Raw genomic sequence first — 68388 nt, 5'->3', positions numbered from 1 at the left:
GCATATCCCACGTGAAATCCATGAATATTTCTGAAAAGATACTTATGGAACAAAGAAACAGAAATTGACCATACGATATATGGCCCGTTAGTTATGTTTTGTTCGTCTTTGCACCATACATATGCAATAATTCGAATCAAATTAACGAATTTCGTGGATGTTATACCACAGACTTGTTCCTTGTAGGTATTTCTTTTCGACTTATAAGCCAGCTGATCCGCTGGAACAGTGGATTTGCTTTGTGTTGCGATTGCAACAGTGATGACATCATTATCATGCAATTCAGCATAGAACGAATAGTGAGGATAAATATCAAATAGAACATTTATCAAATTTTTCTTCAACGGAAATTCGTTTGATTTCCTCGTAAATGTCAAAAATATAAATTCCAACCGATTTGCGGAATCTAATAGTATTTCTTTTGCAAGATCAGACGAAAGATGTTTGTTCAATTTGTCATAAAATAAATATTGAGAATATATATTAAGAAAATGAACGATCGTTATTTTCTTTAACGGAAATCCGCTCGATTTCCCTGTAAATGTCATATATTCTAGTGCCGTTAAAGCTAAGTATCTTGTGTGACCGCCTGCTAACATGTCAACCACATATTCTTTTCGAAGTACATTTGCTGCTAGCAGCCGGTCAACTTGCCATTCTGTGGCCACCTGCAATAACGTTTTTATTGCCAGAAATGACTCACAGTTAACACCAAATTTAAAATTTCCATAATCTACAGAGGGACCGTGTATGTCCTTTCGATACAAAATACTCTGACACGGAATATCAGATTCGTGTGTTAATTTTTGGTACATCTTCTCGATGTCACCGTTATATACGCACATGTAAATGTACTGTTTAAAATTTTCTGAAATCAGTTCGTTGCTTATAATTACTTTAGCATTGAGTGAGTAAGAACGTTTTGATTGGTATAAGTCATTAATAAACATACATATTTTACTGGTACTTTCCGGGCGAAAGACCGCGTAATGTAAGAAGTAGTACAGATATCTCTTTGAATCAATATGCTTTATATTTGATCTACTTTGTTGGATATTTTTTATGACTATGTTCTTTTCTGACAATTCATTGCCAGTACTAGCAAGGGATTCGTATTTTTTTATTTGTTTTGCCCTTTCCACGTTCGTACTGTGGAGTCTTGTTCTGAATCGGGACGATTCTAAAAACGAAAATTTTACATCAGGCTTTTCGTCCGGTCGACGGATCGTGTTTTCATCGTATAATTTTTCCACACATTCTTCATTATCATTAGGTAACATTCCGAATCGAGGCGATTCTGAAAACGATAATGGCATTTTAGCATCTGATTTTCCGTCCTGTCGACGGTTGTTTGTTTCATCGTAAAGTTGTTTACGGGATTTTGTTAGAATAGGAGCCCGTTTGACTTCCTCTTTTTCACAGAATTTGATTGATTTTATATTTGTATTGTCTTCTTCTATCTTTGAATATCCCACGTTTGGGGCCGACACGATACTGCCGTATGTTATTGGTCCGAAAATAAACCAACCGTAAACTGAATTTTGTGCTATCATTTTTCCGAGCACATTCTTTCTTGTACCATTTAGTATTAAGGATGGGAGTATGTCACTTCCAATTAACATATCCACCGGTGCTGAAATGGCAAACTCTGGATCAGCAAGATTTAAATCTACCACTTCGCTTAAATTCAAGTTGGGGAGTGATCTTGTTGGCATTAAACCAGTCAGATTTTGAACTACTATCACCTCAGTGTGGAGTTCGAAATTGTGTTTTTCGGCACATAATGCTAGTTTGCAAGATTTGTTAGCATCAGCCACCATTGTGCCACATAATCCACTAATGTGGAACTCGGCCTGTTTAGTTTCTATTTTCAAGCGCTCTGTTAATTCATTCGTCAAATAAGATCGTTTAGAAGCTGAATCAAAAATAGCTCTTATAGTAGAAATTTTACCACGATGTTTAATTTGTACCAACGCAGTTGGCAACATAACATCATCGTTACTCAAAGTCATGTACGTTTGAGTATTGGTTTCGGATACCGAACTGGAGGAGCAAGGCAATTCATTCTGCTGTTCACCAGTCGTGAAGTGTGTTTCAGTTTGTCGACTCATTCGTGGTTGAGGAAAACTGTTTATTTCACGCGTTACGGGATTAGCAGTCGATTGTTCTTGTGATGCGTTTGTCAAATGAAGCTTCGTATGATGTTTCTTGCTGCAATGCATACATCTATGCATGCTGATACACTCTGGAGTAATATGTCCACTTGTTAGACAATTATTACATAGTCGGTTTTCTCTTGCCACTTCAATCCTTTGGAGTGTGGCCATGCTATTGAACTTTGAACAATTTTTCAACAAATGATTTTTTCCACATAGAGCACATCTATTTGAATTTTGGTATATGGAAGTTTGTTGAGTTCCGTAATCAAATCTAGAAGGTTGAGGAACTGTCTGACTTTTGAGGCGATCAATTCTTTCCAACACCTGATGCCTATTAATAAGAAACTCTTCCATTTGAGACCACTCTGGTAACTCGGAATGAGATTCAAGAGATTGTTCCCACAATGTCAATGTCTCTATAGGAAGCTTAGTAGAACATAAATAAATTAATATCAGATCCCACTGACTCACACTGATTTCGTGAGCCTGGAGAATTGCGAGACAATCGCTAATAGTTAATTGGATCCGTTTTATATCTTCACTGTTCTCAGATTTTGCAGGTGGAACTTCAAACAAAAGTCTGAGTTGATTGTCTACTAACACACGTTTATTTTCGTAACGTTTCTTTAATGCATCCCATGCTAGGGTAAAATTTAAATCTGTTAAAGGAAATCGATCAACGATTCTCCCAGCTTCACCTTTTGTTTTACTTTTTAGATAATATAATTTTTGCGCTGTTGTCAATCTGGCATGAGTACCATATATGGCCGTAAACATATCCCTAAAAGTTGGCCATTCTTCGTAACTTCCGTAGAAGTCTTTCGTATCACAAGGTGGCACTTTAATGCACACCTCCGACAAATCAAAAGTTGTGGTTGGGGGAAACATGCTTGAACTATGAAACATTGAGGGATTTGTAGTGTCTTCCCCCACTACATTATTGGAAAGATTTCTTCTTTTTTTTAAAATTTCCATTAAATTGGCTTTGGTTGTTTGATATTGGTCCCGAGCGGACGCAAAATCTTCCTTTGCTTTCTTTTTATATTCACAGTTTACTGCCATGTCATCGGCAAGATAAACGCTCTCGAAAGCGCTACGGACGTTATGCCAATCCTCATCGATTGACTCTAACTTAGTTTCTATCAACGATTCAGATAGATCTTTTTCCGGGGTATTTAATATCTTGGCACATGATCCCACCAAATTATCCCGTTCGTATTCGAAACGTGTGCAAATTGTTGATCCCATTTCAATATTTGTTTATTATTATGTTATTATACAATTATTTTTTATTTTATTATTTGTTATTTTATATGTAATTTATATTAATTTTTATATATTTTATATTATTATTATTATCACTATTTGCCTTCTTTAACTATCAAGTTTCTTTCAAGATAAAGAGACTGAAGTTATTTAATTTATTTTATTTTGGCTTTAATAGCTTTTTATAAATATACTCCTCGAAAGTTTATTTTTTAAACTTTGGGAGTAAAATCCACTATTTATTTATATTTATTATTAATTATTTATATTTCTATTTTATTGATATATTTTAATTTATTTTTTACCTTTTAATTTTATTTGTGATATTATTTAATAATGAAATGGAATACAATGAAATGCAATCACCGTATCGAATTACGTTATGTTACGTGTGTTCTGTTACGTTAGGTTACGTTTTCACTAACTGACCTCTTATTTTAATATGATCACTGATATTCAGTAATCGTTACTTATAATGTGTATAACACTATGTAAACAAACTGACCGTCTGTCCGTGTTATTTATTCACAAAATAAAATAGAAAAATACGAAATTTAATGTGAAGTGGTGATTTTGTTATTAATAGGAAAATTTTTAAATATGTTTTTCGTAATTTGTTTTATTTTTATTTGTAAATTATAAACGAGCAATAAATATTGCAAAACCAAATGTATGTTTTTTTGTTCTTCTTCTTGACTCAATGATAGTGTTGAGATTTGCCGTACTTTTTGCATAAATTAGAAGCAACTGGCGAAATGTTTCAACACTGATGGCAAACAAAATGATTTTTATTTTTTGGAAATTTTTTAATTTAAGTGTTTATAATTAATGGCAAGTCTAGGCCGCTAATTTGTTTAAAAGGCTCGAAGGACCATGTACAGATTTCCCCTAAAAGGACGAGGAATCTGCAATTTTGACTTAAATTACGGACGTAAATTAAGGTCAAGTAAATCGTTGTTGGCGGGAAATGCAACAACTAAACAAAACAGCAAATACACAGAAAGGACACCACAAGTATTTCAAATATACTTACGTGGTGTAATTCAAATGCAATTTAAATTGCCACACAAGAATAAAAAAAATAAAAACAAACGTTTCAAAATATGGACGCAGGCGGTCACTAATTAAAACTTTTATTTTTGGTTTTGTGTTGACGATCAAGACGATCTTGCTTATCCCCAATTAGGTTGACAAGTAGTGATGGTAAATTATCGATAAGGCAGCCATGTAATAGTCGAGTTTGATAACATTCAATATCGATATACTAGTTTGGTATCGGGGTGGCTCAAACCTCGACATGCTCCCCCCCTTGCACGGGTGCAAAATTATTGATTTGTTAGGGCGGGGTATTTGGAACTTTCATCCAGGCTTTTCCGTTGTTGACCCTTCTGTCGCTGCGATCTGATTTTTGACTTATTTCCACTCTTAACCATAACTTTTCTGCAGTGGTCATGGATTTCTGATAAATATTCTTTTCCGAAGTTTGCCGGGTTCTTCGATATGAACTCAGCCAACATAGTGTTGTACTTGCAATAAACAGCATATCCCACGTGAAATCCATGAATATTTCTGAAAAGATACTTATGGAACAAAGAAACAGAAATTGACCATACGATATATGGCCCGTTAGTTATGTTTTGTTCGTCTTTGCACCATACATATGCAATAATTCGAATCAAATTAACGAATTTCGTGGATGTTATACCACAGACTTGTTCCTTGTAGGTATTTCTTTTCGACTTATAAGCCAGCTGATCCGCTGGAACAGTGGATTTGCTTTGTGTTGCGATTGCAACAGTGATGACATCATTATCATGCAATTCAGCATAGAACGAATAGTGAGGATAAATATCAAATAGAACATTTATCAAATTTTTCTTCAACGGAAATTCGTTTGATTTCCTCGTAAATGTCAAAAATATAAATTCCAGCCGATTTGCGGAATCTAATAGTATTTCTTTTGCAAGATCAGACGAAAGATGTTTGTTCAATTTGTCATAAAATAAATATTGAGAATATATATTAAGAAAATGAACGATCGTTATTTTCTTTAACGGAAATCCGCTCGATTTCCCTGTAAATGTCATATATTCTAGTGCCGTTAAAGCTAAGTATCTTGTGTGACCGCCTGCTAACATGTCAACCACATATTCTTTTCGAAGTATATTTGCTGCTAGCAGCCGGTCAACTTGCCATTCTGTGGCCACCTGCAATAACGTTTTTATTGCCACAAATGACTCACAGTTAACACCAAATTTAAAATTTCCATAATCTACAGAGGGACCGTGTATGTCCTTTCGATACAAAATACTCTGACACGGAATATCAGATTCGTGTGTTAATTTTTGGTACATCTTCTCGATGTCACCGTTATATACGCACATGTAAATGTACTGTTTAAAATTTTCTGAAATCAGTTCGTTGCTTATAATTACTTTAGCATTGAGTGAGTAAGAACGTTTTGATTGGTATAAGTCATTAATAAACATACATATTTTACTGGTACTTTCCGGGCGAAAGACCGCGTAATGTAAGAAGTAGTACAGATATCTCTTTGAATCAATATGCTTTATATTTGATCTACTTTGTTGGATATTTTTTATGACTATGTTCTTTTCTGACAATTCATTGCCAGTACTAGCAAGGGATTCGTATTTTTTTATTTGTTTTGCCCTTTCCACGTTCGTACTGTGGAGTCTTGTTCTGAATCGGGACGATTCTAAAAACGAAAATTTTACATCAGGCTTTTCGTCCGGTCGACGGATCGTGTTTTCATCGTATAATTTTTCCACACATTCTTCATTATCATTAGGTAACATTCCGAATCGAGGCGATTCTGAAAACGATAATGGCATTTTAGCATCTGATTTTCCGTCCTGTCGACGGTTGTTTGTTTCATCGTAAAGTTGTTTACGGGATTTTGTTAGAATAGGAGCCCGTTTGACTTCCTCTTTTTCACAGAATTTGATTGATTTTATATTTGTATTGTCTTCTTCTATCTTTGAATATCCCACGTTTGGGGCCGACACGATACTGCCGTATGTTATTGGTCCGAAAATAAACCAACCGTAAACTGAATTTTGTGCTATCATTTTTCCGAGCACATTCTTTCTTATACCATTTAGTATTAAGGATGGGAGTATGTCACTTCCAATTAACATATCCACCGGTGCTGAAATGGCAAACTCTGGATCAGCAAGATTTAAATCTACCACTTCGCTTAAATTCAAGTTGGGGAGTGATCTTGTTGGCATTAAACCAGTCAGATTTTGAACTACTATCACCTCAGTGTGGAGTTCGAAATTGTGTTTTTCGGCACATAATGCTAGTTTGCAAGATTTGTTAGCATCAGCCACCATTGTGCCACATAATCCACTAATGTGGAACTCGGCCTGTTTAGTTTCTATTTTCAAGCGCTCTGTTAATTCATTCGTCAAATAAGATCGTTTAGAAGCTGAATCAAAAATAGCTCTTATAGTAGAAATTTTACCACGATGTTTAATTTGTACCAACGCAGTTGGCAACATAACATCATCGTTACTCAAAGTCATGTACGTTTGAGTATTGGTTTCGGATACCGAACTGGAGGAGCAAGGCAATTCATTCTGCTGTTCACCAGTCGTGAAGTGTGTTTCAGTTTGTCGACTCATTCGTGGTTGAGGAAAACTGTTTATTTCACGCGTTACGGGATTAGCAGTCGATTGTTCTTGTGATGCGTTTGTCAAATGAAGCTTCGTATGATGTTTCTTGCTGCAATGCATACATCTATGCATGCTGATACACTCTGGAGTAATATGTCCACTTGTTAGACAATTATTACATAGTCGGTTTTCTCTTGCCACTTCAATCCTTTGGAGTGTGGCCATGCTATTGAACTTTGAACAATTTTTCAACAAATGATTTTTTCCACATAGAGCACATCTATTTGAATTTTGGTATATGGAAGTTTGTTGAGTTCCGTAATCAAATCTAGAAGGTTGAGGAACTGTCTGACTTTTGAGGCGATCAATTCTTTCCAACACCTGATGCCTATTAATAAGAAACTCTTCCATTTGAGACCACTCTGGTAACTCGGAATGAGATTCAAGAGATTGTTCCCACAATGTCAATGTCTCTATAGGAAGCTTAGTAGAACATAAATAAATTAATATCGGATCCCACTGACTCACACTGATTTCGTGAGCCTGGAGAATTGCGAGACAATCGCTAATAGTTAATTGGATCCGTTTTATATCTTCACTGTTCTCAGATTTTGCAGGTGGAACTTCAAACAAAAGTCTGAGTTGATTGTCTACTAACACACGTTTATTTTCGTAACGTTTCTTTAATGCATCCCATGCTAGGGTAAAATTTAAATCTGTTAAAGGAAATCGATCAACGATTCTCCCAGCTTCACCTTTTGTTTTACTTTTTAGATAATATAATTTTTGCGCTGTTGTCAATCTGGCATGAGTACCATATATGGCCGTAAACATATCCCTAAAAGTTGGCCATTCTTCGTAACTTCCGTAGAAGTCTTTCGTATCACAAGGTGGCACTTTAATGCACACCTCCGACAAATCAAAAGTTGTGGTTGGGGGAAACATGCTTGAACTATGAAACATTGAGGGATTTGTAGTGTCTTCCCCCACTACATTATTGGAAAGATTTCTTCTTTTTTTTAAAATTTCCATTAAATTGGCTTTGGTTGTTTGATATTGGTCCCGAGCGGACGCAAAATCTTCCTTTGCTTTCTTTTTATATTCACAGTTTACTGCCATGTCATCGGCAAGATAAACGCTCTCGAAAGCGCTACGGACGTTATGCCAATCCTCATCGATTGACTCTAACTTAGTTTCTATCAACGATTCAGATAGATCTTTTTCCGGGGTATTTAATATCTTGGCACATGATCCCACCAAATTATCCCGTTCGTATTCGAAACGTGTGCAAATTGTTGATCCCATTTCAATATTTGTTTATTATTATGTTATTATACAATTATTTTTTATTTTATTATTTGTTATTTTATATGTAATTTATATTAATTTTTATATATTTTATATTATTATTATTATCACTATTTGCCTTCTTTAACTATCAAGTTTCTTTCAAGATAAAGAGACTGAAGTTATTTAATTTATTTTATTTTGGCTTTAATAGCTTTTTATAAATATACTCCTCGAAAGTTTATTTTTTAAACTTTGGGAGTAAAATCCACTATTTATTTATATTTATTATTAATTATTTATATTTCTATTTTATTGATATATTTTAATTTATTTTTTACCTTTTAATTTTATTTGTGATATTATTTAATAATGAAATGGAATACAATGAAATGCAATCACCGTATCGAATTACGTTATGTTACGTGTGTTCTGTTACGTTAGGTTACGTTTTCACTAACTGACCTCTTATTTTAATATGATCACTGATATTCAGTAATCGTTACTTATAATGTGTATAACACTATGTAAACAAACTGACCGTCTGTCCGTGTTATTTATTCACAAAATAAAATAGAAAAATACGAAATTTAATGTGAAGTGGTGATTTTGTTATTAATAGGAAAATTTTTAAATATGTTTTTCGTAATTTGTTTTATTTTTATTTGTAAATTATAAACGAGCAATAAATATTGCAAAACCAAATGTATGTTTTTTTGTTCTTCTTCTTGACTCAATGATAGTGTTGAGATTTGCCGTACTTTTTGCATAAATTAGAAGCAACTGGCGAAATGTTTCAACACTGATGGCAAACAAAATGATTTTTATTTTTTGGAAATTTTTTAATTTAAGTGTTTATAATTAATGGCAAGTCTAGGCCGCTAATTTGTTTAAAAGGCTCGAAGGACCATGTACAGATTTCCCCTAAAAGGACGAGGAATCTGCAATTTTGACTTAAATTACGGACGTAAATTAAGGTCAAGTAAATCGTTGTTGGCGGGAAATGCAACAACTAAACAAAACAGCAAATACACAGAAAGGACACCACAAGTATTTCAAATATACTTACGTGGTGTAATTCAAATGCAATTTAAATTGCCACACAAGAATAAAAAAAATAAAAACAAACGTTTCAAAATATGGACGCAGGCGGTCACTAATTAAAACTTTTATTTTTGGTTTTGTGTTGACGATCAAGACGATCTTGCTTATCCCCAATTAGGTTGACAAGTAGTGATGGTAAATTATCGATAAGGCAGCCATGTAATAGTCGAGTTTGATAACATTCAATATCGATATACTAGTTTGGTATCGGGGTGGCTCAAACCTCGACATGCTCCCCCCCTTGCACGGGTGCAAAATTATTGATTTGTTAGGGCGGGGTATTTGGAACTTTCATCCAGGCTTTTCCGTTGTTGACCCTTCTGTCGCTGCGATCTGATTTTTGACTTATTTCCACTCTTAACCATAACTTTTCTGCAGTGGTCATGGATTTCTGATAAATATTCTTTTCCGAAGTTTGCCGGGTTCTTCGATATGAACTCAGCCAACATAGTGTTGTACTTGCAATAAACAGCATATCCCACGTGAAATCCATGAATATTTCTGAAAAGATACTTATGGAACAAAGAAACAGAAATTGACCATACGATATATGGCCCGTTAGTTATGTTTTGTTCGTCTTTGCACCATACATATGCAATAATTCGAATCAAATTAACGAATTTCGTGGATGTTATACCACAGACTTGTTCCTTGTAGGTATTTCTTTTCGACTTATAAGCCAGCTGATCCGCTGGAACAGTGGATTTGCTTTGTGTTGCGATTGCAACAGTGATGACATCATTATCATGCAATTCAGCATAGAACGAATAGTGAGGATAAATATCAAATAGAACATTTATCAAATTTTTCTTCAACGGAAATTCGTTTGATTTCCTCGTAAATGTCAAAAATATAAATTCCAGCCGATTTGCGGAATCTAATAGTATTTCTTTTGCAAGATCAGACGAAAGATGTTTGTTCAATTTGTCATAAAATAAATATTGAGAATATATATTAAGAAAATGAACGATCGTTATTTTCTTTAACGGAAATCCGCTCGATTTCCCTGTAAATGTCATATATTCTAGTGCCGTTAAAGCTAAGTATCTTGTGTGACCGCCTGCTAACATGTCAACCACATATTCTTTTCGAAGTATATTTGCTGCTAGCAGCCGGTCAACTTGCCATTCTGTGGCCACCTGCAATAACGTTTTTATTGCCACAAATGACTCACAGTTAACACCAAATTTAAAATTTCCATAATCTACAGAGGGACCGTGTATGTCCTTTCGATACAAAATACTCTGACACGGAATATCAGATTCGTGTGTTAATTTTTGGTACATCTTCTCGATGTCACCGTTATATACGCACATGTAAATGTACTGTTTAAAATTTTCTGAAATCAGTTCGTTGCTTATAATTACTTTAGCATTGAGTGAGTAAGAACGTTTTGATTGGTATAAGTCATTAATAAACATACATATTTTACTGGTACTTTCCGGGCGAAAGACCGCGTAATGTAAGAAGTAGTACAGATATCTCTTTGAATCAATATGCTTTATATTTGATCTACTTTGTTGGATATTTTTTATGACTATGTTCTTTTCTGACAATTCATTGCCAGTACTAGCAAGGGATTCGTATTTTTTTATTTGTTTTGCCCTTTCCACGTTCGTACTGTGGAGTCTTGTTCTGAATCGGGACGATTCTAAAAACGAAAATTTTACATCAGGCTTTTCGTCCGGTCGACGGATCGTGTTTTCATCGTATAATTTTTCCACACATTCTTCATTATCATTAGGTAACATTCCGAATCGAGGCGATTCTGAAAACGATAATGGCATTTTAGCATCTGATTTTCCGTCCTGTCGACGGTTGTTTGTTTCATCGTAAAGTTGTTTACGGGATTTTGTTAGAATAGGAGCCCGTTTGACTTCCTCTTTTTCACAGAATTTGATTGATTTTATATTTGTATTGTCTTCTTCTATCTTTGAATATCCCACGTTTGGGGCCGACACGATACTGCCGTATGTTATTGGTCCGAAAATAAACCAACCGTAAACTGAATTTTGTGCTATCATTTTTCCGAGCACATTCTTTCTTATACCATTTAGTATTAAGGATGGGAGTATGTCACTTCCAATTAACATATCCACCGGTGCTGAAATGGCAAACTCTGGATCAGCAAGATTTAAATCTACCACTTCGCTTAAATTCAAGTTGGGGAGTGATCTTGTTGGCATTAAACCAGTCAGATTTTGAACTACTATCACCTCAGTGTGGAGTTCGAAATTGTGTTTTTCGGCACATAATGCTAGTTTGCAAGATTTGTTAGCATCAGCCACCATTGTGCCACATAATCCACTAATGTGGAACTCGGCCTGTTTAGTTTCTATTTTCAAGCGCTCTGTTAATTCATTCGTCAAATAAGATCGTTTAGAAGCTGAATCAAAAATAGCTCTTATAGTAGAAATTTTACCACGATGTTTAATTTGTACCAACGCAGTTGGCAACATAACATCATCGTTACTCAAAGTCATGTACGTTTGAGTATTGGTTTCGGATACCGAACTGGAGGAGCAAGGCAATTCATTCTGCTGTTCACCAGTCGTGAAGTGTGTTTCAGTTTGTCGACTCATTCGTGGTTGAGGAAAACTGTTTATTTCACGCGTTACGGGATTAGCAGTCGATTGTTCTTGTGATGCGTTTGTCAAATGAAGCTTCGTATGATGTTTCTTGCTGCAATGCATACATCTATGCATGCTGATACACTCTGGAGTAATATGTCCACTTGTTAGACAATTATTACATAGTCGGTTTTCTCTTGCCACTTCAATCCTTTGGAGTGTGGCCATGCTATTGAACTTTGAACAATTTTTCAACAAATGATTTTTTCCACATAGAGCACATCTATTTGAATTTTGGTATATGGAAGTTTGTTGAGTTCCGTAATCAAATCTAGAAGGTTGAGGAACTGTCTGACTTTTGAGGCGATCAATTCTTTCCAACACCTGATGCCTATTAATAAGAAACTCTTCCATTTGAGACCACTCTGGTAACTCGGAATGAGATTCAAGAGATTGTTCCCACAATGTCAATGTCTCTATAGGAAGCTTAGTAGAACATAAATAAATTAATATCGGATCCCACTGACTCACACTGATTTCGTGAGCCTGGAGAATTGCGAGACAATCGCTAATAGTTAATTGGATCCGTTTTATATCTTCACTGTTCTCAGATTTTGCAGGTGGAACTTCAAACAAAAGTCTGAGTTGATTGTCTACTAACACACGTTTATTTTCGTAACGTTTCTTTAATGCATCCCATGCTAGGGTAAAATTTAAATCTGTTAAAGGAAATCGATCAACGATTCTCCCAGCTTCACCTTTTGTTTTACTTTTTAGATAATATAATTTTTGCGCTGTTGTCAATCTGGCATGAGTACCATATATGGCCGTAAACATATCCCTAAAAGTTGGCCATTCTTCGTAACTTCCGTAGAAGTCTTTCGTATCACAAGGTGGCACTTTAATGCACACCTCCGACAAATCAAAAGTTGTGGTTGGGGGAAACATGCTTGAACTATGAAACATTGAGGGATTTGTAGTGTCTTCCCCCACTACATTATTGGAAAGATTTCTTCTTTTTTTTAAAATTTCCATTAAATTGGCTTTGGTTGTTTGATATTGGTCCCGAGCGGACGCAAAATCTTCCTTTGCTTTCTTTTTATATTCACAGTTTACTGCCATGTCATCGGCAAGATAAACGCTCTCGAAAGCGCTACGGACGTTATGCCAATCCTCATCGATTGACTCTAACTTAGTTTCTATCAACGATTCAGATAGATCTTTTTCCGGGGTATTTAATATCTTGGCACATGATCCCACCAAATTATCCCGTTCGTATTCGAAACGTGTGCAAATTGTTGATCCCATTTCAATATTTGTTTATTATTATGTTATTATACAATTATTTTTTATTTTATTATTTGTTATTTTATATGTAATTTATATTAATTTTTATATATTTTATATTATTATTATTATCACTATTTGCCTTCTTTAACTATCAAGTTTCTTTCAAGATAAAGAGACTGAAGTTATTTAATTTATTTTATTTTGGCTTTAATAGCTTTTTATAAATATACTCCTCGAAAGTTTATTTTTTAAACTTTGGGAGTAAAATCCACTATTTATTTATATTTATTATTAATTATTTATATTTCTATTTTATTGATATATTTTAATTTATTTTTTACCTTTTAATTTTATTTGTGATATTATTTAATAATGAAATGGAATACAATGAAATGCAATCACCGTATCGAATTACGTTATGTTACGTGTGTTCTGTTACGTTAGGTTACGTTTTCACTAACTGACCTCTTATTTTAATATGATCACTGATATTCAGTAATCGTTACTTATAATGTGTATAACACTATGTAAACAAACTGAACGTCTGTCCGTGTTATTTATTCACAAAATAAAATAGAAAAATACGAAATTTAATGTGAAGTGGTGATTTTGTTATTAATAGGAACATTTTTAAATATGTTTTTCGTAATTTGTTTTATTTTTATTTGTAAATTATAAACGAGCAATAAATATTGCAAAACCAAATGTATGTTTTTTTGTTCTTCTTCTTGACTCAATGATAGTGTTGAGATTTGCCGTACTTTTTGCATAAATTAGAAGCAACTGGCGAAATGTTTCAACACTGATGGCAAACAAAATGATTTTTATTTTTTGGAAATTTTTTAATTTAAGTGTTTATAATTAATGGCAAGTCTAGGCCGCTAATTTGTTTAAAAGGCTCGAAGGACCATGTACAGATTTCCCCTAAAAGGACGAGGAATCTGCAATTTTGACTTAAATTACGGACGTAAATTAAGGTCAAGTAAATCGTTGTTGGCGGGAAATGCAACAACTAAACAAAACAGCAAATACACAGAAAGGACACCACAAGTATTTCAAATATACTTACGTGGTGTAATTCAAATGCAATTTAAATTGCCACACAAGAATAAAAAAAATAAAAACAAACGTTTCAAAATATGGACGCAGGCGGTCACTAATTAAAACTTTTATTTTTGGTTTTGTGTTGACGATCAAGACGATCTTGCTTATCCCCAATTAGGTTGACAAGTAGTGATGGTAAATTATCGATAAGGCAGCCATGTAATAGTCGAGTTTGATAACATTCAATATCGATATACTAGTTTGGTATCGGGGTGGCTCAAACCTCGACATGCTCCCCCCCTTGCACGGGTGCAAAATTATTGATTTGTTAGGGCGGGGTATTTGGAACTTTCATCCAGGCTTTTCCGTTGTTGACCCTTCTGTCGCTGCGATCTGATTTTTGACTTATTTCCACTCTTCACCATAACTTTTCTGCAGTGGTCATGGATTTCTGATAAATATTCTTTTCCGAAGTTTGCCGGGTTCTTCGATATGAACTCAGCCAACATAGTGTTGTACTTGCAATAAACAGCATATCCCACGTGAAATCCATGAATATTTCTGAAAAGATACTTATGGAACAAAGAAACAGAAATTGACCATACGATATATGGCCCGTTAGTTATGTTTTGTTCGTCTTTGCACCATACATATGCAATAATTCGAATCAAATTAACGAATTTCGTGGATGTTATACCACAGACTTGTTCCTTGTAGGTATTTCTTTTCGACTTATAAGCCAGCTGATCCGCTGGAACAGTGGATTTGCTTTGTGTTGCGATTGCAACAGTGATGACATCATTATCATGCAATTCAGCATAGAACGAATAGTGAGGATAAATATCAAATAGAACATTTATCAAATTTTTCTTCAACGGAAATTCGTTTGATTTCCTCGTAAATGTCAAAAATATAAATTCCAGCCGATTTGCGGAATCTAATAGTATTTCTTTTGCAAGATCAGACGAAAGATGTTTGTTCAATTTGTCATAAAATAAATATTGAGAATATATATTAAGAAAATGAACGATCGTTATTTTCTTTAACGGAAATCCGCTCGATTTCCCTGTAAATGTCATATATTCTAGTGCCGTTAAAGCTAAGTATCTTGTGTGACCGCCTGCTAACATGTCAACCACATATTCTTTTCGAAGTATATTTGCTGCTAGCAGCCGGTCAACTTGCCATTCTGTGGCCACCTGCAATAACGTTTTTATTGCCAGAAATGACTCACAGTTAACACCAAATTTAAAATTTCCATAATCTACAGAGGGACCGTGTATGTCCTTTCGATACAAAATACTCTGACACGGAATATCAGATTCGTGTGTTAATTTTTGGTACATCTTCTCGATGTCACCGTTATATACGCACATGTAAATGTACTGTTTAAAATTTTCTGAAATCAGTTCGTTGCTTATAATTACTTTAGCATTGAGTGAGTAAGAACGTTTTGATTGGTATAAGTCATTAATAAACATACATATTTTACTGGTACTTTCCGGGCGAAAGACCGCGTAATGTAAGAAGTAGTACAGATATCTCTTTGAATCAATATGCTTTATATTTGATCTACTTTGTTGGATATTTTTTATGACTATGTTCTTTTCTGACAATTCATTGCCAGTACTAGCAAGGGATTCGTATTTTTTTATTTGTTTTGCCCTTTCCACGTTCGTACTGTGGAGTCTTGTTCTGAATCGGGACGATTCTAAAAACGAAAATTTTACATCAGGCTTTTCGTCCGGTCGACGGATCGTGTTTTCATCGTATAATTTTTCCACACATTCTTCATTATCATTAGGTAACATTCCGAATCGAGGCGATTCTGAAAACGATAATGGCATTTTAGCATCTGATTTTCCGTCCTGTCGACGGTTGTTTGTTTCATCGTAAAGTTGTTTACGGGATTTTGTTAGAATAGGAGCCCGTTTGACTTCCTCTTTTTCACAGAATTTGATTGATTTTATATTTGTATTGTCTTCTTCTATCTTTGAATATCCCACGTTTGGGGCCGACACGATACTGCCGTATGTTATTGGTCCGAAAATAAACCAACCGTAAACTGAATTTTGTGCTATCATTTTTCCGAGCACATTCTTTCTTATACCATTTAGTATTAAGGATGGGAGTATGTCACTTCCAATTAACATATCCACCGGTGCTGAAATGGCAAACTCTGGATCAGCAAGATTTAAATCTACCACTTCGCTTAAATTCAAGTTGGGGAGTGATCTTGTTGGCATTAAACCAGTCAGATTTTGAACTACTATCACCTCAGTGTGGAGTTCGAAATTGTGTTTTTCGGCACATAATGCTAGTTTGCAAGATTTGTTAGCATCAGCCACCATTGTGCCACATAATCCACTAATGTGGAACTCGGCCTGTTTAGTTTCTATTTTCAAGCGCTCTGTTAATTCATTCGTCAAATAAGATCGTTTAGAAGCTGAATCAAAAATAGCTCTTATAGTAGAAATTTTACCACGATGTTTAATTTGTACCAACGCAGTTGGCAACATAACATCATCGTTACTCAAAGTCATGTACGTTTGAGTATTGGTTTCGGATACCGAACTGGAGGAGCAAGGCAATTCATTCTGCTGTTCACCAGTCGTGAAGTGTGTTTCAGTTTGTCGACTCATTCGTGGTTGAGGAAAACTGTTTATTTCACGCGTTACGGGATTAGCAGTCGATTGTTCTTGTGATGCGTTTGTCAAATGAAGCTTCGTATGATGTTTCTTGCTGCAATGCATACATCTATGCATGCTGATACACTCTGGAGTAATATGTCCACTTGTTAGACAATTATTACATAGTCGGTTTTCTCTTGCCACTTCAATCCTTTGGAGTGTGGCCATGCTATTGAACTTTGAACAATTTTTCAACAAATGATTTTTTCCACATAGAGCACATCTATTTGAATTTTGGTATATGGAAGTTTGTTGAGTTCCGTAATCAAATCTAGAAGGTTGAGGAACTGTCTGACTTTTGAGGCGATCAATTCTTTCCAACACCTGATGCCTATTAATAAGAAACTCTTCCATTTGAGACCACTCTGGTAACTCGGAATGAGATTCAAGAGATTGTTCCCACAATGTCAATGTCTCTATAGGAAGCTTAGTAGAACATAAATAAATTAATATCGGATCCCACTGACTCACACTGATTTCGTGAGCCTGGAGAATTGCGAGACAATCGCTAATAGTTAATTGGATCCGTTTTATATCTTCACTGTTCTCAGATTTTGCAGGTGGAACTTCAAACAAAAGTCTGAGTTGATTGTCTACTAACACACGTTTATTTTCGTAACGTTTCTTTAATGCATCCCATGCTAGGGTAAAATTTAAATCTGTTAAAGGAAATCGATCAACGATTCTCCCAGCTTCACCTTTTGTTTTACTTTTTAGATAATATAATTTTTGCGCTGATGTCAATCTGGCATGAGTACCATATATGGCCGTAAACATATCCCTAAAAGTTGGCCATTCTTCGTAACTTCCGTAGAAGTCTTTCGTATCACAAGGTGGCACTTTAATGCACACCTCCGACAAATCAAAAGTTGTGGTTGGGGGAAACATGCTTGAACTATGAAACATTGAGGGATTTGTAGTGTCTTCCCCCACTACATTATTGGAAAGATTTCTTCTTTTTTTTTAAATTTCCATTAAATTGCCTTGGTTGTTTGATATTGGTCCCGAGCGGACGCAAAATCTTCCTTTGCTTTCTTTTTATATTCACAGTTTACTGCCATGTCATCGGCAAGATAAACGCTCTCGAAAGCGCTACGGACGTTATGCCAATCCTCATCGATTGACTCTAACTTAGTTTCTATCAACGATTCAGATAGATCTTTTTCCGGGGTATTTAATATCTTGGCACATGATCCCACCAAATTATCCCGTTCGTATTCGAAACGTGTGCAAATTGTTGATCCCATTTCAATATTTGTTTATTATTATGTTATTATACAATTATTTTTTATTTTATTATTTGTTATTTTATATGTAATTTATATTAATTTTTATATATTTTATATTATTATTATTATCACTATTTGCCTTCTTTAACTATCAAGTTTCTTTCAAGATAAAGAGACTGAAGTTATTTAATTTATTTTATTTTGGCTTTAATAGCTTTTTATAAATATACTCCTCGAAAGTTTATTTTTTAAACTTTGGGAGTAAAATCCACTATTTATTTATATTTATTATTAATTATTTATATTTCTATTTTATTGATATATTTTAATTTATTTTTTACCTTTTAATTTTATTTGTGATATTATTTAATAATGAAATGGAATACAATGAAATGCAATCACCGTATCGAATTACGTTATGTTACGTGTGTTCTGTTACGTTAGGTTACGTTTTCACTAACTGACCTCTTATTTTAATATGATCACTGATATTCAGTAATCGTTACTTATAATGTGTATAACACTATGTAAACAAACTGAACGTCTGTCCGTGTTATTTATTCACAAAATAAAATAGAAAAATACGAAATTTAATGTGAAGTGGTGATTTTGTTATTAATAGGAACATTTTTAAATATGTTTTTCGTAATTTGTTTTATTTTTATTTGTAAATTATAAACGAGCAATAAATATTGCAAAACCAAATGTATGTTTTTTTGTTCTTCTTCTTGACTCAATGATAGTGTTGAGATTTGCCGTACTTTTTGCATAAATTAGAAGCAACTGGCGAAATGTTTCAACACTGATGGCAAACAAAATGATTTTTATTTTTTGGAAATTTTTTAATTTAAGTGTTTATAATTAATGGCAAGTCTAGGCCGCTAATTTGTTTAAAAGGCTCGAAGGACCATGTACAGATTTCCCCTAAAAGGACGAGGAATCTGCAATTTTGACTTAAATTACGGACGTAAATTAAGGTCAAGTAAATCGTTGTTGGCGGGAAATGCAACAACTAAACAAAACAGCAAATACACAGAAAGGACACCACAAGTATTTCAAATATACTTACGTGGTGTAATTCAAATGCAATTTAAATTGCCACACAAGAATAAAAAAAATAAAAACAAACGTTTCAAAATATGGACGCAGGCGGTCACTAATTAAAACTTTTATTTTTGGTTTTGTGTTGACGATCAAGACGATCTTGCTTATCCCCAATTAGGTTGACAAGTAGTGATGGTAAATTATCGATAAGGCAGCCATGTAATAGTCGAGTTTGATAACATTCAATATCGATATACTAGTTTGGTATCGGGGTGGCTCAAACCTCGACATGCTCCCCCCCTTGCACGGGTGCAAAATTATTGATTTGTTAGGGCGGGGTATTTGGAACTTTCATCCAGGCTTTTCCGTTGTTGACCCTTCTGTCGCTGCGATCTGATTTTTGACTTATTTCCACTCTTCACCATAACTTTTCTGCAGTGGTCATGGATTTCTGATAAATATTCTTTTCCGAAGTTTGCCGGGTTCTTCGATATGAACTCAGCCAACATAGTGTTGTACTTGCAATAAACAGCATATCCCACGTGAAATCCATGAATATTTCTGAAAAGATACTTATGGAACAAAGAAACAGAAATTGACCATACGATATATGGCCCGTTAGTTATGTTTTGTTCGTCTTTGCACCATACATATGCAATAATTCGAATCAAATTAACGAATTTCGTGGATGTTATACCACAGACTTGTTCCTTGTAGGTATTTCTTTTCGACTTATAAGCCAGCTGATCCGCTGGAACAGTGGATTTGCTTTGTGTTGCGATTGCAACAGTGATGACATCATTATCATGCAATTCAGCATAGAACGAATAGTGAGGATAAATATCAAATAGAACATTTATCAAATTTTTCTTCAACGGAAATTCGTTTGATTTCCTCGTAAATGTCAAAAATATAAATTCCAGCCGATTTGCGGAATCTAATAGTATTTCTTTTGCAAGATCAGACGAAAGATGTTTGTTCAATTTGTCATAAAATAAATATTGAGAATATATATTAAGAAAATGAACGATCGTTATTTTCTTTAACGGAAATCCGCTCGATTTCCCTGTAAATGTCATATATTCTAGTGCCGTTAAAGCTAAGTATCTTGTGTGACCGCCTGCTAACATGTCAACCACATATTCTTTTCGAAGTATATTTGCTGCTAGCAGCCGGTCAACTTGCCATTCTGTGGCCACCTGCAATAACGTTTTTATTGCCAGAAATGACTCACAGTTAACACCAAATTTAAAATTTCCATAATCTACAGAGGGACCGTGTATGTCCTTTCGATACAAAATACTCTGACACGGAATATCAGATTCGTGTGTTAATTTTTGGTACATCTTCTCGATGTCACCGTTATATACGCACATGTAAATGTACTGTTTAAAATTTTCTGAAATCAGTTCGTTGCTTATAATTACTTTAGCATTGAGTGAGTAAGAACGTTTTGATTGGTATAAGTCATTAATAAACATACATATTTTACTGGTACTTTCCGGGCGAAAGACCGCGTAATGTAAGAAGTAGTACAGATATCTCTTTGAATCAATATGCTTTATATTTGATCTACTTTGTTGGATATTTTTTATGACTATGTTCTTTTCTGACAATTCATTGCCAGTACTAGCAAGGGATTCGTATTTTTTTATTTGTTTTGCCCTTTCCACGTTCGTACTGTGGAGTCTTGTTCTGAATCGGGACGATTCTAAAAACGAAAATTTTACATCAGGCTTTTCGTCCGGTCGACGGATCGTGTTTTCATCGTATAATTTTTCCACACATTCTTCATTATCATTAGGTAACATTCCGAATCGAGGCGATTCTGAAAACGATAATGGCATTTTAGCATCTGATTTTCCGTCCTGTCGACGGTTGTTTGTTTCATCGTAAAGTTGTTTACGGGATTTTGTTAGAATAGGAGCCCGTTTGACTTCCTCTTTTTCACAGAATTTGATTGATTTTATATTTGTATTGTCTTCTTCTATCTTTGAATATCCCACGTTTGGGGCCGACACGATACTGCCGTATGTTATTGGTCCGAAAATAAACCAACCGTAAACTGAATTTTGTGCTATCATTTTTCCGAGCACATTCTTTCTTATACCATTTAGTATTAAGGATGGGAGTATGTCACTTCCAATTAACATATCCACCGGTGCTGAAATGGCAAACTCTGGATCAGCAAGATTTAAATCTACCACTTCGCTTAAATTCAAGTTGGGGAGTGATCTTGTTGGCATTAAACCAGTCAGATTTTGAACTACTATCACCTCAGTGTGGAGTTCGAAATTGTGTTTTTCGGCACATAATGCTAGTTTGCAAGATTTGTTAGCATCAGCCACCATTGTGCCACATAATCCACTAATGTGGAACTCGGCCTGTTTAGTTTCTATTTTCAAGCGCTCTGTTAATTCATTCGTCAAATAAGATCGTTTAGAAGCTGAATCAAAAATAGCTCTTATAGTAGAAATTTTACCACGATGTTTAATTTGTACCAACGCAGTTGGCAACATAACATCATCGTTACTCAAAGTCATGTACGTTTGAGTATTGGTTTCGGATACCGAACTGGAGGAGCAAGGCAATTCATTCTGCTGTTCACCAGTCGTGAAGTGTGTTTCAGTTTGTCGACTCATTCGTGGTTGAGGAAAACTGTTTATTTCACGCGTTACGGGATTAGCAGTCGATTGTTCTTGTGATGCGTTTGTCAAATGAAGCTTCGTATGATGTTTCTTGCTGCAATGCATACATCTATGCATGCTGATACACTCTGGAGTAATATGTCCACTTGTTAGACAATTATTACATAGTCGGTTTTCTCTTGCCACTTCAATCCTTTGGAGTGTGGCCATGCTATTGAACTTTGAACAATTTTTCAACAAATGATTTTTTCCACATAGAGCACATCTATTTGAATTTTGGTATATGGAAGTTTGTTGAGTTCCGTAATCAAATCTAGAAGGTTGAGGAACTGTCTGACTTTTGAGGCGATCAATTCTTTCCAACACCTGATGCCTATTAATAAGAAACTCTTCCATTTGAGACCACTCTGGTAACTCGGAATGAGATTCAAGAGATTGTTCCCACAATGTCAATGTCTCTATAGGAAGCTTAGTAGAACATAAATAAATTAATATCGGATCCCACTGACTCACACTGATTTCGTGAGCCTGGAGAATTGCGAGACAATCGCTAATAGTTAATTGGATCCGTTTTATATCTTCACTGTTCTCAGATTTTGCAGGTGGAACTTCAAACAAAAGTCTGAGTTGATTGTCTACTAACACACGTTTATTTTCGTAACGTTTCTTTAATGCATCCCATGCTAGGGTAAAATTTAAATCTGTTAAAGGAAATCGATCAACGATTCTCCCAGCTTCACCTTTTGTTTTACTTTTTAGATAATATAATTTTTGCGCTGATGTCAATCTGGCATGAGTACCATATATGGCCGTAAACATATCCCTAAAAGTTGGCCATTCTTCGTAACTTCCGTAGAAGTCTTTCGTATCACAAGGTGGCACTTTAATGCACACCTCCGACAAATCAAAAGTTGTGGTTGGGGGAAACATGCTTGAACTATGAAACATTGAGGGATTTGTAGTGTCTTCCCCCACTACATTATTGGAAAGATTTCTTCTTTTTTTTTAAATTTCCATTAAATTGCCTTGGTTGTTTGATATTGGTCCCGAGCGGACGCAAAATCTTCCTTTGCTTTCTTTTTATATTCACAGTTTACTGCCATGTCATCGGCAAGATAAACGCTCTCGAAAGCGCTACGGACGTTATGCCAATCCTCATCGATTGACTCTAACTTAGTTTCTATCAACGATTCAGATAGATCTTTTTCCGGGGTATTTAATATCTTGGCACATGATCCCACCAAATTATCCCGTTCGTATTCGAAACGTGTGCAAATTGTTGATCCCATTTCAATATTTGTTTATTATTATGTTATTATACAATTATTTTTTATTTTATTATTTGTTATTTTATATGTAATTTATATTAATTTTTATATATTTTATATTATTATTATTATCACTATTTGCCTTCTTTAACTATCAAGTTTCTTTCAAGATAAAGAGACTGAAGTTATTTAATTTATTTTATTTTGGCTTTAATAGCTTTTTATAAATATACTCCTCGAAAGTTTATTTTTTAAACTTTGGGAGTAAAATCCACTATTTATTTATATTTATTATTAATCTAATATATAAAAGGCAATGTGTGTATGTTAGTATGTTTGTTTGTTTGTATGTTCCGAATAGACTCAAAAACGGCTGAATAGATTTTCTTGAAAATTTCAGATAATGTACTGGGAACGCCGGTGGTGAAAATAGGCTATATATTTTTTTGAATGGTCGTCGCGGATGTGAAATATCGCGGTCATCCCAAATTATTCAAAAATGTATTATTTCAGATAATATACCTAATTTTAGTAAGCGTCACTACAAAACCGCTAAAACACTGGCTTCAATATGTGGGATAACGCGGTCAACGCCATATTTTGGAATACAGTAAAATCCCGATGACTTGAGATGTCACTATATAGAAATTCTGAAAAATCGATTGGGAAATCTTATGAAATTTTGTATGTGGAGTTTTTAGGTCTGAGAATAGGTCGTAATCTATTTTTTTTATCCCGCTAAGTGTAGTGACCGGTGGTCCTCCCCACAATTTTTTTAAGAAATACGCGAAATTCTATATACGTTTTTATATATTGTTTACAAATAGTTTGCAATGCTATGTTAATTACAGTCTTGACCCTGAATGGTCGTCGCGGAAGTGAAAATCGCGGTCATCCCAAAATTTTCAAAAATTTATTATTCCAATTAATTAGAACTGTCGTAAGCTGTTTTTATACGGCTAAGAAAATCTGAAATCTTTGATATTTTTGAACGTATTGTTTACAGATTGTTTTCCCTGAATGATCGCGGTCATCACAAAGTTTTCAAAAATGTATTATTTCAATTAATATACATAATTTTAGTAAGCGTGACACAAAAATGATATAAACACTAGCTTGAACATGTGGGATAGCGCGGTCGTGAGCTATTTTAATACGGCTAAGTGCAGTGACCGGAGGTTCTCCTTCAAATTTTTTTTTTTTTTTAATCTGAAGTCCATGATATTTTTGAACGTATTGTTTACAGATTGTTTGCAATACTACTGTAATTGCTGTCTTGACCCTGGATGGTCTTCGCGGAAGTGAAATATCGCGGTCATCACAAAATTTGCAAACATTTATTATTTCAGATAATATACATAATTTTGTAAGCGTGCCTAAAAAAAGCTATAAACGCTGAACACTAGACAGCGCGATCAACTCCATATTTTGTAATACAGTAAAATCCGGATAACTTGAGATGTCACAAGATCGAAATTCCAGAAAGATCCATTGGAAATCAGACAAAGTTATTGATATACAATACAATATCATCATTGGAATCAGAATACCGCGATCGTGTTCGATTTTTGAAAATATTATAATTACGGATAAAAACTCAAAATGTGGGAAGTGAAACTTCATGAGCATTGATTTCAGTCCTTGGAATAGCTAGGTAAAGATACATTTTTTAAATACAGCAAAATCTCGATAATAACAACTACAATTTATAGAAGTAAGTTTTTTTATGAATTTTATAAATGTTGCCATACATATCCCGAATGAACATACATTTCGCTGAGGGGTATTTTACCACTATTGCATATAGAGCGCGAAGAAAAAAAGCGTTACGTTCGATAGGCCTGAATGAAGTTAAATCCACCAAAAATAGCGAAAATCATGCGCCACCGTTCTATGGGAGCTATATCAAAACGAGGACGTATACTGAACAGTGGCTATATCTCTGAACTATCGAAAATCGGGAGGTACTGTGAACCTATTACTGTAACATACCGAGCGCAAATAAAAAGGCGTGTCTTTCGGTCGATACGAATATTTATGCTCTCCTCTTTAAAATATATTAAAACCAGATTTCAGCCATTTCGGTGTGATAATGATGTTAAATCCTCAAAAATAGCGAAAATCAGCCGGTACCGTTCTATGGGAGCTATATCAAAACGTGGACCTATACCAATAATTCTTTGCAGTAATAATTACGACCCCAACCGAGACCAACAATCCAATATATAGCAATGTTAATTGACGTGCACCAACCATTATATGTGGGTCACAAAGTGCTTTAAACTGTCGATTTATGGTGAAGGGTATAATCAAAGAGATTTTATATCTTAAATTTGGGGGATACCATTATATGGAATTTATGTCAAAACATTGATTTATATTATGAAGTTTCTAGAGGGATGCCTAATTATGGGTGTATAAATACTGGATAGATAACTAAAGTTTACACGGAGAACCCAAACAACGGGCCAGCAACGCGGACCGGGTCAGCTAGTTATTTATATTTCTATTTTATTGATATATTTTAATTTATTTTTTACCTTTTAATTTTATTTGTGATATTATTTAATAATGAAATGGAATACAATGAAATGCAATCACCGTATCGAATTACGTTATGTTACGTGTGTTCTGTTACGTTAGGTTACGTTTTCACTAACTGACCTCTTATTTTAATATGATCACTGATATTCAGTAATCGTTACTTATAATGTGTATAACACTATGTAAACAAACTGACCGTCTGTCCGTGTTATTTATTCACAAAATAAAATAGAAAAATACGAAATTTAATGTGAAGTGGTGATTTTGTTATTAATAGGAACATTTTTAAATATGTTTTTCGTAATTTGTTTTATTTTTATTTGTAAATTATAAACGAGCAATAAATATTGCAAAACCAAATGTATGTTTTTTTGTTCTTCTTCTTGACTCAATGATAGTGTTGAGATTTGCCGTACTTTTTGCATAAATTAGAAGCAACTGGCGAAATGTTTCAACACTGATGGCAAACAAAATGATTTTTATTTTTTGGAAATTTTTTAATTTAAGTGTTTATAATTAATGGCAAGTCTAGGCCGCTAATTTGTTTAAAAGGCTCGAAGGACCATGTACAGATTTCCCCTAAAAGGACGAGGAATCTGCAATTTTGACTTAAATTACGGACGTAAATTAAGGTCAAGTAAATCGTTGTTGGCGGGAAATGCAACAACTAAACAAAACAGCAAATACACAGAAAGGACACCACAAGTATTTCAAATATACTTACGTGGTGTAATTCAAATGCAATTTAAATTGCCACACAAGAATAAAAAAAATAAAAACAAACGTTTCAAAATATGGACGCAGGCGGTCACTAATTAAAACTTTTATTTTTGGTTTTGTGTTGACGATCAAGACGATCTTGCTTATCCCCAATTAGGTTGACAAGTAGTGATGGTAAATTATCGATAAGGCAGCCATGTAATAGTCGAGTTTGATAACATTCAATATCGATATACTAGTTTGGTATCGGGGTGGCTCAAACCTCGACAAAGGCCTTTAGGCCCGTTCTTAAGGTAGAAACACAATGAAATACGCCGCTTTATCACGCTCAGTTTAATGTAAAAGACTAAAGGCAAAGTACTACCTAATTCAAATTAATTGGGCAGCATTTGAATTAGGTGATACTTGGCCTTTATTCATTTACATAAAATTGAGCGTGAAGCAAGCAACAAAGTTCAACGTATTTTAACCTTTGCATCTTGTTTTTAAAGTCCATTTTAGTTATATGTACCTTACTTTAAGAAAATTAAAAAATAGGCTCTGTTCCAGAACCTGCACGAAGCTAATATTAGGTAAAAAATGGCAGAACTGATTTTTCGACTTTTGTTCGACGATTATTTCACAATGAAAAAGGACGCAAAACAGAAGAAAAAGTCGAACGCTGATAAAACTAAGTCTTGTGCCAGACTATGAAAATTTTCATGAAAATGTTTTGAGCTTATGGGTAAGAAGGGAGAAAGGGAGCTCCTTCACTTCCTTTCTCTCCTAAAAGCTAAAATATTTTCATGTGTTATTTTCAGTGTCTGGCACAAGAGTAAATTAAAAACTGTGAAATAAAAGACGAAAATTGATTTTTTATGTTTCTTTTCGACATTGCTGCCAGACCTACCATTTTTCCGTTCCTTTACTTTTCTGGTAAAAATGTTCATGAGAGAGCAATTTTGACACTTTTCTCTTTTACCACCCTTACCATTAAAAAAGTAAAGGAACAAAGCTTTTGTTTTTATAAAAAATTTACATTGTTCAGAACCTCTTTACTCGCGAGCAAGCAAAGAGAGCTTCTCTCTACACTCACTAATTGAAAAACCATGCACTGACAACAGTGTTTGCCCAAATTGTTGTTGTTGTGTGCCGAGCTGCCATAATTACATTTTTTTACTCACCTTGATTTCTGTAGTGAGATGTGATGTTTGTAATAAGGGAGGAGGCGAGAGTGAGAAAACTCACGGTGAGATAATGTTTATGATTGGTATTGTAACCATGGCGTAACTTTTTGCTAAGACACACTGCACTTGGACAAGGGAACAATTTCCACAGACCATGTGTATTTATAGTTGAAACTGTTACTGTGTATATCATGGGAAATGAGACGTTTGGAGGAGGTCACCTTGACGGGTACCATTGTTTGCAGGAAATCAACCATTTTGCGGGCATGATTTTCACTGGCGTAATAGAAATCCAAGCCACCATGCATAGGCTTTATACCCAAAGTATTTTCATGGGCCTTGTGTTTCAGAATCAACTGTTCCAAATAGAAGAAAGTTTTCTTGTTTTCAGCCCTTTCGCGTACCTGCACCATGCAACGCCAAAAATCTTTAGCTTCAGTACGATGACATCGCACATTTGATTTTGTACAGTAAATTCTACAATGAAGACTTGCTGCAACACAGTTCCGCCGGATACCTCTCCATGTACCGTTAATTTAACCTTAATACGCTTGGAATGAGCCTCGGTCCACACAAAGCCGGCATCTACAAGCTTCACTTCCTTAAGACCCTTCAATTTCTTCAAACACAATGCCAACAATTCCCTGGATTCCAATGCAGCCTGTATCCATTCGCCAGGAGGCTGCAAATACCGCTCACAATTACGGCAAAAGTGAAGTACAGCCTGTTTGGGTATTCCTTCGGTGACATGATTGCGAAGGCAAGTGACACACATATTGGATGGATTCGGTTCCGTGGACAATAAGTGATCAGTGAATCCTTGTGCTCTATGGGATAATAACTGGGATTGTAGGAATCCCAAAAGTTTAGTTAAACCAGCTAAAAATGATACACCCCAAGAACAGAATCGTTATAACAGTGATTTGGAAAAGGCCAACTTAGAACCCGATCAAATGGTATCGACACTGAAAATTTCCTAGAATAACCATGTCATAGGAAGCGGGCCAAGGGGCTTAACATATTGAGGGAAGCTGGCAAGGAATCTCTAGGTTTACAATCACAAACAAATGCTTCTTCTTCCCCTGGTTGTGTCTGAGAGAAATAAACAAATGCTTCTTCTTCCCCTGGTTGTGTCTGAGAGAAATAAACAAATGCTTCTTCTTCCCCTGGTTGTGTCTGAGAGAAATAAACAAATGCTTCTTCTTCCCCTGGTTGTGTCTGAGAGAAATAAACAAATGCTTCTTCTTCCCCTGGTTGTGTCTGAGAGAAATAAACAAATGCTTCTTCTTCCCCTGGTTGAAACTAGCATTTGTTTAATTATTTTCATCTCGAACGACATTGGTTAGTCAAAATTAATCCTGAAAAAATATAAGTTAATTTCATGCAGAATATTTTTGCTATTTTTATTATACGTGGAAACCCCATCGCGTACGTTGTCCTTTGACGTTTTATACAACTTCAAGTATAAATAGGATTTTTCTAAAAAAATATTTGTTCCCGAATTGTCCACAATTGTTGAAATTTTTGTAGAATTTTCGTCCTGTGCATAAAAATTCGACAAGTTTTTCGAACACATTAAACATATGAAGAATTTAGTATGCGCAAAAACCAGGACATTATGATGCATATAACACTTGTTAGTGTTATATGAAAATTATATAACAGTATGATACCTTAATGTTTAGTATAGTCCATATAACACTGTCATTAAGTGTTATAATTTTAAGGATAAAAGTCCTATAAAACATAGAATACTTTCCTTAGAGTTTTCCTGGTCCATAAAGTGTTATAATGTTAGCGAAAAAATGCTAAAAAAATAAGATACATTTTGAGATAGTCCTTTCAAATTGCCATAAAGGTAAGACGGATAGAAGACAGGCACATTGTAATTTTAGACTAACTTTATTTACTTAAAATCTTATTTTGTGTTTGTTTTTAATTTTATGTATAATAATTTGTATTCATTTGTTTTTTTGTCTAATATTAATTGCACAATAATTAAAACTAAAAGAAAAGAAAAAAATATAGAAGATTACAGAGAATAAAAACTTAAAATCAAAAGGCCATAGACAAATTGCACAAAGGTAAAATAATAAAAAAATTATATAAAACTTACGAGATAACATCAAAAATAAAATCATTTAACAAAAGAAATTAGAAAAAACCTAACTGGACAATTTTCGCCTAGGAGAAAATGTCCAACTTAGCCTTTTTGATATCAAATCATAAACAAACAATTAAACTTGTCATTAAATCTAGGAAAACAAAAAATTAAAGGTAAGGCATTTCAAAAAGCAAAAGATATTAAAAGAAATTCTATTCTTTTAATTTGTATTTTTGTTTCTTTAACTATTCCACACAACATTCAACCAATGAATGTTTTTTATAAACAAAAAAATTGTAAAGTGTTTTTTAATCTACAAACAATAAAGGCTTTACAATCCTGAATTAAAAAAAACTTAAACCTATAAACTACAAAATGTATATTTCCAAAAAATAGATTTTGTTCCATCTAAATTTAGATTTTTTGACACTACTCTATGAAAACTATACCAAAGCTTGACTTTTTTAATTTGTAAGCAAATAACTCAAACTTTAATCTCCTCTTCTTGATGAGCCATACAATTTTCTTTACAAATGTTTTGGAAGGGAGAATCAAAACAAACAAAAAACAACAAAACTATGTGAGGCAGGTTAATCCTTTACATTTGTCTTCACAAGGATAATGGTGGTGGGTGGTTGAAACTTTGAAATTCTTTTTCTCATTGATTTTTCATTCAAAAATAAAAAGGAAATTGTAAAAAATTCAAAAATGGATTTCAAAAACGATGCGGCGGCACAAGTGTCATTTTTGCGGTACCCTTAAGCGAATGTTTCTTTTTCCGATGTGTCGACAAATTACATGACTGCTTGAAACTCGCTCCACATATCTCACATGAAAATTTTCGCTCTTTACTGTGGACACTACGATGCAGTTCCAGGCGAGATTGATATTTAAACTTCAAGCCGCAATTTTCAAAGTCACATATATACCAACGTTCCCCATCTTCGGAGGACATGGCACTACTGGCGCTGGCCGTGGTACTGTTGTTGGCCGATTCTTTGTGTTGCACCATTTCATCTTTGATGGGCATTAGGGAATTCAGATTAGGTTGTACTAAGGCGGCATATGCACTGACGGGTGGTGCATGGACATGGGGTATTTGATACATCAGGGGTGTGCTTATTTCAATTTGTTGTGTTTGCTGATGTTGCTGCTGCTGTTGTTGCATTTGTTCTTGTTGTTCCTGTTGCTGTTGTTGCTGATGATGCTGTTGCTGCGCCTGTTGATGCTGGCCCGGATGACTTAACTGTGGTTCCAATTTTATATCAATCGACACTGACTGATTGGGATCTTGGTCCTCATTTCTGTATAGTCTTTTGGTTCCTTGTGCATATCCTCATCCTCTTGGCTCATACTATCTTCCCGCTGTTGCTCATTTACACTCATTTTACGAAACAGAGGCAAAGGCATCATTGATGCTGCCTCCGCCGCTTCCATATATGCCTGGGCTGCTGTTCTTGTCTGTTCCTAAAAACCAAAAACAAAAAGTACACACACAGAGTCAAGAAAAATGGCGCGTTAATATCATTTGACCTCTCAACACAAACCCCTCCCACAATTCCATTTAAACACTACCAACAACTCACTTGTCTAACACCATGCATAAAATTGTGTTCATCCTGTATATGTTTCCAAAACTTGTCTTGTGTCTGCAGCTCCTCTTGGCACGTATAAACAATCCAAAACTGAGTGCCAAATACCGTTTGTTACAGTACTCACACAAGGGATGACCACGATGTGAACGATTATCTGGATCACCTTTGGTCCGAACCCAATTCGGCCTGGGTATAACTACGCCGCTCAAATGTAAATATTTTTAAATTTTCTACGCACAAATCACAATAGAAGTGGTCATGTTCTTTACGAACATGATTGCGAAGGCCTTGAAAAGTACGATACGGGGGACAATCACATCTACACACAGCGGCGACGGAGGGGAGAAACAGAGAAAATAAGACGAAAATGGTCAATGAAGGAAATGATGTGTGCGGATTAATCTATTTCAACTTACTTGGGACATGGATGATCCAGTAGCTCAAAGAATTTCTGCTGTATTTCACTAGTATAGAAACATATCTTATACTTCTTGCTATAATATTCCGAACGATTTTTGGCCTCCAACTCACGGTAAGGCAGTTTATCATACGTGAATATAACCTACAAAACAAAAAAAAAAAAAAACCAATATTTAGTTATTTACCAATGGTCTGTTCCATAACTGCAAGAATCTACTAATTTTTACTATTTTTTCCGATAACATAAAGGAAAAAATGTTATCGTAGTAAAAAATAGTAGCTTCTTGCATGTTCTGGAACAGAGCACAAATTACCTTGCAATCTTTTTGTAATCTTTTGTCTAATTGGAATCCAAAATGGTTGTGGGTGTCTGTCATAATTACCTTTGATAAAACCTGCCTACAAATGCGGAGATAGGTAATTAATAATAGCCATACAAAATGTATATCGTCTTGACCAGTACATATTACTAGGTGACCCACAGCAGCGGGTTCTCGTACCGAATTGACCCAAACCGTTGAGTTTCGGCCAGCGGCTGGCAACCGCATCCAACATTAGAATAAAAAAAGAATTAAAAAAATAAATAAATCAAAGAACAAGATTTTTCCTCAAATTACTAAAAAAGCACATGCAATTTTTCTAGAACGATGACAGTGATCCGGATCGTTCAATTGAAGGAGATTGCCCAACTCTAATTTTTTCACATTTCCGCTTTCGTTATATGCGTGCGTATACATGATGTGATGATATTAATATTCATGGTGTAAAAAAGAAGGTGATACAATAATAGCAACCTATGTCTTCATTTGCTGTCAAAACATATTTTTAATCAAAAATAAATAACAAATATTTCGCTTCTATAAAAATATCTGTGTACAACATCTTTGTTTAAGCTTCGCGAATAATATTTTAACGTTTTCTTCTAACTTTTGTGGATATTTCGCGCAAACAAAATTTGACAGCAAATGAAGACTACAACCTAACGTCAACTATTGGATCACCTTGTTAAATTCGCCTTGATTAATATTTGTATTCATACGACCTCATTTGCGAAGAAGGCAAAGTGCCAAGCAAAATACTTGATACCAAATAAGCACGTTTTTAAATGATAAGTGTAAGTGACTCCAAAACACTTATTTTTAAGTGAATAAAGTCGTGACATCAGCAAGGGTGTGCTACGCTTAAACTACGTTCAATAACAAAAATTTTAAGTCCTATGTCTGAAAATATACTACAATGTTTTGCTAATGATCAGCATCACAAAAACTAAAGGAAATCAAAAATCTCATCTTGAAAAAGTGTCCGATTATATATATATATATATATATACATATATATATATAAAAAGAGCAGTGAGGTGAGGTATTCACTGACTGACTGACAACGCCCTGGCGAAACGGCTGAAGCTTTCGAAATTCGACGTAGAAGGATACGAAAAGTACTAAAAGGTCCTAAATATTCCTTTGTACCATTTGTAGGTATTAGGCAAACGGGAGGAGAGCTATAATTCTGAAATTTGGAATGAGGGTCAGTGATGGAGAGATAGAAAGATGCACCAAAGGAAATTCGACCAGTGTACAAAAAGTACAAAAATTTACAAGATTTAGTAGCAATTGTATATTATGAAGGGATATCATGGAATTTGGTATGGAACTTAAGATTGCGAAGTGGTGTTGATGTAATAAAATGGTTTTGGAAAATCGTACATGTGTGTACGAAAAGTACTATGTGGTACCAAATTGGGTACAATTTGGAATTAAGATTACTGTTAAATTACTGTGAAGGATTGAGGTAGTTTTGGAAAGTGCAGTAGAATTTCGATAATTCGTAATCGAAGGGACCGGTAATTTCTTACGAATTATCGAGGATTTCGAATTAGTGGGGTTAAAATACGAAGAAAGCTTTAAGGAACCGGCAGTTTGTTACGAATTATCGAAGATTACGAATTATCGAGATTCTACTGTATACGAAAAGTACTTACTTGTACTAATTTTTTTTTTTGACGGACAGTGCTGCAATGGTTTTCACGCTAACATGTGACAACACTTTTTTCCTTGTGTTTTTAAAGGATAGCGAAGCCGTCCCATATGCGATATGTCTGAGGAGCATTTACCAAAGGCTAAACACGTCATGTCACATAGTGGTGGGTGTGTGGTTTCGAGTTGTCGGCTTTCCTTCTTCACATGCATTATTGATCTGTAAGCTCGATTTCCAACGCGAATTTAACTAAAAAAGTAATACTAATTAACATCTTCGCCTAAAAAGGCAAAATTGTCAAATAAAAAAATATTGTTTAAAATTGGCATAAGTGCAAAAAAATGTTCAGTGTTCGCCATTTCGATTTTATTTGTTTTTAATATCCTGTCCGCGTAGGAAGTAGCGGGCATTTTGCTAGTATATATATAAAAATACCTATTTTTCCCTTTTTGTCTACTTACAGTCCCTCCTTTTGATTCTTCACCAAAAATTGAAGAAGATGGTGGAATGTCCTTCTTAAACACTCTTCCACGATTCCATTCAAACGAAAATTCTGTTGCCCTCCTGTCAGTTGGACCAAAAACTGTCGGGTTTAAAGGTCATCATGCTTTTTTACACAAAAATCCAAGGTGGGTGTTTGGCAAGGACCATAGGAGAATAACGAAGAATCTAAATTTCCATATCGTCTTCGGGCTGTATTTTTGCCTCCACAGACATCGTCCCTGGTTTCTGCATAACGTGAAAAAATATGGGATACCATGATTAATGGTGGCGGTACGACGGAAAAATTAAAAGCATTTCAATTTTCCGAAAATGTAATATTACGAAACTGAACAAAAGGATTCACTATCGCTGTCTATGTTAGTACATTTGTCATAAAATATACAAGAGCATAAAATAAAGGACAGAATAAAGTTGATGTGCCTGTTTAATAATACTGAAATTCCTTAAATATTGTTGAAGATGAAATGATTTTTGAAGCGACATCGAAACTGTTGTTAACGAAGGTATTATGTTTCTGCTGAAAGTAATACTGAAAGTTCCAGGACTTAAACTATAAAATGAAAATAATGAGGTACTTTGAGTAGAGAATTGTTACAGACAATAAATTTTCAAACAAATTCAACCATTTACATAGAACGAAGTAAACTTAAAACAGTGATGTTATATACATCAAAAATCATACAAGTTATAAAAGAAACCAGCAATTTAATCTTTCATCCGCTGAATATAATGAGAGGAAAAGATATCTCGAATGTTATACAAGAAATTAGAGGAAAAACCCAGAATAATACTGTTTATGCGTTCTTACTTTTGAAGTGATGAAATTATCCAATATGTTGAAATTTGCCTATAGATTGGTATTAAGTGCACTTCCTTGTAACTTCATTGGTGTAAATTTATTGAAAACTTGTTAAAGGTTCAAACATGTACAAATTACGTCACACTGTAAATGTGCATTGTACAAAGATAAATGCAAAATTCGCTAATTTAACATCGAAACATATTACGTATCATAATTGGTGGTGTTGAGGTGTATTTGTTTCACAACTTTTTAAAAGCCTTTGATAGTTAGGAAACCCACTATTGCAGTAATAGCCAACTTAGAAAATAATAAACATCTATAAGCAGCCAATATACATGAAGCATTTATAATTTTGAGATAGTTTCTTACGAAATATACTCACAAATTCGAATTAAGTAATGTTATTCATTATTTACAATTAATCAGAACAACGGGTACTTTATCAATACATTCCACAAATGAATTTATTTGAAATGCAATAACTTTTCTGCAACCGGCATTCCACAAAATGAAAATATATTTATTCCAAAGTAATACATGATTTTATCAAGCTTCTTACACCAAACATTCTTTCATGAATAAAATGGTTGATAGCAACAAAAACTTTGCTGTAAATTTGAAATCACGAAAAAGTCCGTATGGAAACTAATCTTCTCATCCGATGAATATAGATGATTTTTGGTATCATCGTGTCAACCAAGAAATATGAAGTTTGGTAATTTTGTACGCAAAGTGTATACATAACGTAAGTGTATATACAACGTAAATGAATGCTTGGAGAACAGCTTTTCTACACCTTTTGCAGATGTAATTAGATTTTCAAATGGAATAATTCGAATTTCAAAGAAAATGTTACGATTTACAAATGAAATGTTACGAATTACATGTGAAAAAGGTGTATTCAGAGAAATAATTCATAAAGGGAATTTCTTTTCCACAAAGAAAGGATGTAAATCCAAGGATTCATTATATTGTAATACTGCGTTATATCTCCTCTTAGAGTACTCCAATCGTGTAAACGGAAACGGTCTGTTATCTGATGACCAAAATCCTCGATGGTGAAATGAGTAGAGCAGTTAGCCAACCGAATATGTTCATAATGTTCTAACATGTACAGCAATTGTTTGATAGTTGCAATAAAGGTTTCTTTTCCTGGAAAGGCAACGTCTGTCAAAAATGTAAGAAAACTATTTAAAATATTTATTTTACTTTGGACGAAATACCTATTTTCGTTGAATATAAGATTCATCAAAGGTATTGTTTGTTCAATAATTTGTATTGCAGCATTTATTGATGGACTATTGTTTGCATTAATTGCTCTTAATTTCTGAATAACAGTATTACTCAAAACGTTACGGTACTTTTCTACAGAAACTCTTTTGTAGTTATAATTGTCACATAAACATGATGTGCACATGGCACAATAAGAAGGTACAGCGCCAAAAACAGCTGATTTTCGCACTAGTTGTCAAAATGCATTATTGTGAATATAATCTCATACAAAATGTAAACAAGCAATTCACAGCACTGCATTATTGTGATCAAAATTGACGTTTGGTATGATTTGATGTAACACCTTCTTATTCCACCATGGGTATTACAATACCATATTATTATACCCTACACCACACTGTAGTAAGAGGTCTAAATAACATAATAATCTGCTAAAAAATCGACGTTAAGTTTTTTTGATGATTTTTCCAACTTAGGATTTTATGAGGATTTTCAGCCAAAAACTGATGCATATTTTTGATATGACCCCAAATATCAAAAAATTGACCCTTAAAATGCCTAGATCCAAAATTTGAGTCCAATCGGATAAGAAATAGAAAAACATGCAAAAATCCGAAGTCTATACAGTCTATATAAAAAGTAGAACACATGTATTCTTATGAGAACTACCGAAATACGTCGAGCTTATACTTTTTGTAAGTTGAACAAATTCAACTATGACAGAACGTTTTGTATGCATGTGTACATATGTATGTGTGTTTTGTATTTTGAAAACAAAAGCCCAACAAAACCTGAAATCCAATTAATTGCAAAGGAAAATTATTTATTTTACGAACGGAAACATTTAAATAAGTTTTGGTCGCGGATTTGGTGTTTTAAATGTGATTTTATATTCAACGTATTTGGGTAATACGGACGCTCAGAGAGCGTTGTTGTGGTAGAAAGGTGAAATATTTGTGTACGTTCCGTCGATATTTAGGTTTAGCAGTAAGGTTTTTGGATCAAATGGAATAAAATTAAGCGGTAGGAGTTTAAAAACTTTGCGTTTTTACATTTTGTTCTGACAAAAGTTTGGTTTAGTTTCTCAGATATGTAAGAAGGTCTTGACACTTTTCCAACAAATCGTCTTGGAAATAGTTTTTTTTTAGTTTTCGGGTTTGAGTGATTTGACCGCTCAAAAATTGATCATTCCTTCGTCTATATTTTCTTTTGTTTCTAAAGTTCCTAAATCTCTTACGGTAACATGTTTGAGTTAATGGAATATAGTAGCTTACCTTGTACGTTACGTTTCCAGGATAAAAACAGTTTTTACGAAATAATAAAAAAACATAATATAATATACATTTAATTAATATGTGTAAAACAATAAATATTCGTAAAAAATAAAATTATTTACATGTGTAGAACTAAATATAATTAACTGAAGGCTCTCACAAAATAGTATCAGAAAAAGTTTCAGATGATAATCTATTATCTTCTTTTTATTTGGTGTTTAATATATTTTCGATATAAATTGTATAAAAACCCTACGCAAATTGCTTATAAAAACTATAATTATGTTGATTCCTATATTTTTCGTACTTGCAAAATATATGTATGTAATTAAAAGTGTGTATGTAGTATTCGAGGAGATTCGACGTAAGAATGAGTGATCATTGTAAAAATGTAGTGAAGCTTATATAAAAACTGGTCGTTATTTCGTGAAATATTCATTTTTGGCTATTAGTGTTATATAATTTGGGAATGTAAAAAGAACATATAGTTTGCAGTCGCTACCATAAAAATGCATCTTCGATAGGCTTATGAGAAAATTTTATATCGAAATAGTTTCGATTCTTACAACTAGGTTTATTTTGAAGTCCACTTGCGTTCTTTGGCAAGCAAAGAACACAATGCGATTGGGCTGATACTGGTATATGTATAAGTATATATTTTTAGACGTCAAGCTCTTCAAGAGTGCGTGAAAGGCGGTTATTATCAATACGTCGACGTTGACTGCGACGAACTGCGTCCGCACGCCTATAGGGCTCGCTCTTTAGGCCAAGTAGGATGTCCTCCAATGCACCATTGTAAACTTCATCCTGCAGTAGAAGCTTCTTTTCACGAACTGAAATCGCTTTGCACTTTAATTCATTTATAACGGCATCCTGTAAACATATTCCAGCAGGAAGCTATAATATGTACATGCGAAGGTCCATTGTGAAGTGATGTATTGCAAAGAAAAATAAAATGGATTGTGATTAGTAACAGTTCGCATCCGATACAAAGCAATAGAGACGTTGTTGAACAACATAAAGCGAAGCTACTAATGCTCGTGTTTGTGTACAGTCGTTGCATGACTTTGGAAATGTTAAGGGCAAAACAATTTAGTTAATATATTCTACACAAATTGAAATAATAGAAAATAAGCTGAAGAACAATGAATGGATTACGTTTAACACAACTCACGTATAAGCCACTTACATGAAGTCTGATATGCTCACTTTGCAGTGGCCGGGACGACTCCAGTTCTGAAATTTCAGGCGCTTGCCGCACTGGTAACAGACAAATTACAAATGTCAAACAAATCGTCAGATGAGTTGAATTTCGACGACAACTACGTTCGATGAGGATGAAATGATTGTGTATGTATTTGCTATCAAATTATATTTTGAGTGCGCTACTTTTGGGATTGTGCTATTATAGTGTAGCAGATGACGAAAAATAAAAAATTGATAGACGTAGGCCAATAACTTTTTCCACGATCGATTAGATTTGTCTCACCGCCACCACCAAAAAAGTTTTTCCAATACGTTTACATGAAATTAACCGGATACACACACACTCATTAACAATCAATCCGTCAGGCCAAATTAATGAGCGTTTTATGCAATAAACCGCTTTCCATAGTCACGCAACCGAGTTTCTAATGAATTGTATTTATGGAAATAATGGTGATTAAATGATTAAAAGATATGAACTAGCATATGCGATCGATCGCCTACAATTCGTAAGGAATTCTGTATCAGAAAGTTACCTGTTGTTTCTTCTGGTTACACTTATTCCTTAATTGGACCTGCTCACTTTCCTTTTTAGATGCAGCAGCTGCGGCTGCCTGCTCCAGTCTTCTTCTTTGTTCGTTTTCTTGATCGTAGGCCTAAAATGGTTTGGTAAAAATTACATTGCAATCGAACGCTTTCTAATGCCTCTACAAGAGGGAGACACAAAGGATTACCTTAAATGCGCGTGTAAATCTTACGATAAGGGAAAAGAATGCAGCTGCATCCGCGTTTCTTGACGATTCACCAAAGTACTCTACACATTCTTTGAACGCTTCTTGAGCATTTTTCAGTTCTATTCTAATCTTCTTCAATTTATCTTCAGAATTGTTAAGAAAGTCTCGTAGAATGTGCGTTTGGGTTCCTTTAACCCGAAGGTCGGCTTCCTTTTTAACCAATTCCATACCTTTTTCCAAATCATGAACATCTGTCACAATATTCTCCAGGGAAACTTGAGCCGCTTTATCGGTACAATACAATTCTGTCTCGAAATTTAATAGCTCTGGGAATTTCTGCCGTACAGTCGCAACAATGTAATGTAGTAAAGACGAACGTTTGTCAGTTGACTTCGTATCAATAAGGGTGTCCAACGACTGCAACTTGAATCCATATGCCGGTCCACGCTTACTGCTATTCAAGTAGTTGCCAAAAGCTAGTACAATTTCGAGAACAGCTTTGAATTTTCGAGATTGTTTTAGCGAAGTTGATGCCGATGTTATAGACTGAATTTGCTGTAAGTACAATTGAATTGTGACAATGACCGAACAAAGTAGGTGGAAATCAACAAACAACTTACGGGACATATCAAATGCAAACAGTCGAAAAAGTTTCCCATGTAGTTCATAATGGATAATTTTGAGGAGATTCGTTCCACCTTTGACAACTGCAACATGAATTTGTCTTCGTCCGTAAGAAGATTTTGATCCTTTCTCTCGATGATGTATTCCTTGTACGCCTTCACTTCAACATCTGTTGGAATCATTTTCTGCAGTAGCTCTACATTTTCCAAAGATAATTTCTTTAAATCTAAGCTATGTATGGCTGCAATAACTTCATCTATCGGCATGTCTAGTTTTCGGCGAGAAATTGCTGCAAATGTATAACAGTCGTAATACATACATACTTACGTTAACAAACGTATTAAAATTGCGAAGTACTTACCTATGTTTCTTAATCTCGTATGTTCTAGCAAAGATATATTGTCTGGCTTCTTGAATCTCTTACTGGGATACGATTGTAGTGTTCCATCCACTTCGGAATTGTTTCCTGTCGATAGACCTCCACCGACGCCGATTTTAAAGCGTTCTTCGAACTCATTAAAGTCAATAAACTTGTATATCTTTTCATCGTCTAGCTCATTGAAGATCGTACCGCGGACCTGCAATAAGAACATCATCAAAATAGAATTTTAAAAATATCACAAAAGGTGATTCCCACCCACCTGATTTGGTTTAAGCGCTATCCAGTTCAACGTCGGTAGTTTATATTTCGTTGGCACTTTTCTCTTGATTGTCATTGCGCCATCTGGAGCTGGCATAAACCCGGCAACAGGAGGTGGAGGAGGTTGGAATAATATTGGTGGTGCGGGATTTTGTTGCTGCGGCAACAAGGCACTTTCGCTAGTTATTGGCAGTGGTGGAGACATATTTAAAGGCAAACTTGCTCCCAATGGAGGTGGTGGTGGTGGAGCGGGGGGTAGGGGTGGCGGGGGTGGTGGTGGAGACAGACAAGCAACTGGTTCTTGTGGTGGTGGAGGAGGGGGTAGCGGTGGCGATGGACACTCCAAGGACTCTTTGACGGATGTATCGTTGTCAGATGAGTTAGTTCCGTTCGAAGTTGATCGGGGTAGAGACCGCGTCAAGGTTTGTAACTCAAGATTTTTGCTTTGCAAAAGAGATTCTCGTTTTTTCAATTCCTGTTCGTTTTGTTTTAATATTCGCCGCAAGGTCGTTACTTCCTCGTCAACCTTGAGCTTGGTCATTAATAAATCTTCTCTCTCGGCTTTTAAAAACCTGACCTCGGTGTCCATCTCGGCTAATTTATACAGTAATTCTGAATTTCTGTCTATTTCTCTCTCTATTTGATCTTCTAATTCTTGAACTCTTTCAAGGGCGGCTGTTTTAGTTTCGGAGTCTTCCATTAAAGCAGCGACATCAAATACGTTATCCAGATAGGCCGATATTTGCACTTTCAGCTCTTCTGATTCGGTAAGTCGCAGCTTTTCAAGGTATTTGTCGAGACCCAACGCAGTAAATTCGTATTGCAAGTGCACCCGATAGTTCATATCTTCCACCGAATGCACAACGATGTTCATAAATTGCATACAGGCAACCATAAAGTCTATATTAAACACTTCATAGTTCATAAAGTATTCCATAAGGGTTTGAAATCGATGCGTTTCGGTGCAGACGTTTTTAAAGTTATCAAAGGCTGACAAAATAATTTCATGCCCTCCTTTGACCAAACAAATTGCAGCTAGTAGTTCCAGTACTAGAGCCTTCGTGCGCAAAGATTTATGTATTAGGCTGAGCGCTATGCAGTTGATGGCTTCGCGGTGTTGTATGACCATATTGAAACCGTATTTGTTGTTCATTATTGCACGTAAACACATTATACAAACGTGTATATCATCGGTCGAAGCACCCATATTTAATTTAGCAATATGTCGTGAACGCCTTTTAATGTTGGGACTGTCAAGGGCATCCAATAGCGACGGTCGCAAGATGCTATTTGTGATTGCATTGAAAGCTGAAGTGTTCGAATTTTGGTACCGCGAGGATTCCAAAAGGTTGACACTACTTACGCCCCCTAGGTTCGAAGTTGCGCTTGCACCACTTAACGACATAACTCCGATTCCCTCAGAAGTATTATTGCCCACACCACTATTATTTAAAATCAAAAGTTCTTCGGACTCGCTGAAAGAGCCCTGGATCCTTTGTTCCTGTCTCATCATTTGAAGCCGAAAGCTGAGGTAATCAACAAGGGCATCGAGACCTTTGTTTGTATCGTCGAGAAATTCTTTGACCCACTCTATGTGGTTTGTGCGCAAGGAAATTTCTAAATCACGTAAAACCTGCGTGGATGTGGATTCGCCAAGCATTTTTCGTTTCTGACAGAAAAAATAGAGGAAGTAAAGCTGTAAACATAGTGTTGTTCATAAAGAGAAATTTTGACCCACAAGATGTTATGATACCAAGCGTTTGATTGGTGAATGAACAAAATACATACATATACAAATGGTAATGTTGTAAGTAGAACAAGAAAAATTGAGAAGAGAAAAATCGTAATAAGAAGAGATGGAAACGTGTTAGTAGATGTCTTTCCATATTTGTAAGTGGTCCCATCAAAGTGACTAATGTCTTGTTTGAGAAGGGTTATACACAAATTCAACTTACCCGATGACTTCGTGAAGCTTTTGGATCCAAATATGTTCGAAGTTTGTTGAGATAATGAGATGGCGGATCCTTCGCCTGAACCATCTCCTAAAATGTAAATTCACACATAAGTTACGTCCTAACATAATATTAAAAAAAACTTGCCTGATCGCAAATAATGTCCCATTTTCTTTCGTCGTCGTAATTTTTTAGAAGCTTTGCTTTATCTGGTGGTAGATCCATTGAAGCCTGAAAGAATTATAATTTGGTTAAAGAGAAGCAAGGAGATAATATGTAGCCTTCAAAGGCGCGGTGCAATATATAATTTTGTATACAAGTTAAAGTAAATAAATAAAAAAAAAATAATAATAATAATCGTGTTGTATGTGAAGTAGCGGTCAGCTAATTAGAGACACAACATTCATACTAATAATTACTCGACTTCAATTAAACCATGTTGCAATAACCACGTGAACTTGTAATCGCTGCTGATGTATTCTTTTGTTGTCAAAATACATTTTTGTTTTAAAATATATTTCAATTCAACCAAAATTATACTTCTACAACTTCTTCTTCTACAACTTTTGGCATCAAGAGAATACAAAAGCCTGAATGGCTTTCTAAGTAACCTTACTAAATGAACCTTGAATTAAACTAGATGAAAATGTTTATAAAAAACATAAATCTTGTTTGTACCGTTAATTTTCAAATATTCTATATTAATGTTTATCTTTGTTATAACATATTAAATTAATTTTCTTAGAATTATTGTTGACCTTTGGACTGAATTTATTTCTGGGTTTTGGTTTGGCTTTAGGTCAGAAAATAAAAAAAATAGGCTTTATTTTTTATTTTATTTTTATCTTCGGAGAAGATCGAAATATTGGAACAATAAAAATAAAATAAAAAACAAAACCTATTGTTTAATTTTCTGACCTAAAGCCAAACCAAAAACCCAGAAATTAAAAATTAATTTAATTAAGTTTCTAAGAACAATAATGTTTATAGAGTAACGATGAAGAAAGACGGATTCTTTGGAATTATTAATGAATTGGCAATTTAAATAACCATTTGGCTTTGATTGCAATGTAATGAAACAAATAAAAAAATAAATAAGAAATAAATTTTGTATATAAGGTATTAGTATAATTTCGGTAATTAACGAAATATTGCAGTAAGTGTAAAATCAAAATAAAGTTGCCGCTAAGTCGTCAGTAGGACAATAGTGTTGTCAACATTTATAATTTTTATTCATAATGTTGCCGATAGCCGTAGTCGCTAGTGCTTTTAGCAATAACTTTATTATAATTTTTAATTGTAATAAATATTTAAATAAATAAAATAATTAGTTACAGCATATTATTTATTTATTTATTTCAATTTTCATATGCCCAGTCTTTCGACCTTAAGGCTGTATACTACAGTATAATGTTCAATTTAATATTATATAAAATAGCTTAAATATAACAAGGGAGGGATGTTAGAACTACTCAAAAAAATAATTACTATGTATAAAAAAGGGGGCAGTAATTATAAAATAAAAAAAATGTAAATAAAAAACATTTTGATTAATTGAATTTTGATACTCCAAGAATGGAAAGAATAATAAACTACTCCAAAAGAAATACAGCATTTATAATAAAAGCAATATAAATATGCATAAATAATATTAAATTTTTTATTTTTTGATTAATGAGAATTTCAAAAACAAATATTTTATGAAAATTCATTATTTTTTATGAAACTTCAGATCATTAAATGCAAAGTAAGAATTAAGAATTAACGCAATGCCGACAAATATTTTTTTCTGCGAAACATTTTAAATGAGCCTTTTTGTTTATATGCATCGGATTCTTTTTCTAATGAGTACACCCCGATTTATATTAGCCCAATGATATGGGACCTACTGTTTATTGCCGGGTCCGAACGGCGTGTTCTAAGACACCACTTGTAGAGAAGTGTTACGTGGCTGAAATACTCAGGAAATGTCGCCAACATTACTGAGGGGTAAAGTGTTTGGGAGTACTTACTGATTATCGACTTGATTTTGGCTCACATGTTGATGCACTATATCCTAAGATAAAATCTGTATTGCGTAGATTGAATTGCACTACCTATTACATGCCTTTCTTTGTTAGAAGGAAAATTACGTATTCGTTATTGACGTCAAACTTTACTTATGGTATTGAGATAATATCTGGTACTAGTCAAACATGTCTTAACAGAATTTTGAGAATTATTAATATAGTAGTTCGTTCCGTTTATCGTTTGAACTATCGAGACCATGTTTCCAATTACACTCATCAGTTTTTCGGACTTCCGTTTCAGTCATATGTTTATGTTCGGCTTATGTCGTATTTTTATAAAGTTACTAGCAAAATGCCCGCTACTTCGTATGCACAAAAGGAATAATATACAAATAAATAATATTTAATATAAAAAAGGGGGACACTGAAATTGTCGATGTACTAATACCTATTTTCTATATAACAGTTATTTTTTTTTTTTTTTTTTGAGAAATTTTAATTTAATCCTTTTTGTTCTCTTGTAAAACAATAGTCGCATAGATCCACCTTTTCAAATGTAATTTCTAAAACGTTCAGTATAAAAAATAAACACTTTTCTTCAACGTATTTTTGACTTTTTGTTTCCAGTGCATTATTATTTAAAAAGCGCCTTCCCGTTAACATGAAAGCAATAGTGCACTATTCAGTACAATTTTTAAAATCCATTGTATTACATGTAGAAACATTTCATCCATTTTAAAGCGCATTTTCATAAATATTCGGATCCAATCTCAACAGTGATCCATCCTCATGGCAAAATCCATTTATCGGTTCACCCAATACCTGTTCTTCAATATTTGGTATTATTTAATACTTCTAGTACACTTTTTGTACTACCACCTCTAACCAAAGTACCATTCTGTACTTTTCGTTCTTAAAACACAAACTCAATAATTCAATCATTAGCGATCTTCATGCCTATTTTCAGAATTTGTATGCATTTCAAAAACTCCTTATCTAAACACCAGCAAAGACCCTAATAATGGTACCAAATATAGTACTTATAATAGGTATAAGTTTCAAACATGACGTCCCTATATCCATAACTATATCCCTACCGCGATACTCATTTCAATCTCTATCTGTTCTCGCAATACCAATTATAGCAGTATTTAGTACTTTTCTTATACATAATTAAGGAATTCAAAAACCTCCTCCTTATCTGCACTCTAAACGCCAACTGCGATCCTAATAACGAATTTCACCATTTCAGCTCAACCCCTTTACACTATAACAATTTGAACAATTTGTGGCATTTAGTAATTTGCGTTCACTTTTGGTACGTATATCTCAACCCTACACACCAAAGCAACTATAATACAACAGAATTCCACCTATGTTCTTATACCAAATTTAGTACCATTTAATATTTTTCGTTTGAAAGTACAAATTTCAATAACGATCTCAATCCTCTACTCAAACAGTAATCTTTATTCTATATTTAAGAATTTTAGCTCGATGCGTTCACCAAATCTAAATTGTACCAAATTTAGTACCATTTACTACTTTTCGTAAACACAGGTACGAATTTCCAAAACCACCTCCATATATCAATCATCCACTCCAACAGTAATCTTAATTCCAAATTTCAGGATTCCACCTCTATCCACTCACCCAAATCCAAATCGTACCAAATTTAGTACTTTTCGTACACATATGTATGTACAAATTTCCGAAATCTGTCTCAATCCTCCACGCAACGGTAATAATAATTCCAAATTTCACGATTCCATATCTATTCACCAAAATCAAAATTGTACCAAATGTAGTACCATTTAGTAGTTTTAGCACACGTAAGTACGAAATTCCAAAACCATCTCATTATCTCAATTCTCCAGTCCAATAGTAAACTTAATCGAAATTTCAAATTCATCCAAATCCAAATCCTACCAAATTTAGTCCCATTTAGTACTTTTCGTGTACCGAAGTACGAAATTCCAAAACTACCACAACCCTATACTCCAACAGTAATTATTGTTGCAAATTTTAGGTTTTCGTACACATAAGTACGAATTTCCAAAACTACCTCAATCCTATAGTCCCACAGTAATCATTATTCCAAATTTTAAGTTTCCAGCTCTATCCGTTCACCCAAATCTAAATTGTTCCAAATTTAGTACTTTTCGCACACATAAGTATGAATTTACAAAAATACCCTCATATTCCACTCTTACACGTCAACAGTAATCTTAATTCCAAATTTCAGGTTTCTAGCTCTATTCGTTCACCAAAATCCAAGTTGTACTAAATTTAGTACCATTTAATAATTTTCGAACACATGAGTACGAATTTCCAAAACAATTTCCTTTTATAAACACCACTTCGCAAACTTGATTTCCATACCATTCCAAGATTCTAGCTATAGCCTTTTAAAATATACAATTGGTACTAAATTTAATAACTTTTAGTACTTTTCGTACACTTATAGGTCGAATTTCCAAAAAACCCTTTGGTACATCTTTCCAAATCTCTATCAATTACACTCATTCCAAATTTCAGAATTATAGCTCTTCACGTTTGCCTAATACAAAGGGTACAATATTTAGTACAGTTTAGTACTTTTCGTACCCTTCTAGTTCGAATTTCCAAAAATCCAGCCTTATCTCACCCCTACACACCAACAAAAACCCACACTCAAAATTGCATGCTTCTAGCTTCAGCCGTTTCGTCTGGGCGATGATCTGTCAGTCAGTCATCGCCAAGCTCTTTTATAGATATAGAGATGAAAAATGGCAGCCAAGAATTGCTCTGGCAGCCAAGAATAATTTCTTCCTAGACAGACGGCAACGTTAATTTGCATTAAGATGTGTATTTGACAGTGTGGCCATTTTGGCATTTTTGCAGCTAAATTTAGCATTATTTTATTGTATTTAGCCGCAAAATTTCAATTTAGCATTTAGAATTTGTTCAGCATTTTTTAATTATTATTATAGCATTATTCTGTCCACAAATTCTGAAATATTTTAGTACTTTTTTATAAAAAAAAAACAACAAATAAATGTTGGTTGAATTGAATTGAACAGCTGTTTGAACAGTTCAAAACAACGAAGTTTTCCGTCTTTAAGGCCTCGACACATAAGAAACATGGCGTTCTTGCTTAATCATATCTGGTAAATGACTAAAGACCAAGTTCGACTCAATTCAAATGTGATTCTGAAATATTTTTATTAGGTCGAACTTGGTCTTTAGTCTTTTATCAGATATGACTTCAGTAATAATGCCATGCTTCTTATGTGTCGAGGTATTTACTCTGATTTAAAGGAATGAAAATGTGAATAAGCAACCAAAATAAAACAAGTAAAAACTGTTAAGTTTGGCCGGGTCGAACTTGGCATATCCTCCACCAAGAAATATTCAGAACTGAAATGGAATAACTAGATTTTCTTTTTGTTACGAAAGTACCAATGCCACTATTTAGGTGGAGAAGTTTTTTGACCACTGGGAACCCCAAATACTTAATAATTCAGTCATCTAAAAACTTGAAACTAAAACAGTACCGGGTAGGGGGTATAGCACAACTTGGGCCTATGTACTCAATTTTCGATGGAAAAATTTTTTAACTACTGCGAACTTTAAATACCAGATGACATCAAATTTTTCCCGAAAATGTAAATAAAAACATAAAAAAATTAAAACCGATTACTGTGGTGTATCATTTTCAATGCTCAATTTAAAAATGCAAAATTTTACTTTTTATTTTTAAAGTAAAATTTTACTTACTATTTGTATGTAAGTCAAGCTTAATCTCATATTTTTTGTTTTCAAACAAGTTTAAGGTGGGATGTAGTTAAAATTGATTACTTTAGGGCAGTGCCGAACAGCCATTTGTCTCTGGTTACGAAGATTTTCGACAATTCACACACATACGATCCGAACGCAAAGAAAGATTGTGCAAGATAGATCAAATGTTTTGATTTGTTTTAGTTTTGTAGCTTGCCTGCATACAATCTTACTAACACACTGTCATAAACTGAACAATAAACTACTTACTTACTTTTTTACCTCCCATAATCGTCCAAGTTGCCAACATGTTGTCCAAGTTGCCTTAATTTTAATTGTCGTGCGCAATTGAAAATTTGAAAAAAAGAAGGAAAAACCCCTCAACCACAGACACACGTGTGTCTATGCTTTATGGTGAAGAAGTTGTTAAATTCTGGAATCAGTTTCTATATAACTTGCGTAGTTTTGCTTTTTCGCCTAACACCCTTTTAAACGTAATTATATTATACCTGTGCGTGCATAGTACACTTATTATCGTAGGAAGTGCGTTATTATTAACATGGGGGTTTTATTTGATTACCTATCTTATTCTTTGGCTGGGGAGCCGCTTTTCTAGTTCAATTTATTAATTGTTTTCATTTGATTCTTTAAATATTATTGTTGATCTCTGCTCTTAAATCTTTGTTAAACATACGCTTTAATTTGTATATGAAATTTAGTTAATGGCTATGGAATAATCAGCAAAATGTTAGTATTTAATGGTAGTGCAATTTTTTGGTCTGAAAGGCTTTTCGCATTCCAATTTAAGAATTACTAGCCGACCCGGTCCGCATTGTTGGCCCTTGAAACTGTTTTATGTTACCTTTTCTTAAGTCATCAATTATATTTTTCTTGCATCGTTAATATGAAGTATTTTTGAAGCTTTTTACTTATCAAGTCAACCTAGTGACTTTGTCTAGAAACCTTTCTCAATACATACACATTTACAATCGAAGATGGGGTTTCTTCATGAATTGTAATGCCTTCCATTTCGGAAGTAGATTGGCAGTGGCTTGGAACGCTAAGACCTAGACAACATTGTCTGTTCGTTGGAGAGGACCCACGTTCAAACCTCATCCGGGGCAACCGGGCACTACTGTGAATTTTTATTTAGTCCCAATTAACATTAGGCCATTTTACTTGCGGCAATTGTCAGTTTGTGGGTGAGAGAGGGTGTTGAGAGGCAAAGGGTTACCATATACCTCACCGCTCTCTCCATCAAACTGACAATTGCCGCCAGTAAACTCGCCTAATGTAAATTGGGACTTATTGTTCATAATTTATGAAAGTTTTTAATTAATTGAATTTTTAATCGGGCTAACATGACCTGAGATGTTTTTGTATTGACAAAGTGAATTCTAGCGAAGTCACCACACACTCAACCAATATGCTACGATCGTTTCGCTGGTGGATTAATTCAGCTCATCAGGCATATTGAATGTGAATGGGTAGAAGTCAAAGGCTGATTTGATAACTTCTATTTATACAACCATTATTACAAATTTGTATTTTTTGTATTTTGTATTTTTTTTTTTTTTGTATTTTTGAAGCCTTTTGCTTATCAAGTCAACCTAGTGTTTTTTATTTCCATTGATTTGTAACATATTAAATTAGAAAGTGGGAGTGGTCGGGTCTTATGGTTTGTAAGGTTTACATATATATAGCATTTGAAGCAGGGTGAATCGGAGGGTAGTAGTTTTGGATAAAATATGGTTTTTATAAAAGTAGGGAATGGGGGAGGTACCCCGCCCACTCCGAAATTCAAAAAATATATACATATAAAATATATATAATTATATATATAAAATATATATATATATATATATAATCTTCAAGAAAATCGATTCAGCCGTTTTTGAGTCTATACGTTGGAGGTTCGGCTGGATCGGAGGGTGGAACTTCGGAACAGTGTGGTTCGGAGGGTGGAAGTTCAGAGCGGGGTGATTTGGAGGGTGGAAGTTCGGAAGAATTAATTCAATCGATTGTTTCAGTTTTGCTAAAGTGGCGTTTTTTAAAAAAATGGGGCATAGCGGAGGTACACCGCCCCTCCGAAATTCAATAAATATGTTTTCACCACGGATCCTCCCTGTACATTCTCTGAAATTCTAAGGAAAATCTTTTCGGTAGTTTTCGATATACAACATATTTAAAAATGGGCGCGCTAAAGTAGGGGTTTTAAAAAAGTATGGCATGGGGGAGGTGCCCCGCCCCCTCCGAAATTCAAAAAAATATGTAGCCTATTTTCACCACGGGCGTTCCCTATACATTTTCTCTGAAATTTTCAAGAAAATCGGTTAAGCAGTTTTTGAGTCTATATGGAACATACCAACATACACACATTTGTTTCGTTTTTCTGTATTGGGAGCAGCATATCCCGGAATGCCTGCTCCGAATTCTATTGGTCCGAGCCGGGACGAAGGAAAACCCAGGACCAATATATCTGTGCTCAGTTTGTCACATCCGCATCTTCACCCACATCCAACCTTCGGTGAGATGCAATAGATATCAGGAGTGGGTGCATCTAAGGGGTTGCTCTGAACTCGTCCACGTGAGGGACTACGACAGGGACTATGTTGCTGCATGCTGCGTGAACACAGTCCCCAGTGAGTCGTCGTCGGATTACGAGACTCCCTCGTCGTCTGATTACGAAACTCCCCCGCAGTCCCCTCGACAACAACCGCACACGCAGCCTTTAACACCAGCCGTTGTTGTCCCAATCCCCGAAAATGCAGCCTTTTTGCAATTGAATTGCAATGGACTCCGAGGTAAGATCGAGGAGATAGTAGATTTTATGAGTCGGAAGAACATCAAGGTCGCGGCGGTGCAGGAAACCAAGCTGAACAACAACCACAGCTTAGAGCATTGTGATGGTTACAATGTTCTGAGGAAAGATCGCACCAGAAGTGGATGTGGGGGATTGGCTTTCCTATTGCACCAGTCTGTCCAATACAGACCTATCTCTCTTGAGCCTGTCTCTAATGACCCGTACATGGAATGTATGGGGGTAGCAGTCAGGTGTGTCCCGCCGAGAAATAGCTGTATCCCTAATTATAGGCCTGACATTAGCCCGCTCTTGCAAGGTCATAATCGTCTGGTCCTGGGGGATTTTAATGCGCATCATGAGATGTGGCATTCGGCCCTCGGAAACGACCAGAGAGGTACAGCCCTGGCTGAGCAGATTGATTACTCTCCGTTTTGCACGGTCAATGAGGACGCCCCTACCAGAATTAGAGGAGAGTGTCACAGTTCGCCTGACATAACCATCGTGTCACCTGGTCTGACAAATGACGTTACCTGGCAACCCGTCATTTCCCTTGGATCAGATCATCTCCCCATAATTGTCTCCATTAGCAAACCACCCGACTTCATCACCTCTGAACGCCGCACGTTCGTCAATCATAAAAAAGCTGATTGGCCGAGTTTCAGAGAATTCACCAATCACCGCTTCAGAGAATTGCCCAATCCTTCTGATGTTCGGGTAGCGGAAAGGACGTTCCGGGACATCATCACTGCTGCAGCCGCTCGCCATATCCCTGCTGGTCGAATACCCGAAGTAAGACCAAATTTCTCAGCAGAGGCGACGGAATTAGCAAATGAGCGTGATGAGCTTCGTCGTATCAACCCCAATGACCCCAGAGTCAGGGAGCTGACACTGGAAGTTAACAGGCTGGTCGGCGAGCATAAGCGGAACATATGGTTAAATCATCTGAAGAGCTGCAACATTGGAGCCGGTATAGGTGAATTGTGGGCAACGGTTAAGTCACTCTCGAACCCTGGAAGAATTGAAGATAGGACCTCAGTCACGTTTGGCGACGTCACGTTGACTGACCCGAAGAGGTGCGCAAGTAATTTCAATCGACAGTTTGTCGAGCATCCCGAGAGTGACAGGGCGAAGAGAAGAGTATTACGTCGCATCAGATCTCTTCCTGTCGAGGATGAGCCACCACAATTTACAATGGATGATGTTGCCAATGCCATCAGGAACGCTAATCATCCAAAGCGTTGGGCCCTGATGGAATCTCCATGGTAATGTTGAAGCAGCTGGATGAGCCGGGAGTCGAGTATTTCACCAAAGTCTTCAACTTGTCGCTAGCCACCCTCGTTGTTCCCGAAGTCTGGAAAATGGGCAGGGTGGTCCCACTACGGAAGCCAGGCAAGAATGCCAGCAAAAGTGAATCGTACAGACCGATTTCGCTTTTGTCGCCCGTAGCCAAGACACTTGAGGCCTTGCTCCTCCCCAGTATCAGAAATAGCTATCAAATTGCCGATCATCAGCATCGATTCCGTAAGCAGCACAGCACGACAACAGCGCTGCACGCCATTACCAAACATATTTGTCAAGGACTCAAGCAGAGACGCCGTGCGATAGAACAGTGATAGTGGCGCTTGACTTATCAAAAGCCTTTGATACAGTCAGGCACTCCACGCTGTTTGAGGACAGTGAGCAAACAACCCTCCGGCCAAGCTTGAAACGTTGGATAGTCAACTATATGTGTGGACGCCAGTCGTACGTGGAATTCAGGAATAAGAAGCCCAAACCCCGTAGAGTGAAACAGGGAGTCCCCCAAGGTGGGGTGATATCTCCGGAACTGTTTAACCTCCACCTCTCCTGTATTCCGCCCCCTCCAGACGGCATCAATATAGTAACGTATGCGGATGATTGTACGATCCTGGCGTCGGGTACCTATCCTGATGACATCTGTGAGAGACTGAACAACTATTTAACCGATCTTAACACCTTTTTCCATTCGAGGAATATGCAGATTTCCTCCACAAAATCTACAGCTACTCTGTTCACCACACGGACAGCGCAGTTTGGACGTGAGTTGAATGTCGTGGTCGACGGTTAGCAGAATTCCGACCACAAACTGCCCTAAAATTGTAGGGGTCACATTCGACACTACATTCACGTCGTGCGCACACGCCACAGCTATCTGCGACATGTTGAAAAGTAGGAACAAGGTCCTCAAGTCCCTGGCCGGCAGCACTTGGGGTGCAGATAAAGAAACCTTGTTGGCCACGTATAACACGATAGGTCGGTTTGTGGTAAGCTATGCGGCTCCAGTCTGGTCCCCGAGATTGTGTGACACGAACTGGAAAAAGATTCAAACTTGCCAGAATGCCGCCCTGAGAACAGCGACAGGGTGCCTCCTCAAATCTTCAGTGGACCATCTACATAAGGAGGCAAAAATTCTTCCTGTAAAGCAACACAATGAGATGCTTTCGTTGCAGTACCTGCTTGGATGTGAGCCATCCCAATCACCATCTTGTGGGTAGGCCCGGCCCATTCAGGGAGATCAGGAAGGATATCCATGCTCTAGAGGGAGAGGTCCAACGATACAGGAGAGAACCCCTAGATCAACAAGCATATCAAGCAGGTTTAAATAGTATTCACACGGATGCAGTTGCCAAGGCCTTAAGCAATTATAGTGTGAATAAAGTACTCGGAGTACATCCTCCATCTATCGCAGCTGAGGAGCGTCAGCTGCCACGACAAACCAGAGTAGTTTTGGCTCAACTACGCTCGGGATATTGCAGTCGCCTAAATTCTTATTGGGCGGAAATCGATCGCGCCGTGCAAGACATATGCCCAGTATGCGGCATGGGCCCGCACGACACACAACACCTTTTTAACTGCCCCGCCAAACCTACCCACATCAAAGCAGCCATTTTTCTGGAACTGGAGATAGATCCAGAGCAAGATCGAACAGAGGAACGAACATATAAACACCATAAAAACACTGTTACAACAACAACAACATACACACATTGTCTTTTATATATAAGATAAATAAAAAGTATCTAAAAGTTTTCTGCAGAGGTCAAAACAAGATTCGTATTAGTTTTAGAGATATAGCCCCGATATGCAATAAAAAGTCAATATTTAACCATGTTTATATAAGACCATAAAATCCGAACTCGATCTGATAAAAGATGACGTTCAAAAATTTTGAACGGTGCAATATATTTGTTATGTCAACATACTGATAACTAGAGTAGTGGGATTCTCAAACTTATTTTGCCGTTACCGACAAAATCGGTAAAATAAAAATTACCGACCGATAACAACAATGTGTTGTTGCAATACCACGGCAGCGGGTTCTTTCGTACCGGATTGACCAGAAGCATAGTGTTTGGTTATCTTCAATGATCTCTGGGGTTATCGTACTTTATTCTTTTGTCAGAAAAAAACCACAATTGTACCCTCACTAAAGAGTCAATTAACAAAAATTGGGCTACCTTCAAATTCGAATAACATAGGCTGGGGTTCGAACCCACGTCCATGAAAAACACATGGAAAAAAGTGTTGTCACGGCGTGTTAGTGTTCAGAACCAAACTCATAACTTTCAAAGGCTACGCTAAGCGTTTGTCATGAAAGCCATACATTTGAGCAAAAAATTCAACTTTGTAAAAAATAAATTGCATTTGAAAGAGGAAAAAAGTTAGATGATAGCGAAGCCGCCCCACAATCGATGTGTCTGAGGAGCCTTTCCAAACAAAAGGCGAAACATGTCATGTCACACAGTGGTGGTTGTGTGGGTTCGTATCGTCGGCTTTCCTTTTTCAAAAAGTATCTTGGTTAGTAAGCTCGTCTGTAACGAGAAATTAATTAAAAATTAATAAAAAAAAATGACCTTCGCCTAATAGGCAAAATTTTCAAATAAAAATAGAATGAGAAGGTTTGTTAATAAGTGTGGTATTTTGTTAAATTTGAAAAAAATAAAGCCCTAATAAACACTTGTCTCTTGATTACAAGAACAAAAGTTTGGAGCAGCTTTTAATTTCCATTAAATTTTTAGCTTTCCGCTAACAATTATCCATATAGAGGAAAGGATAGGAAACATTAGAATTGAACTTAAAGCAAATGTCCATAAATGATTTTTAAATTTATGTTTTTTTGAAATTAAAACTGTTTTTTTTTTTCATATCGTCACCTGAAATGCCCAAAGACGTAGCCCTTCATAAGTTTTAAATTTAACTCAGATCTGAGTTTTGAAAGCTTTTCCAAAACACATTGTTTGTTGCAACATCTCTTTGTAAATACATTTTTGAAGATTTTCTACAGCTAGGCACGCATCTGACTGACACTGACGGTAATTGAAATTCTGGTTCTGTAGTATCCTCAATTCGTTAGAACTGCCTCCATCCAATATTATGTCATGGCAGATTTGAAAATATTGTCATCGATGGCAACTAATTCAACAATGTCTTCTAGGAATTGGGAGAAATGAGTGTCTCAAATGTCTTCAGATTCGTTCAATGGACCATTTTTTCCACATAATGAAAACAATTAGCAATGACAGAAGACGTTAAATTCATCCAGGCTTCATCTAACAATAACTCTGCATCCAAACATTTATTTTAGTATATTCATTATTTTCTATTCTTCCCTGGATAATGCATATTTGCCGATTTCGGTAATGCGATTTTAATTTAATTTATTATTACTTGGTCTATGTGTTTTAAAAAAGATGTGACATTAGGTTGCAAAAATTCAAGCTTAATTGATTTGAGACCGCCTACATGACATCGTCATTCAGTTGTCCAATCCCATCTTCGAATATTTTGTGCATATGTTTGTTATTTTGTTATAGTTGGAGTTTGAAAAAAATATACATACAATAACATATTGAGAGAAATTTTTCTTCCTTGTATAGTTCGACCTTATTGCCGATAGCAAAATTCAAGTATTTCACAAAAATTCAACGTTACAACCGATATGATGTTATAAGCGATATTTATTTGTGTGGAATATAAAGGACAAAAATTCTGGACTTTTCGATTTCGTCGTTATACGCGATATGACGTTATAAACGACCACGTTATAAGCGATTTCGACTGTACTAGTGACAGAAGTACTACGTGCAACACAAGGTCATATTGAATAGGTAGTGGTATCATTCCAGTAGTGAGATTATCTAACTCAGGGTCACCTCTATTCAATACGCCTTGGCGCAACAATAAACTTCTATGTGGTTCCATACGACATTTTGTATTGTTAGGGACCAAAATAAGGCTTAAGTTGAATGTTTTCATTAAGCTCGTATCGGGACCAAATTTTTGTCACAAGTATGTAGGTCTCGTCACATTTATTGCGGAAGTCCATACTTCTTGAGATATGGACCTCTGAAGTTCCAAAAATGCCCTTGTTAAAGGCCGACTATTTAGACAAAAATTTATGAATTTAAAGGAAATTTTGTTCCCGTTCCCTAGATTTGCACCTGTGCATGGGTGAAAGCCTGAATCTTTTATGATTTTAAAGAAAATTTTGTTCCCGTTCCCTAGATTTGCACCTGTCCACAGAAGAAAATGTTAAATCCCCGGCCGAAGGCCGGCTATTTAGGGAAAATGTATGATTTTAAAGAAAATGTTGTCGCCGTTCCAGAGATTTGCACCTGTCCATAGGAACAGTCTTTATAATAAAATATATAAATATGATAGTATATTCCTTAAGCTTTACAATAGTGCCCATATTATCATTATCCGTTCAAAAATAGCGAAGATACATACAAAGGAATTTTCGAATCTTCAAAGGCTCATATCTCGGGAAGTATGGACTTCCGCAATAAATATTATATATATATATTTGGGATCAGGGTGACGAGACCTACCTGTGAAAAAAATTTGGTCCCGATCAGAGCTTAATGAAAACATTCAACTTGCTCCAAAAATAATTGCGTGTTGCATGTGCGTTATTCAAAACAAAATACACGAAATACATGTATTTTGTTTATGTTTTGAATGACGTACACTCAATTATTTAGGTAAGCGCCTTATTTCTATTTTCCATGTACCTATATTAGGGATATACAAATATTTTTTTGAGAGCAAAATACCATTATTAGTATTGAAAAAAAAAAAAATCAAAGCCTAATTAATAAACATATGTTTTTTTGATTTCATAAATAAATATTTGAAGCAGCGTTTCCATCGTTTGCTATAGCATTTGTTGGATGGGTACCAAAATATGCGTATACGGTATATTTGCCTTAACTCTATTTTAGTAAAAACTCTCTCATAAAAATCGTTATAAAGGTGACCACATCTACAACCGATTCAAGGTGACTTCTAGAAATAATGCATCGGAAGTAAATTAAAGTGAACATGGAAATGAATTGAAAAACTTGAAGATTCTTGCATGTAAATGAACAGAGCTTTTATAGTAGAAGATACAAATGATCGAGATTTACAGCAACATCATAAATTCTATAGATTTACCTGCATATCATGATGTCGAGGTTTATCTGTAAGATTGCTATCATATGAATACCTACGCTATATGAATGGATACATTTACAGAAAAAACAAATCTAGAAACTGGTTTGTCTGAGTATATTTCCCAGTCGATTGATGTATAAATGAGTCAGAATTTTAATTGGCGTTATGTTATTATTAAAACAGAATACGCTTGAGCGACAGACACACCGAGTCGCGCCTTTGTTTTTCAAATTTCATTCAATAGCCTCTTGTCATTACAATGTATGTTTTTTCATTTGAGCGGAAGTAACGAGAAACTGCATATCTATTACTTACCAACACTTTGGTAAATTTTCTTTCCAATTCCTCCGCTGTTGGCATTGGGTGCTGACTTCGACTACGAATGCTGGGTTGACGCACCGGTTGGTAGTGGGAATTGTTCCCAATGTCGTAGCACAGATCATTTTTCTGCAAGTATCCTCCATTGCCACAAAATCCTTTCCTTTGATTGTGATCTAGTTTTAAGTTGGAACTGCAAGCAGCTATGTTCGTGTCATCTATGGAATTGTCGGCAGACGATATATCCCTCGATTTGACAGTTCCCATTTCGGAAGAACTACATCCGTCACAAGACCCTCTTTGCACAGCAGCACCGCCTAATGATGATATCGCCTCCCAAACCGTCACACTTACCGTGTGACACAGCCCTCTTGCTTTCGCTGGACAGCTCGAAAGTTGTTCACCCAATTCGTTTAGTAAATCCAAAATTAAGCTCTGTTTTCAACACTAAACGCAGACAAATTATTCTTCCTCGTGCCGATTTAAAGCGTTTCCTGTCTCTTTGAACAAATTCTAATTAACATAATTCATACTTCAGACAATAGAAAAAGCAACAACACATCTCCCGATATACACAAAAAATGTCTGAGATAATTGAGTTTATAGTTCTTGGGAGGAACACTTTCAATTGTATATCAATTTAATATGAAATTATATTCAACGTTTCTCTTGTCCGAATCAATTGTTAGAGAAATATAAATATATATTTTTTAATATACAAATATTTATGGGTAAAAAATTATTAATTAAAATATTTTTCTGCGTTTCAGAGAGTGAGTTGAGAATAAGCAGAACTCTGTGTCGAAATAATTAGATCTGACGACGGCAAAAAGTTAAAGCCGAACGTCAAACTGCAAAGGGCACTACCTAAAATTTAACGTTGCGTACAAAGTAGAGCTGACACATGATACAATAAGAAGGTAGCAGCAACTGCCGTTTTTGGTAACATAAGATGTCAAAATTTGACATAAATTCACACATTAGCTGTGTTCCAGAACTAAAAAGTTTTTACAATTTTTACGACTTTTACACATTTTACTCGAAAAACCGTTCCTGTACACAAAAAAGTTGTAAAATGTTCACTTCTCTTTAAACAAAAATGGCGCTGAATGACGCTCTCTTTAAAAACTTTTTACTCGACAAATTTGAGCGTGTAAAAAAATAGTAACATGATTGCCGGCGTCTGATTGGCTGGTACTCCGACTTTGACATTTGTTCCAGCTTTTTTGACGTTTTTCCAATTTTAGCGTTCCCGAACTTTTTGAAAAAACTTTTGTGTGCGATCTATTTTTTTCTCTTTCTCTCTTTTACGAGTTTTACTATTAAAAAGTACGGGAACAAAGCTATTATGTTACCACCAGCTGGGCTTCAGCTGGGCTGATAATGCTACCTTCTTATTGTATCATGAGCTGACAGAAAATCGATAGTATAGATTATTTTTTTAAAATTCAATATCGATAGATAGTTTTGGATATCGATATTATCGGATCAAAAACCTTTATGCCATGTTCATACCAGCATATGAATCACGTTGTTCGCTCTCATAATTACGTACACGAATTAACTCGTTCATACGACAAGGTACACAATTCATAGCAACATGATTCATATTTTCCTACCTTCTGTTCACTGATTTTAAAAGCGTTATGTGGCCTGTTCCCGTACTTTATAAAGTGGTAAAAATCGTAAAAGTTGTAAAAGTCGTAAACGGTTTTCATATAAATTTTGTGTACGGGAGCGCAAAATGTGTAAAAGTGATAAAAATTGTAAAAACTTTTTAGTTCTGGAACAGAGCTATGAAGTGAAAAAATATTTGTCCTTCTTTCAGATATCTTTTTATTATTAAATTATATTATTTTCATTCATGTTTTCTATTTTTTCTCATGTTGTTTTCAGTAATCTTTTTAATTTTTCCATTTTCAAAATTAACAAAATAACTTTTTGGTATACAGACTTTCAGGCAGGCATTTGATTTTTGTTTCTAGATTTCTACGCGAATTTGAAACAATGGACATAAAATGTAACTGCAATGAAAGATAATAGAACATTTTCTATGATTTGAATCATGGTGAAATAAAAAGGTGTTACATCAAATCATGTCAAACGTCAAATTTGCTCACAATAATGTATTACTGTGAATTGCTTGTTTACATTTTGTATGTGTTTTTATTCACAATAATGAATTTTGACAACTAGTGTGATAACCAGCTGTTTTTGCCGCTGTACCTGTATTATTGTGTCATGCTTTGAATGTATACTAATAGTTGAACCATTTATTTTTCATTCAAGTTTTGCAGTTTTTCTTTAAACGCTCGTGTTTTTAATACATTTTCAAATTTTGTATTTTGCCTGTCATAAGTAATTTATTTCGATAAATGCTCTCATTTGTTAGAGATGGGACATATTTTATTGTTGTTTGTAGAGTAATTTAATATGAACAACCCATCATACAATAAAGGCCAGGTATGAAAATCTCTGAAAAAACAATCCTGCAGTCATGGCTTAAAACGTCAAATGACATGGTGCAATAATAAAGGTAGATGTATATGCATAGTTAGTCCGTTTTACAAAAACATATGGAATGTAGAACTTCACAGTTTGTGGGTCATTATTATTGGCCTGTTCCCGTACTTTATAAAGTGGTAAAAGTCGTAAAAGTTGTAAAAGTCGTAAACGATTTTCATATAAATTTTGTGTACGGGAACGCAAAATGTGTAAAAGTGGTAAAAATTGTAAAAACTTTTTAGTTCTGGAACAGAGCTTATATCTTTCCTTTTGATAATGGTTAGATTTTAAAAACTAAAAAAATAATAATAATTACTTTAGCTAGGCTCCAGAATATTGTTGCTAGAAAAGTATTCCGATAATAACAAAAGTTGTACCCAAACCAAGATCTATTTAACAGGTCACGTAAGTAGCATAACAACAACTCATTTTTGGCGGAAAATTCTTCAATATGTCAAAATGTTTGTTTACGTATACAATTTATTCACAATAACAAAAAATTTGACAGATTGAAACCAATCAGCTGGACGTTTTACGCCACCTTATTATTTCATCATGACCCACACTTATGACTGTAAAAATGTCATTATTTATGTCTTATTTTCTACTTGGCAAGTTTTGCTGAGCCCAGGGGCTCAATTCTGTTTCGATGAAAATGTAAAATGAAAACTTTTATAAAGCAGAAAATTGTCAAATGAAAAAAATTATAAAGAAAATATATTTCATTTCAAATATTCATAGAACAAGAATCCAACCCCAGGTTGTTGTAATTGATAACACAAAAATTTAAATGAAAAATTTTTATGGATTTTTGTAATAATGAAATTTTAGAAAACATGTTTGACATTTCACAGTACTCAACTGGTTTTTCTTGTAGTTGTTGGCTTATGCATCTACCTGGTAGTTGTACCATGGCCGGGTCTTTTCAATCTTGATTGTTTACCTTTTGTATGTAATTTTATTCACAATAATGCATTTTGACAACTAATATGATAATCAGCTGTTTTTGCCGTTTTAGCTGCATTAATGATGAAATTATAAGGTGGCGTAAAACGGCCAGCTGATTAGTTTCAATCTGTCAAATATTTTGTTATTGTGAATAAATTGTTTGAAAACGTAAACAAACATTTTGACATATTGAAGAATTTTCGGCCAAAATAGTGTTGTTGTTGTGCTACTTACGTGACCTGTTAAATAGATCTTGGTGAGTACATAAGCTGCCTTGCCTGATTGCCTTGCTTGCTTCTGATAAAAGAATAAAAAAGAAAATGGCAACCCAGTTCGAAATTTGCTTGGTCCTCTTTAATCTTTTATTTTTATTACAGCTCTGTTCCAGAACTAACAAGTTTTTACAATTTTTACCACTTTTACACATTTTGCGTTCCCGTACACAAAATTTATATGAAAATCATTTACGACTTTTACCACTTTATAAAGTACGGGAACAGGCCATATGTCAAAATTCTCTCATCCCATCGTTTCCATCCACTAAGTTTGCAAAGTGATGTTAATTTTTATACCCTCAGCCATGGTATAAGTAAAGTCTGTGTTTAGACACACAAATTTCTTGGGAAAGTAAATTGAGTTTTTGGGAGAGAGCGGAGAGGAAAGAGCTCCCCAATACTCTTTTCTACCCCCTATTGACTAAAAACTGAATTTACTTTCCCGTGTGTCTAAACACGGACTAAAGAGGTAGATTTAAATGAAAAAAATCTATAGAACCCTTGTTTTTTTTGAATTCCTAAAACTTCAAAATAAAAGCAACAAGTGGGTTTGTTTACAATGCATTTTTTGAAAATTTTATAAAAAACGCGAAAAATGGATGAAGAGTTAAGTTTTCTCCACATAATCGAGTTGTGAATATGATAAACTGATTGTTTCAATGCAAATCTCACCAATTTCTTCCATACAAATGGTCTAAAAACAATTTTAAAAATCATTGAATTCGATTGTTTTTAAAATTGTTTGGCATATTATTCAAACACCACACACACATATACAATTTGTTTATATTGTTTTGAAGTTTTAGCCATACTCGAATGAAAAAAATTAAATTGACATGAAGCTTTGGCTAACCTTTCTTATTAAACCATGCCCTCAGCCTTTAGGCTAGAAAGGGTATATACACTTTCATACGGGCAAAATGTGCCTCATCGAAATAATGGTTTTAGACCCCAAGTATGTTTGGACAAAATGTGTTTCAGACAATTGGGAGTTGATTAAGCAATGTCCGTCCGTCTGTCTGTCTGGCTGGCTGGTGCGCACGATAACTCTCGAACGGATGAACCGATTCGGTTCAAATTTTGGCTTTCGTAATATTTTGTCCAAACTTAGTTTAAGTTCAAAGATGGGCTATATCGGGCCACTCCTTCCGGTACCTCCCACACAAAAGTTCCAAAATCTTCGGAAAATTTGTGCGCACGATAACTCTTGAAGGGGGTAACCGATGTGATCCATACTTTGCACATCCTGAAATTTCTACCGGACTTAGATGAGGTTCCAATATGGACTCAATCGGCCCACTGCTTCGAGTACCTCCCACACAAAATTTCGGATAAGTTCAGTTTAGGACCTGGGGCTGGATTCTTGTTCTATGAAAATTTGAAATGAAAAATATTTCATTTGTAAGTTTTTTCATTTGACAGTTTTCTCCTTTATAAAAGTTTTCATTTCGCATTTTCATAGAAACAGAATTGAGCCCCTGCTTTCGAATCGCTTCGATTTTTGTTGCAACAACTTGCATTTACTTCTCCCCACACGACCGTACAAGTTTCATCTGGGGCAAGTCCATACTTCCTGAGAAAATAGCCTGAAAGTTGCAAAAAGTCCCTATGACACCTTGTGTAGTGGTTGAAGCGCAAGATAACTCTCGAACGGATCTGTCGATTCGGTCCAAAATTTGGCCTTCGTAATATTTTATAAAACATAGTTTAAATTCAAAATTTTTCGGAAAAATTTTGCGCACGATAACTCTTGAGGAGAATGACCGATGTAATCCATACTTTGCACATCCTAATATATCTACCAGATATAGATCAGGTTCGAATATGGACTATATTTGTCTACTCCTTCTGGTACCTCTCACACAAATTTTCGGATAAGTTCACTTTAAGACCTGCTCTCGAATCACTTTGATTTTTGTTGAAGCGATTTGCATTCGATACCTCCATTACGACGATAAAAGTTTTTCAGGGGCAAGTCCATAATTCTTGGGAAAACAGCCAGGAAGGTGAAAAAACCCTATGTCACCATCGAACTGTTAAACCGATTTGGTCTAATATTTGGTCTTCGTCATATTATATCCAAACTTAGTTTCATGGGCAATACCGGTCCACAACTTCCGGTACTTCTCCCCAATATTAAAAAAATGTCACTAAAGTACTAGGACGATTTCACTTTAATGGGGCGACCAATTTGGTCAAAACTTTGGATACTTTATCAAAATTTAGTTTAACTTCGAAAATGGCCAATATCGGTCCTCCCTAAGGGTACTTGCCCTACAAAAGTTTAACATTTGTGTCTTAGGGCAGTTAATTCTTAATACATATTTTTGTCGGCGAGTTCAAATGTCCAAAAAGGGCCAAAAAATTCTGAAGAGACCTTAAATAAATTCGATTTGTCCGGAGGTGAAATTTTCACTTCACATTGGCTGAGGGTATATATTTGACGGCAAAGCCGACTGACACTTTTTTACTTGTTAATAAATTTCCAACCACAAGTAAAAGATTTTAGTATAAAATCCTAACAAAATTGTTTATTTTGCATGTTTTGTACAAAGTTTGTGGGAAATACTAAGAATTTTCGTAAACTCCCTTCAGTTTTGCAAGGGAAATTTTTTTTGGAGGAAAACACATGTTTAAGATCGTTCATGACACCTACTTTTTCTCCATCAGAATTTTTTTCCGTGCGGATTTTTTGTTTGTGATATCAAAGATGGCAAAACAGAAAATTCCGCACGGAATTTTCATTCATGATTGGGCTGATAGCACCGAATTGCTTTCAAAAGTCAATATTTAACCATGTTTAACCCTTCGTTGGACACCCATATTGTTTATCATATTCGTAACACATGAGTCTGGCCAGACTCATATATGCTCTGTTCCAGAACTTGCAAGAAGCTACTAATTTTTACTACGATAAAATTTTTTCCTTTATGTTATCGGAAAAAATAGTAAAAATTAGTAGATTCTTGCAGTTCTGGACCCTAATCTTTAATTAATAATCCTTTTTTGTCAAAAAAAAACATGCCGAAAAAGTGTAAATTTAAATGATATTATCAAGTTAGTAAAACAGGGCATATGCCTACGAAGTAAAAAATTCGTAGTTTTCTTGTCTCTATGCTCGAAAATCCTATTTACATATACATATTTCATTTTGAAGCACTATATTTTAGTTTTGGCCTATTATTCAGAATGAAGAGTGTCTTTTTTATAACTTTACAGCTTATGGGTACTTTACACGATATGTATCTTACATATGGGTTGTCCCTTTTTATATACAAAATGTAGACGCAAAGTGACAACCCATATGTAAAATACATATCGTGTAAAGTACCCATTATTGCAGTGCAATAACGATGATATCAATAGGTAAATAAAGGCATATATCCTAAAGATTTTCGTATAATTCATGTGGAGAATCCTATATTTGGACCAATCCACGCGACAAAAAAAAAAAAAACAGAAAAGCTAAGTAATGAGTTTTATTAGTCCAGTTATGTGTAATACAGCCTGTTTCTGTATGTCGAAAGAAGAATGTGTGCGAATGAAACACGCCCAAACTTTAATTTTCGAAATAATTTTACCTTTGCTTTGGCTCCAAAACAAAAAACAAATTTGAAAAACACACAAGAGTTTGGACGTGTTTCATTCGCACGCATTCTTCTTTCGACATACAGAAACTGGCTGTAATTGTCTAGAATACAAGTGTAACCCTATTTGCAATGGATTTTTTTAGGTTGTGGTACACTCACTGATTTGAAACTCATATCCTGCTTTTGCGATCGTTTTTTGTGCAATTTTGAAGACATGGTAGGGTGAAATGCGACAAGTTTCATAAAAGGGTATTCATTTTGTAAAATAATCTAGGAACAATCAAATTTTAAGAAAAATTTCGGACAATTTTTTATAAGAAATGGGTGGGGTCTGGCCAGACTCATGAGTTACGAATGTGATATGTAAGTATGTCAAAAAATCCTTGTAGCTCCTTTTCTGGTGATCCTTTTGACTTCATATTTCCTTCATTTGAAAGGTAAGAAAATTTCATGAAGCTACCTCGAATCTCAGCTTCACAGCTTTATCGTAACCCAGTTTAAACTGCAAAATAAAATGAAAAAGGCCTGACCAGACTCTGGTGTCCAACGGAGGGTTAGAGGGGCCTATAAAATCCAAGCTGGATCTGACATAACAAAACCCAACTAGGGGTTGTGTCGCTTGGGTCTGTGCTTTCAAAAGATCCTCCAAATTGTTTGCACAAGATCGCCTTAAAATGTTTGCACAGTGTAACATAAATGAAAAATTGTTATCTTAAGTCCAATTTACATATGCTCATTAAATGATTTCGTTTTACAAAATCCTAGAATCAAATGAAGTGTATTTACATCTGTTTTTTTGCGTCATTTGATTACGCACACAATCCCACATACACACTTATACAATAACACAAACACACGCACACAATATATTTATTCAGAGAAATAGGAATTTCACAACACAAATGTGTATCAAATAACTTAAATTAATCCTAAAAACAAAAAACATAATTTTTGCAAGTTTTTAACCATTTATTTTCACTTTTGTCATCGTTTGAGTATTTTTGTTTTTCTACAACACACACAAACAAACAAAGACATCATAAAACAGTTGCATTTTTTGGTAGTTTATGACGAAAAAACTGGACTGCTTATAATAGTATGGTGTTTTCGTGCGTTGTTTAGAATAAATGACGCAGCTATCGTCATTTATTTTTGTATGGTAAATGACGCAAAATGTTGCCTGTTTTAGCAAATAAATGACGAAACAGCTCCAAATGACGAAAAAGTTGCTAATGTAAATTGGACATTAGTAAAAATCTGTAGATTCTTGCAGGTTCTGGAAGGCATTGTATGTGGAACTGATTTTTGACATTTTGCTCGTTTGCCACTTTTACCGTTAAAAAGTGCTGGAACGGAGCTATAATGTTACAATCAGCTGGCCTGATACTACCTAATAGATCTGCCTTGTTTGAACTAATCGGATCCAAACTTGCTATCCCTATAATCGAAGTTGAATTTTATTTGAAATTGCTACTTTTTTAGTAAATAAAAGAAAAAAAAAACAAAAAGCAAAATATTTATATGCGTTGATTACGTGCGAAAAAAAAACACAGAAAGCGATGTGAGAAGTTTAACCATTTCTTTGTCTTAACAGCGGTCAAAGAAGGAGGAGAAAAATCAATACAAACACGAAACTGAATCGGGAAGAATAAAGACATTTGAACAAAAAGGTGAATCTGAGAATTTATTAGAAAACATAATATATTTATGCCATAATTTAATGTTATCACCGTAAGTACAATTAACACTTTAGATAGAGTTTGTCGGAAAAAAATTGAGTTTCTTTGTAGACTATTATCCACTATGTCAGTATTTGATTGTGACTTCACCCCCTTCACTTTGCCCGCACTCAACTACTTATTTGTCAGGTGCTTTCGATTTCTTTCATGGACTATAAAAACAATTACATTCACTTTCGAATGCAGCCTGCACAACAGATTTTGTTCTACACGGAATAAATCAATTGAAAATGAGTGAACATTCGTAACTGGAACTTTTTTTCAAACGTGCCTGAAAGATTTTGGAGACTGTAAAAAGTATCCTCTGACAAGTTAAAATATATAATTTTATGGAAAATCTTCCTTTACACATTATACTTTCTTTATCCGAATAAGATGCTGCTAAACCATGTTGGGATGTACCCGTTAGAATCGCCCACCCTAGCATACAAATTTATTTATTATAGGGATTGGTCGGTGTAATTCTTACAAATGCGAAAATTTAAAGGTGTCTTTCTTTGTCTATTGCAATATTCGCAGTTACATTACATATCACAATAACAATAACAGAATAGTTTTGTGATTTTTGGAATCTCTTGGACTTTCTTTTTTCAATGAGCTCAACTCCAAAGATAAATTAATAAGAAATATTGATTTTATTTCGGCACTAAACACAAATATTCTGTTGTATGTCGATCAACTAAAATATTAACATTTGCATCGCATTTATTACTGATAAGAGTGTTTTTTATTAATAAGCATTAATGCCCAGCGAAAAGTTTGCCTCCAAAGAGGCAGTTAAATTATATGTACAAGTGATTTGGAAGTGCATCAAATTATGCATTTTCACTCATGATTTTTACAAGGGAGTGACCCCGGAAAGAGGCACTCCATTGCACCGCATTTTAACTGACCCTTTGCCATTGCATTTTAACTGAACCTTTGGCACTGCATTTTAACTGACCCTTTGGCATTGCATTTTAACTGGCCCTTTGGGGGTAGAATAGGAGGCAGTCCAGAGCACGTGTTTTGAATAACAAAATAAAATGCATTTCTTATTTGTGTAAAACAAAAATATTAATAACTTTATTAAATTAACACAAATTATGAAAATTCTCTATTGAATTCAATCGCAAACATGTGTGTTTCCTCCTCTCTTCATTTAATCCGAGCTTAAGTGTTTTTGCTTCATCTGCTAAATGGGTTTGATATTGTCTTCCCATCACCAGTTAAGATTTCGACATGTACTCCAACAGCACTCCATTGGGAAAT

General features: G+C 35.0%; 3 protein-coding genes, 2 long non-coding RNA genes and 2 pseudogenes across 14 annotated transcripts in view; 2 read left to right on the top strand and 5 right to left on the bottom strand.

Moving 5' to 3' along the window:
- Positions 1 to 27659: 27659 nt before the first annotated feature.
- On the bottom strand, positions 27660 to 28690 carry LOC141403319 (60S ribosomal export protein NMD3 pseudogene; annotated as a pseudogene).
- Positions 28691 to 29010: 320 nt separating this feature from the next.
- LOC141401247 (uncharacterized) lies at positions 29011 to 34585 on the top strand. 2 transcript variants are annotated; one of them, XR_012412300.1, is made up of 2 exons: positions 29011 to 29098; positions 34230 to 34585. It is a non-coding gene; the product is annotated as an uncharacterized lncRNA (long non-coding RNA). The 2 variants fall into 2 exon arrangements; XR_012412299.1 differs by lacking the exon at positions 29011 to 29098 and adding an exon at positions 32535 to 32903.
- LOC141401706 (AT-rich binding protein-like) lies at positions 29554 to 31474 on the bottom strand (annotated as a pseudogene).
- LOC141401244 (E3 ubiquitin-protein ligase ZNF598-like) lies at positions 31375 to 32540 on the bottom strand. Of its 5 annotated transcripts, none has more exons than XM_073981316.1 (4): positions 32253 to 32540; positions 32104 to 32188; positions 31786 to 31931; positions 31375 to 31688 (listed from the first exon to the last, which is right to left on the bottom strand). In XM_073981316.1, exons 1-4 carry the CDS (start codon positions 32342 to 32344, stop codon positions 31529 to 31531), a joined length of 483 nt encoding a protein of 160 aa, XP_073837417.1. In that variant the 5' UTR covers positions 32345 to 32540; the 3' UTR covers positions 31375 to 31528. The 5 variants fall into 5 exon arrangements, with proteins under 5 accessions (XP_073837417.1, XP_073837419.1, XP_073837420.1 ...); XM_073981318.1 differs by having other exon boundaries at positions 32173 to 32188; XM_073981319.1 differs by having other exon boundaries at positions 32290 to 32540.
- LOC141401246 (uncharacterized) lies at positions 33734 to 36034 on the bottom strand. The gene is made up of 3 exons (XR_012412298.1): positions 35455 to 36034; positions 34228 to 34495; positions 33734 to 34015 (listed from the first exon to the last, which is right to left on the bottom strand). It is a non-coding gene; the product is annotated as an uncharacterized lncRNA (long non-coding RNA).
- Positions 36035 to 37610: 1576 nt separating this feature from the next.
- Positions 37611 to 58945, bottom strand: Frl (formin-like protein). 4 transcript variants are annotated; one of them, XR_012412448.1, is made up of 10 exons: positions 58078 to 58925; positions 42883 to 42966; positions 42739 to 42825; positions 40785 to 42452; positions 40505 to 40721; positions 40140 to 40432; positions 39520 to 40074; positions 39322 to 39441; positions 38769 to 39210; positions 37611 to 38476 (listed from the first exon to the last, which is right to left on the bottom strand). XR_012412448.1 is itself a non-coding variant. In XM_073982327.1 (9 exons), the coding sequence occupies exons 1-9, from the start codon at positions 58345 to 58347 to the stop codon at positions 38240 to 38242; spliced, it is 3531 nt and encodes a 1176-aa protein (XP_073838428.1). In that variant the 5' UTR covers positions 58348 to 58945; the 3' UTR covers positions 37611 to 38239. The 4 variants fall into 4 exon arrangements, 2 of the variants coding, with proteins under 2 accessions (XP_073838428.1, XP_073838427.1); XR_012412447.1 differs by having other exon boundaries at positions 40785 to 42479; positions 58078 to 58898; XM_073982327.1 differs by lacking the exon at positions 38769 to 39210 and having other exon boundaries at positions 58078 to 58945.
- A 7722-nt stretch (positions 58946 to 66667) lies between these two features.
- Positions 66668 to 68388, top strand: part of RhoBTB (Rho-related BTB domain containing) — a 17586-nt gene continuing 15865 nt past the window's right edge. For both annotated transcript variants that reach the window (XM_073982325.1, XM_073982324.1), the window contains exon 1: positions 66668 to 67068. The gene's annotated coding sequence lies outside the window, so the exon portion shown is untranslated. The remainder of the gene's footprint in view (positions 67069 to 68388) is intronic.

Source organism: Musca autumnalis, unplaced genomic scaffold, assembly GCF_047663935.1.
Source record: "Musca autumnalis isolate F117 unplaced genomic scaffold, ASM4766393v1 scaffold_4, whole genome shotgun sequence".
NCBI lineage: Eukaryota > Metazoa > Arthropoda > Insecta > Diptera > Muscidae > Musca > Musca autumnalis.
The sequence above is the reverse complement of the archived record's forward strand: the minus strand, read 5'-3'. Positions and strand labels throughout refer to the sequence as shown.

Bases quoted from the DNA above. Each gene is read 5' to 3' on its own strand.
- Frl (XM_073982326.1), bottom strand. From the start codon at position 58,347: ATGGGAACTGTCAAATCGAGGGATATATCGTCTGCCGACAATTCCATA. The intron at 42,480-42,738 runs GTAAGTTGAATT...CTATGTTTACAG, and splicing joins AAGCTTCACGAAGTCATCGG to CTTTACTTCCTCTATTTTTT. The intron at 40,722-40,784 runs GTGGGTGGGAAT...TTCTTATTGCAG, and splicing joins TAGCGCTTAAACCAAATCAG to GTCCGCGGTACGATCTTCAA.
- LOC141401244 (XM_073981315.1), bottom strand. From the start codon at position 32,337: ATGCGGTTGCCAGCCGCTGGCCGAAACTCAACGGTTTGGGTCAATTCG. The intron at 31,932-32,103 runs GTAATTTGTGCT...TTTGTTTTGTAG, and splicing joins GATTACAAAAAGATTGCAAG to GTTATATTCACGTATGATAA. The intron at 31,689-31,785 runs GTAAGTTGAAAT...CGCTGTGTGTAG, and splicing joins CTGGATCATCCATGTCCCAA to ATGTGATTGTCCCCCGTATC.